General features: G+C 49.9%; 6 protein-coding genes and 1 long non-coding RNA gene across 12 annotated transcripts in view; 3 read left to right on the top strand and 4 right to left on the bottom strand.

Moving 5' to 3' along the window:
* LOC100837249 overlaps nucleotides 1-510 on the top strand; it is a 1,131-nt gene extending 621 nt beyond the window's left edge. Inside the window, exon 1 of the mRNA XM_003566392.4 lies at nucleotides 1-510. This exon is cut by the window's left edge and continues 621 nt beyond it. Within this exon, the coding sequence (XP_003566440.2) occupies nucleotides 1-197 (197 nt within the window). The 3' untranslated portion in view covers nucleotides 198-510.
* A 34,837-nt stretch (nucleotides 511-35,347) lies between these two features.
* On the bottom strand, nucleotides 35,348-36,775 carry LOC104583208. The gene has a single exon (XM_010235003.1). The coding sequence runs from the start codon at nucleotides 36,773-36,775 to the stop codon at nucleotides 35,348-35,350; it is 1,428 nt and encodes a 475-aa protein (XP_010233305.1).
* Nucleotides 36,776-42,541: 5,766 nt separating this feature from the next.
* On the bottom strand, nucleotides 42,542-43,423 carry LOC100836632 (rapid alkalinization factor). Its single transcript, XM_003566391.4, has one exon. The coding sequence runs from the start codon at nucleotides 43,262-43,264 to the stop codon at nucleotides 42,872-42,874; it is 393 nt and encodes a 130-aa protein (XP_003566439.1). The 5' UTR covers nucleotides 43,265-43,423; the 3' UTR covers nucleotides 42,542-42,871.
* A 2,086-nt stretch (nucleotides 43,424-45,509) lies between these two features.
* Nucleotides 45,510-50,625, top strand: LOC100824497 (N-alpha-acetyltransferase MAK3). Its single transcript, XM_003568710.4, has 4 exons — nucleotides 45,510-45,833; nucleotides 45,930-46,056; nucleotides 49,706-49,761; nucleotides 50,069-50,625. Exons 1-4 carry the CDS (start codon nucleotides 45,630-45,632, stop codon nucleotides 50,279-50,281), a joined length of 600 nt encoding a protein of 199 aa, XP_003568758.1. The 5' UTR covers nucleotides 45,510-45,629; the 3' UTR covers nucleotides 50,282-50,625.
* A 1,204-nt stretch (nucleotides 50,626-51,829) lies between these two features.
* On the top strand, nucleotides 51,830-53,784 carry LOC100836326 (trifunctional UDP-glucose 4,6-dehydratase/UDP-4-keto-6-deoxy-D-glucose 3,5-epimerase/UDP-4-keto-L-rhamnose-reductase RHM2). The gene is made up of 2 exons (XM_003566390.2): nucleotides 51,830-51,999; nucleotides 52,126-53,784. The coding sequence occupies exon 2, from the start codon at nucleotides 52,238-52,240 to the stop codon at nucleotides 53,348-53,350; it is 1,113 nt and encodes a 370-aa protein (XP_003566438.1). The 5' UTR covers nucleotides 51,830-51,999; nucleotides 52,126-52,237; the 3' UTR covers nucleotides 53,351-53,784.
* On the bottom strand, nucleotides 53,492-61,123 carry LOC100824190 (MADS-box transcription factor 58-like). Of its 6 annotated transcripts, none has more exons than XM_010232015.3 (9): nucleotides 60,692-60,944; nucleotides 60,277-60,515; nucleotides 56,080-56,161; nucleotides 54,991-55,052; nucleotides 54,799-54,898; nucleotides 54,679-54,720; nucleotides 54,544-54,585; nucleotides 54,247-54,424; nucleotides 53,492-53,740 (listed from the first exon to the last, which is right to left on the bottom strand). In XM_010232015.3, exons 1-9 carry the CDS (start codon nucleotides 60,878-60,880, stop codon nucleotides 53,730-53,732), a joined length of 945 nt encoding a protein of 314 aa, XP_010230317.1. In that variant the 5' UTR covers nucleotides 60,881-60,944; the 3' UTR covers nucleotides 53,492-53,729. The 6 variants fall into 6 exon arrangements, with proteins under 6 accessions (XP_010230317.1, XP_024313921.1, XP_024313922.1 ...); NM_001301392.1 differs by lacking the exon at nucleotides 60,692-60,944 and adding an exon at nucleotides 60,969-61,016 and having other exon boundaries at nucleotides 53,730-53,740; XM_024458153.1 differs by lacking the exon at nucleotides 60,692-60,944 and adding an exon at nucleotides 60,969-61,123 and having other exon boundaries at nucleotides 54,679-54,898.
* Nucleotides 61,124-64,397: 3,274 nt separating this feature from the next.
* LOC112270531 lies at nucleotides 64,398-66,153 on the bottom strand. The gene is made up of 3 exons (XR_002962772.1): nucleotides 66,059-66,153; nucleotides 65,792-65,955; nucleotides 64,398-64,506 (listed from the first exon to the last, which is right to left on the bottom strand). It is a non-coding gene; the product is annotated as an uncharacterized LOC112270531 (long non-coding RNA).
* Between the last annotated feature and the right edge of the window lie 3,406 nt (nucleotides 66,154-69,559).

Genomic DNA, 69,559 nt, shown 5'->3' with positions numbered 1-69,559 from the left:
GGTTCGGCCGCTACGTGGCCACCATGTCCGTGCACGCCGAGCTCGAGGAGCTGGCGTCCGGGTGCAGGCTGGTGTGGGAGTTCGAGTGCGAGCCCGTGCAAGGGTGGAGCCGGGACGGCCTCGTCGCCTACCTCGACACCGCCCTCAAGGGCATGGCCGACAGGATCCAGGCCGCCGCCGCCGCCGCGAATGAATGATCATGATGAAGGCGTCTCTGTGCTTGCTGCTACTCATCATGACTCATTAATGCCTCCTTAATCTCATCAAATGCCTGCCTTTCTTTGTTTAGCATATCTCTTTCTGGAATGCTTTTATTAGTGACCGCGAATCAGCTGAGACTGCTAGCTAGTAGATTGAAAGGGATGTATCTGTAATCTGTTGCTTCCTGTTTGTTTTCTTCTTCTCGGGTAGAACCAAAGTGCTGGCCAGCTATTACTTGATGTGAAAGATGTGCACGTATTTATCTTATTCTGGTGTGCAATCGAATTTGAAACCTGCGATTCCGATAAACATCCGCTTGTTACAGTGTGTGGAGATCGACTATGGCCACTGCAAGCAAGCCACCAGCAGACATGTTCTGCCCCTGCGTGGTTGTTTGCTTCACTTATACGTACACTTGTCACTGCCTCACTGGTGCTCGGTCATCTCGTCTGGATAATTGATTGATTTTGATACGATGAAGTTAACTTGTGCTGTTGTGCGTCTCGCCATCTTGGCGTGTATGGCTGGCTTTCAGACACTTATTGTGTAAAGTCATGTTTCATCTCCACATGCATGGACTATTGTTTTCGCGATGACAAGTGGACTTCGAAAGGGAACAAATCTATTCCCCTTCTCATGTAAGCAGTGGGCCAGTCGATGGGACGTGCATATGTTCCCTTGGCCACTATCTGACTTTGTAAAGAATCCAGAACCTTGGAATCAAATGGCACGCAGTTGTCGGAATCAGCCGGCCGAATGGACGGCGCAAATTAGAGGCCTCCGGTGCGCATGTCTCGTTTGGTTGGAAGTAATTAGATATAGGAAATGGGAATTAAAGATAGGACTTTAAATCAAATGTTTGGCTGGGGGTAGTGGGAGTTTAGAGGGAAAGGGAAAGAAAATTAGATTGTGAAACCACCACATTTCTATTCCCTGGGAGGTACGTGGTAATTCATGGATGGGAAGGGGAATTGAAACTATAAAGACACAAGAAAATCTGCAATATTACACTTACATGTATAGCCAACCTACCTCGGACACTTGCACGCATGTAGCTCTCAGCAGATAAAATTGAGATGCACATGACCAGCCGTCGATATCGGGCAACGCCCATGTGAGGCAGACCATTTTAACTAAACTGCATCCGAGACTTAAGTTGTTTTTACACTAACTGCAACCCAGACTCGTCAGAAATGTTGTAGTAGAAGACACGGTAGTTCCGGTCCCGAGTTTCTTTTCTTTTTCTGCGACCAGTTTTTCTGTCATGAGTCCGTCGCATAGTAGAGCTCAAACTGGGCTGCCTGGTAGACTAGTACGTCGTGGAACCTGAGTCTTGCACATTTCTATGCCTTGGCCCATCTTGTTTCAAAACTCAACTAAGGACACTCCCATTTCTATTTCCAACAAATAAACAGCTTAATAGGAAAGTGGCGAAGTTGGGACTTCGACAATGCCCATGTTGAGAGACTTTGTGTTTAGAGAGAGCAATATGCGTGTGTGTTGGCGATCTCGTCGGCTAACAAGGACACAGGGGACACAGTTTTACCCAGGTTCGGGGCCCTCGGAAGGGATCTGGTATTGATAGAGAAATTCCAAGGTTGCCGTAGAGGCTATGGTGCGCAGATCGGATCTAGCGTGTGTGAGAAACAAGATCTGTCTCGGAGGAGAGGGTTGTGAGTTGTCCTCCTTGGCTCCCCCTCCTGGTCTTTTATATATGCAGGAGGCCAGGTCTCGGGTGGAGTCCAAGTCGGTTACTTCATGGAAATATACTATGTTTGAATTTCCTTATCTTTAGTCGCAAGATTAGGCATCAGGACTCTATGAGTCATAGTAGGCTCTCGAGTGAGCTTCATGCTGGGCCGTAGTAGGTATGCCAAAGATGAGGACCCGAGTGGTCATAACCACGTCAGTAGCCCCCGAGTGTCTAGCCGAGACATAAACTCGGGTAGAGACTCAAAGCCGAAATCTTTGTTCATCATGCTTGAGCCGGTCATAGTCGGCAATCTTGAATAGAGGAACCGTCAACTCGGAAGTGCGTCGAGTCGAGGCTTCAGCTTCAATTGAGAAGTCAACGACTCGAAAGTTCGTCGGGTCAAGTTACAGTATGTAAGGAATGCCATTGAATTGGAAGTGCATCGAATAAATGCCCTGCTAATTTTAGCCAGTTGCAGCTGATAATTTTGAGTGTAAAGACCGTCGATTCAGGAGTGCATCGAGTCGAGGCCTGTACTTCGAATGAGAAGTGATCGACTTGAGAGTTGCTCGAGTCAAGTTATAGTAAGCAGCAGTGCTCAAAGGGATGCTATCAGTATTCGAGTTCCTAGGCTCGAACCTGACAACTGGCATAGTTCGACTTAACCTGATAGGGTCTTATAGAGTCGAACTCCAGTACACAGTATGGGTACCCGACGTGTCCGTCGGGATTTTGCCATGCCATGGGCACGTGTTCAACTGGACTGATGCAGGACCATCGGCAGTGCATCGAGTCGAGGTCTGTACTTCAAATGAGAAGTTATTGACTTGAGAGTTGCTCAAGTCAGGTTACAGTTTGTAACTGCGAGTGCTAGGGATGTCACTGACTCGGAAGTGCATCGAGTCAATGCCCTGCCAAGTATGGCTAGTTTATAGTCATAGGGATAGTTGCGTAATGCGCCCGGAATACTCAATGAATTGAGTCCAGTTAATTGCTATAGGGCAAAAACAACATTAGCTTACATCCGTATTCGAGTCCCTGGGCTCGAACCTGACAACTAGCGAAATTCGACTTAGCCTGCTGGGGTCTCACAGAGTCGAACTCCAGTTTTCAACTACTTGACTCGCTTGTCAAGAGTACGAGCTTATGCTTATGAGTATGAATTTGAACTGGAATGACGCAGCTGGTGCGACTCCAGGCGTAGTAGGAAGCCTACGGGTCTTATCTTCACGTAATGAACATGGATTAGAGAGCGACCCTTGAGTTGATGTTTGACTGGATGGATGCAGTTGATGCATATCCAGGCTCTAGTGTTAGGTCTTACCTTCACGCAATGAGCGTGGTTCAACTGGAATAACGTAGCTGGTGCGATTCCAGACCCGATAGATGCTCTACGGGTCTTATCATCATGCAATGAGCATGGATTAACTAGAGTTACGCAGCTGGTGCGACTCTAGGCTCTGTGGAAAGATCCATGAGTCTTATGTTCATGCAATGAGCATGGATTAACTAGAGTAACGCAGCTGGTGCAACTCCAGGCTCTATGGATGAAATCCATGAGGCTTACTATCATGCAATGAGCATAAATAACTTAGGTGACGCAGCTGGTGCGACCCAGTTGTGTCGACTGTACGAAATCGACTATTTATGTCAAGGTTGTTGACCTAGTTTTACCTGTCTAGGTAAAAATAAGCAATAGCTGACTATGTGAAGTATTTAATCAAAATAAACCAACAATTGGTTAGTAAGCGACTCGAATGAGAGTCCTTGTATTCACAGGCGAGACTCGAAGCGAGTCGTAACATCTTATAGTAAACTCCATTATCATGTATGAAAGATAGTTTCGAGTCATGATATTCGAGTCAGATTTCATCATAGATGACGTACCTGTTGAAGGTGAAGAGACGTTTGGTCAGCCGATGTGACTGGTGCACAGTCTAGCCTGACAGCTAGACGCACTGTTGGTGTGCGTCAGTGGAGAAACGATCACACTTCGCGCAGTAAGCAAGACACAATGATGATCTCATTGATCCCCGCGCCCATGAAGAATGCGGTTATTTCCATCCTGGCCGCTTCAGGTATATTTCCGCAGTAGATTCGACCCGGAATTTGACTGTCATCATTCGACCTTCACGTCATGGACGTGGCTTCGGATATATTTCCGCAGTAGATGCGACCCGGAAATATTCGACTGTTTGTAGTCAAGTACAGTCTTAGCCGTGCTGTAGGCTGGTATGGCCGATCAAGGAAAGGGCTCGACTTGGGCCAGGCACAACTGGCGCGAATAATTGTGGTCGACTCTGTTGAGGACCTGAAAGACGGTGAAGCGTAGACCTGAAGGGTAGCAGGGTTGATGGACCCGAAAGACGATGCAGCCGAAGTACCGGGTGCGCGGCCAGCGCTCCCGGTGAGAGTAGCCCCCGAGTGTCTAGCCGAGTCGTAGACTCGGGTAGAGACTCAAAGTTGCGAGCCATAGTGTAGTCGGTGTGACGGCAGAGTCACATCGGACGCGGGGTCGTATGGAGTCGACACGACGCAGATGGCGTTGACGAGTCGGCGATGAGCACTCCCGGTGGGAGTAGGCTATGTTTGACTGCTGGCAGTCGAGCATAGGCTCAAATCTACGTGGCGTTCGTACCTGACTTGATGTAAGCTACAGTTACTGCAAAACAATTTAAAGTATACAATGCTATTTGATCAGCTTATTTTTTAGCAGTGGTTTTGCTATTTGACTGAACTCGACGTGCTATCTAGTATGCAGGCCTTTTAGTTAGCCTGACGCCCGTCGTTTCAGTCCCATGCCAACCTGTCAGTTGGGCTACAACTGGGTTGGAGTTCATGGGTTTCGACTTCTTAGGCTGAGTCAGCTACTTAGGCGGCATGTTTGTTAGCACGTGGAGCCGAAGGTGTTTGGACTATTTGTAGTTGATGGAATTTAAACTGTTTGACAAGAATGTGTCAAGTTTGAAAATAGCAAATAAATAGCAATACTTATCTGCAGGGTGTAGTTGTAGCAGTGTAGCTTTGTGCAGCGTAGCCCCTGAGTGCCGGGTGCGGCGGAAGTCGTTTTGCCTGCGGGGCGCAGCCCCCGAGTGTCGGGCGCGACCGAGGCGATGTGGCCTGTACGACGCAGCCCCCGAGTGTTGGGTTCGACCGAGACGAGGTGGCCTGTACGATGCAGCTCCCTGGTATCGGGTGCGACTGAGGCGAGGTGGCCTGTATGGCGCAGCCCCCGAATATCAGGCACGGCTGACGGAGTCGACGAAGTTATGAACGGAGCCGACCGGTCGCGGCGGCTGGAGTCGTCGCGACGGGCGGAGGCGACGCAACGGAGGGAGTCAACGATACGCGTACGGGGTCCTCGCGGCAAGGTCGGAGTCAACGTGGGGGCGAAGCCGTATTGGATGGGGTCGCATGGTAGATGGCGTTTGTTGTTGTGCGGTCCAGTAGTTGCGGACGTAGCGGACCCGTTCCGGCTTGATGGAGTCGATCGCCGCGCGTGGCCCGCGGAGGGGTTGCATCAGACGCTTTGTCGAATGGACTCGACGTGGCGTAGGGAGTCGATGCCGCGGATGACGACGGTGAGGCGGCGAATCGGCCAGACGCTTGGTCTGTTTGAGCGCTTGGCTCTGGCTGGATGTAACGGAGGCCATGGGCCCGCTTGGGTTCATCTGTCAAATATAGAAGAAAATAAAGCCGTAAAAGCCGTTGGTATGATTTTGAGAAAAAGGTAAAATAAAACCGTGGTAGTTGTCGGTTGGCCGTGTTGCTGCGGCGGGTATGGAACGATGCAGGCCGGCTGGCCCTTGTACCTGATTCTTTCCGCACATGGTGGAAGCGAGGGCTGCAGGGCTCGTGTCGAGGAGCACGTGGCTGGGTTGACCCGACCACTTTGATCTGGTTGTTCGTGCGCACGTGTCCCGATTTTACTGCTCAGGTATGTCCGTACGTGTGCCGCGGCCGGTTTGATTCGGTCTTTATGCATGACGTGGGGAAGCTGTGATCCTGTGGAAGAATAGTGGATGGATACGTCTGTCCCGTAGTCGTGTTGATCTGGCTGACGAACGCGTGTGTTGCGTCGGATGTGCTTGGAAGGTCGAGGTAGACCGAGCGTGATGAAGATTTTTGCAGGCCGCGAAGCAGATATCGCCGTCTTTGCCGAATTGTTTTCTGCTGTCGTGACCCCTCTGAGTATCGGGTGCAGCCAACGTGGCCTATGAGTCCACGAGGCAGTGGACGGAGCCGATGTGGCCGCGACAGACGAGGTCAATGCGGCGCGGATGGAGTCCAGGTAGCAGACGAAGTCGAGGCAGCAAAACGGAGCCGATGCGGCTTAGTGATGCGCCACGTCATGGCGCGTATGGAGACGACGCGACGGTGGAGTCACGTCATGCAGAGTCGCGCGACGGTGTCGACGATGTGGCGAGTCGACCAGATGCATGGTGGCCGTTGGAGTCGCGCAGACGGTTGACGGAGATGCTTGTCGGTGGTTTCTTTCGTGTGCGTTAATAGCAGCAACCTGTCTTTTTTTCACTCACGTAGCTCGAGGTGCCTGCATCACAGAGCAGAAAAATACGGCGGCCCGCTAGCTTTTGGCTAAACACAGCTCGTTAGGCCCCTGTACACGTGACAGCTGAGCCGGCCTCTAAGCAAAGAAATATTCTTCATCTATGGACAGCAGTACGGAGCAGTACTTCATATTAGAATAGAACCGAAGGAAAACTTATCTGCAGTGCGTTTTAGTTGCCTTGTTGGTAGAGTTCTGATCCCGGACTGCTTTTCTGACGCGGCCGTTCAGCGATGAGAAACGGACGCTAGGATAATCGATGCCATGCTTGGTTCGGCCGGGTCACACGCTTTTCGCCAGGGCTGCTCGCACGTGGGACAAAGCTGAGCGATGCTTCAAGGGTATGCATGGAAACGGTGGATTTTGGACGCAGTATCGACCCTGCATGCAAGCAGCTATCAAGTTTGTCTTCAATCGAGTGTGCATGCACGTAGTGCTGGAATTTTGGGTTAGATCCGATTACCAATCTGAAATTAATTTCTGAAAAATCTCAAAAGCTTATTCATGCAGTGGGTTGAGAAAGTGGGAATAATCCCACCTTATTAGTTTAGGATTAGTTAGACTAATATATAAGATATGTTAGTTCTCACCTCTTGAGCAAGTGAGCAAAAGAAATCCCCACGCGCGCTCCTCCTCCTCCGCTTGCCTAGCCTCGCCTCGCCGCGCGCGCGCCGCATTTCGTGGATCGAGTTCGAGCCGTGCCGGGGCTGGGCGGGGCGGGGTCGTGCTTATTTTTTGGCAGTCGGAATCCAGAGTCGGTTTTGGTTTCCTAAATCAAACCGAAGTCCGCCTGCGTGCCTATATAATAAGACGACCGCGGTCTCCAGACGTACCACGCCACAACCCTAGCCGTCACGCCCACGATCCAATCTTGTTGTTCGCCGCCAACTCCTACTCCATCCCGTCGACTGCGTGCATAGATCGTCGGGAGAGCAGGCCTCCGGAACCCCGACCTTCGAGATCCTGCCCGGGCGACGTTCGATAAGGTTTTTGGGGAGCGTTCTCACGCGACTGCTCGCTTCTTCACGTCCCTATTTCGTCGGCATCTTCATCACCAATGGCCGACGACCTCAGAGATCCCGCGGCTCAGACTGCCGCTCTAGCTCAGCAGCCGCAGGCTGCCCAACTCCAAGCCTAGGCAATTGCTGCTGCACAGGTGCAAGCGCAGGCTGCTGCTGCTGCCGGCATGAACATCGACGCCGCCGGACTCGTCACTGAGCTCAACAAACAAACACAAAAAAAGAGTACAGCACCGTACGTAATCTGCTCTTTCTTGTTGATTTTGATTAGTGGTTCTTATTGTTCATGCCGTGAAATTCGATAAGTTTTATTGCTGTGAGTTGCTATTTAATTTGTCTAGTTTGCATGATATAATATGCTACATGTTTTACACATTGTTTTTCTGGATTAAATATTCATCGAAATTACCTAATTATTCAACAATACAAAAACCTTATTCGTGCAGGCAATTTTTGATGTCTCAATTTGCTGTTGCATTGAAACCACATGTGTTTACTGGACTGCACTTTAAAAGGTGGCAGTATAAATGTCATATGTGGCTCATGGCTATGGGCGCATGGTGGGCGGTACAACACGGGAAGACTCAAACAAGTGCTTCTAAGCAGTTGTATGTTGAGGCTTGTGTTGTAGTCGTCAGTGCGATCTGTAGTGTACTGGGAAATAAGCTCGTTGATGCTTATCTGCACTATCAGGATGCCAAGAGTTGTGGGATGCGCTCGATGCTAAGTTTGACGCATCTGACGCTGGCAGTGAGCTGTACGTCATGGAGCAGTTCTTTGACTATAAGATAGTTGCAAACCGATCTGTAGAGGAACAAGATCATTTAGTTACTGACTATGCCTAAGAAACTTGAGCAATTCAAGTGTCCACTACCCAACAAGTTTGTCGCCGGGAGCATCATCGCCAAGCTTCCTCCCTCGTGGAGGAACTTTGCTACTTCACTAAAACACAAGAGACAAGAAATCTCTGTGGAGAACCTGATTGGGACTCTTGATGTTGAGGAGAAAGCGAGAGCAAAAAATACTGGCCCCAAAGGCAACACACAAGAGGGTACGTCCACTGCCAACATGGTTCAGAGGAACAACCACAACAACAATAACAACAAGTGAAAGGGAAAGGCATTCAACAATGCTGGTCCAAAGAACACTACCACTTTCAAGAAGAAAAAGAAAGGAGGCAACAAGGACAAGGATCCTTGCTTTGTGTGCGGAGGACTCGGCCATTAGGCGAGTAACTGCAAGGAGCACAAAGGAGGACAGATTCGGCAAAAGTTTGCTAATTTGACCATTGGCAACAATGAAGATGTAGGCGGGTATGTTAATTTATTTACTGTATTTTCTGTATGTCAGTCCACCGATTGGTGGGTCGATACAGGTGCAACTATTCATGTGTGTTCTGATATTTCCTTGTTTTCTTCGTATCAGGCCATCATCTCCTCAGTGACGATGGGGAACGGCGCCCATGCTTCTGTTCATGGTGTTGGCACGATGGATCTGAAATTTACTTCGCAAAAGATCGTGCAGCTGAGGAACATGCAGCATGTGCCCTCCATTCAGAAGAATCTTGTTAGTGGATCCCTCCTTTGCAAGGACGGATTTAAGTTAGTGTTTCAGTCCAATAAAGTTATTTTGTCTAAGTATGGACAATTTATTGGTAAAGGTTATGAGTGCGGAGGCTTGTTCCGCTTATCCCTTTCGGATTTTTGTAATAAGGTCGTGAACAACGTCAATTCTATTAATAATGAGTCTAATGTTTGGCATTCACGACTTTGTCACATTAATTTTGGTTGCATGACGTGATTAGCAATTCTGAGTTTAATCCCTAAAATCACTGTGACTAAAGGTTCGAAGCGCCAAGCTTATGTGCAAGCGAAGCAGCCTCGCAAGCCTCACAAGGCTGCTGAGGAGAGAAACCTAGCACCGTTAGAGCTCATACATTCTGATCTTTGTGAGATGAACGGTGTATTAACCAAAGGTGAAAAACGTTACTTTATGACTTTCATTGATGACGCGGCTAGATTCTGTTATGTGTATTTATTAAAATCAAATGATGAAGCATTGCATTATTTTAAGATCTATAAAGCTGAAGTCGAGAATCAACTTGAGAAGAAAATTAAACGTTTGCGGTCTGACCGCGGTGGAGAATATTTCTTCAGTAACTTTAATTCATTTTGTGAGGAACATGGCATAGTCCATGAGATGACGCCTCCCTATTCGCCCCAGTCAAACGGGGTTGCTGAGAGGAAAAACCGCACGTTGACTGACTTGGTCAACGTCATGTTAGACATTGCTGGTTTATCGAAGGCATGGTGGGGGGAGGCGCTATTGACTTCGTGTCATGTCCTAAATCATGTTCCCACAAAAGATAAAAAAAGTAATCCCATACGAGCTATGGGAAAAGAAGAGACTCACACTTTCTTACTTACGGACTTGGGTTGTTTGGCGAAAGTCAATGTGCCAATTACCAAGAAATGTAAGCTTGGATCAAAAACTGTTGAATGTGTCTTTCTTGGCTACGCACTTCGGAGTGTTGGTTATAGATTCTTGGTTGCAAATTCTGGAGTACCTGACTTGAGCGTCGGTACAATTATGGAGTTCACGGATGCTACATTTTTTGAGGACATATTTCCTATGAGAGATATGCATAGCACATCTAGAGAGGATCATGATGTACCTGCTGAACCCGTCAGTTCAGAGGAACATCAGGATCATGGTGTAGCTTCTGAACCCGCCATCCCAGTGGAAAATCTTGAACAAACACTTGACGAGATTCTTGAGGAGTATGACAATGAAGCCACTATTAGGGGTAAGCGACAAAGTATTGCTAAATCCTTTGGTGATGATTTTATTGTGTACCTTGTGGATGACACCCCTAAAACCATTAATGAGGCCTTTGCATCTCTGGATGCAGACTATTGGAAGGAAGCCATTCGTAGTGAGATAGATTCTATCATGGCTAATGGTACTTGGGAGGTCGTTGACCGTCCGTACGGGTGCAAACCTGTAGGATGCAACTGGATATTCAAGAAAAAGCTTAGGCCTGATGGTACTATTGAGAAGTACAAGGCGCGGCTTGTGGCCAAGGGTTTTACCTAGAAAGAAAGTGAAGATTTCTTTGATACTTACTCACCTATAGCTCGATTGACCACAATCAGAGTATTACTATCACTGGCTGCCTCATATGGTCTGATCGTCCATCAAATGGACGTTAAGACAACTTTCCTTAACGGAGAGTTGGACGAGGAAATTTACATGAACCAACCTGATGGATTTGTAATAAAGGGTCATGAAGGTAAAGTGTGTAAGTTATTAAAGTCTCTATATGGCCTGAAACAATCTCCTAAGCAATGGCATGAGAAGTTTGACAAAACTTTAACATCTGCCGGCTTTGTTGTAAACGAAGCTGACAAATGTGTATACTACCGACATGGTGGGGGTGAGGGAGTTATACTTTGTTTGTGTCGCACCAGTGGCACCCGGGGTACCACCGCTGCAGGACGTGTGGGCCCCGTCCCCGAGTTCCCGGGAAGGTTCCATCCCAAGCAGCGGCTACGAGCAGCCCGGCAAGCTACCAGCCCGGAAGGGCTAGCGGGGCTTCGGGGAATATTCCCGCCTGGGTTCCTCCCGGGAAGCCGCTTCCCGGGGGGAGGTTCCCGGGTGCGTTGGTCCCGGGCACTTCCGGGGGAGCGACTTGCCGGGAGAGGGGGTTCCCGGGCGCAGGCCCCCGCCTCAAGGGTGGGGTCCAGTGAGCAGATCAACAGCACCACGCGGGCACGTGGCGGGCCTGGGGTGCGCGGCCCCATCGGGGCAAGGAGCAAGGCACACGGCTCATTAAATGAGCCGACAGGAGGGGCGTTACCCGTCCAAATCAAGAAAACAGTGGTTGTCCAATCCTACTCTAGGGTTTTAGACCCCTAGTAGCGGAGGTGGCGTCCATGCGTGCCACCAGCTCACCGGGAGGGAGTTGTATGCCTCCCCGCTCGACAATTGTAGCCCATGCACCGTGGCAGCTGTGGCATGCCCTTGAGTATAAAAGGAGGACCCCCGCCAGCGGTCAAAAGGTCCCGGGGGTTCCAGGCTCCAAGTTTTCAAAGGTTGGTCAGTTGGATAATTCGACAGTCACACGGTTACACAGACTGGTAGCTCACAACTAGCCCTAGTCCAAGGGTAGCAAGTAGCGTTAGCAAGGAAAGGGAGAGAGCCCGGGGACCTTCCCCCGGCAAGGTGTAAACACTTGGTACATAATCAATACCGGTTCAGACAGGCAGGACGTAGGGTTTTACACCTCCGGGTGGCCCGAACCTGGGTAAAAACGTGCGTGCATGTGTTCTTGGTTTGTGCGCACCCCGAGTACATCATTTCGCCGGCCCCGCAGGGCCATCGGCCACGCCGGCGATTGCCGGGGCGATCCCCGACGCCCCTGCCGAACCTCGGGACTGCACGCCCCCAGTGTTGGAGCCCCGCGCGACGACATCGGGCGCCCCAGGTAGGGGGCGCGGGAGTAGAGCTCGCCGGTGATCGCTGGCAGCAGTGCTTGCCTTGACGTCGGCTTCGCCTTCTACGCCGACGAGACTAGTCACCATGCCCCCCAAGCGGGCTGGTGATCCTCGGATAGACTCGCGTGAGGCCCCAGCGGCGCACACACGGTCGCATGACGTGCGACCCGAGTCGGGGGCTCAGGAGAACCCCGAGCCCTCGAGAGTGCAGCAATAACAGCTGCCTCCCCTGCCTCCTCGACGGTCTGCAGACAATCGGCCGAGGGGACCGGCTGCCCCCAGCGTCGGGGCCAGTCGCGCGAGCGGCCATGGTGCCGCCCGTGCCGGCCAGCGAGTCGAGTCGCGGGCCGAGGATGCGCAGCAACAGCGGCACCAGGAGCATACCGCGTCGCGAGCGACCCCCGGGGGCTCGCATCCCGCGCATCCAGAGGCTTCCGGGGCCAGAGCGGGAAGCAGCCACTCGGGAAATCGGCTGCCCCCCGCACGAACCCCGGTAGAAGCCATCATCACCGCGCGCGTCATGGTGCGGTACGAACCACAGCACGGCACGCCGGCACGCGAGACATGGTGCGAGGAGTTAGACGCGCTCCTCGCTCTGGCCGCCCAGCAGCCGCAAGGCGAGGGCGCCCCGGTGGGCTCCGGCCACGGGTAGAACCTGGAGCGCAGGGACGTGCCGCCCGCCTCGCGACAAGTGGAGAACCCTCCCCCGCCGCAGGGAGGTCAGGGAAACGGGGGCCCGGAGGAGTCCTCGAACTCGTCGCCCACCGTTCCGGGGGGTGACGCGCGCGGCATCTTTAATGCCCGCCAGCAAGAGGATCTGCGCCCGCGCTTGGAGCGCCCGCGGGAGCAGGAAGATGCTCCCATGGGCCCCGAGGACGGTTGCATCGCATTCACGCGCGAGTTGCGGCGGGTGACGTGGCCCCGTAAGTTCCGAGCGCCCGCGCTCGGTACATACGACGGGACCGCCAACCCCAAGGATTTCCTCCTGACCTACACGTTGGGGATGCATGCCATCGGCGCCGACGACAAGGTTAGGGCCAACTGGTTTCCAATGGTCCTGAAAGGATCAGCGCGAACCTGGCTGCTCAACCTGCCCGCCGGGTCCATCGCCACTTGGGCGGACCTGCGCGAGCAGGTTGTTAGCATGTTTCAGGGCGGCTATAAGCGCCCGAGAACCATGGCGGAGCTGCACACTAATGTGCAGAAGCTGGGAGAGACGTTGCGGGCCTTCGTCAACCGCTTCTCCAATCTCTCCTATTCCATCCCGGAGGCAGAGGCGGCGGCCATCATCAACACCTTCGCCATCAACGTCCCCGATCCCAAGATGCGCGAGAAGCTGAGCACACATCGGATCCGGATGACGCAGGATCTGTACGCCCTGGGGCACAAGTGCGCCATGGCCGAGGAAGGGCGCCTAGCGCCTGAGCTATTAGCTAAGGCTGCCGTGAACCCCGGCGAGGGTTCGCACAAGAAGGGTCCCGCAAGCGCAGCGGGAAGTAGGTTCTCGCTACGGACTCGGGAGCTCCTGCCGCGAGGCCTGCGAAGAAGGCCTCGCCGGGTGGCGGATCTGGCGGCAAGAAGGGTGATGCACCTCGCTGCCCCATCCACAGCAACTCCACCCACGACGCGTAGAACTGCCGCATTCTGCAGGGGATCAAGCAGCGGCGGGAGCAACACCATGAAGAGCGCCGCGCCGCCGGTGCCTGCTACAACTGCGGCGACATCGGGCATCTCTCCCGAGACTGCTCGAACGACCCCAGGGCAAGGCCAAGGCCTGCCGGCGGCGGTGCCAGCAGGGCCGAACCCCAAGGGGGACGCGGTCAGCCCCGCACGGGGCGGGAACACCCACCCCAGGGAGGCGACAGGGCATGCGCTGAGGAGCAACGCGAGTTCGACTGCACTGGCAGCGATGAGCTGGGCTTCCAGGAGCCTCGCGGCATCGCCTGCATCCATGGGGGAGCTTACGCTCTCCCATCCCACGCCGCGGTGAAGCGCCTCACCCGCGACGTGTGCGCACTGTTGCCAGACGCGGAGCCGCAACAGCCACTGAGGTGGTCGCATGTGCCGATCACCTTCAGCACCGACAACCACCTAGCGCGGCAGCTGGGTTCAAGGGTAATACCCTTCGTCGTCTCGCCGATCATTAGCAATATGACGGTGAGCAAGGTGCTGGTCGACAACGGAGCGGGACTTAACCTCCTGTCCGCCAGGCTGGTGGAGAAACTCCAGTTGCCAGTGGAGCAGCTGAAGCCCACCGACCCGTTCCGGGGGCTGAACCTCGGGATCGTGCGCCCGCTGGGGCGCATCACGCTGCCAGTCACCTTCGGGTCCCGGGAAGCGTTCAAGACCGAACACATAGTGTTCGACGTGGCACACACCCCGCTGCCCTACAACGGGATCCTTGGTCGGCCAGCGCTGATCAAGTTCATCGCGGCTACGCATTGCGCTTATGGCGTGATGAAGATGCCGTCCGTCTTTGGAGTCCTCTTCATTAGGTGCAACCTCAAGGACACGGCCTGGTGCGTTGGCGAGGTCGTCAGGGCCGCCGTCGCAGCTGATGCCGGCAACGAAGACGCTGTCGAGGACGACAGCTTGTCGGGCGATGCCCCGGCAACGAAGAAGGCCCGCGCTACCCCGCAAGAGCTTGCCGAGGGAGGCGCAGGCTCGAGCTCGTGCCCCGGCAAGGGGCAGAAGCTCCGGGAGGAGGCCGCCAGGGTGAAGAAGCTGCCCCTCCAGGCCGGCGACAAGGAACGCACTGTCACCGTCGGTGCGAACCTTACTGCCGAATAGGAAGGCGCCCTCATCACCTTCCTCCGGGATAATGCCGACGTGTTCGCTTGGGAACCATCGGATCTTCCCAGAGTCCCCAGGGAGGTGATTGAGCATCGGCTCGCGGTGCGTCCGGACGCGCTCCCCGTCAAGCAGAAGATTCGGCGGCAAGCACAAGAGCGTAAAGATTTCATCAAGCAGGAGGTGGACAAGCTCAAGGTTGCCGGGGCGATCAGGGAAGTTCTGTACCCTACTTGGCTGGCTAACCCTGTAGTAGTGGCTAAAGTAGGGAATAAGCTTCGCATGTGTGTAGATTTTATCGATCATAATCGCGCATGCCCCAAGGATCCTTTCGCTGTACCCCGTATCGATCAAATAGTTGATTCTACCACTGGTTGTGACTTGCTGAGTTTTCTGGATGCTTTCTCCGGCTACCATCACATTAAGATGGCGGTCGAGGATGAGGAAAAGACAACGTTCATCACCCCGGTTGGCTGTTATTGTTATACATGCATGCCTTTCGGGTTGAAAAACACGGGCTCCACATTCCAGCGTGCCCTGCGCGAATGTTTGGGGCCCCAGCTTGGCCGCAACGCGGAGGCCTACATGGACGACATCGTCATCAAATTGAAGCGTGGGGACTCGCTGATTGATGACCTGCGGGAGACGTTTGACAACCTCCGTAGGATCAAGCTCAAGCTAAATTCCGAGAAGTGCACCTTCGGTGTCAACTCCGGGCAGCTTCTGGGTTTCTTGGTTTCACACAAGGGGGATACAGGCCAATCCGAGCAAGATAGAAGCCATCGAGAAGATGGAGGCCCCCCGCAAGGTGAAGGATGTCCAGCGCCTCAACGGCTGCGTTGCCGCGCTGGAACGTTTCATCTCCAGGCTGGGCGAACGCGCCCTACCTTTCTTCAAGGTGATGAAGAAGAAGGGTCCGGTTGACTGGACTCCCGAGGCCGAGGCGGCGTTCCAGGAACTCAAACAGTACCTGAGATCGCCACCCGTCCTCGTCGCCCCCAAGCCGGGCGAGCCGCTGCTACTCTACCTAGCAGCGACTGACCAGGTGTTCAGCTCGGTGCTGGTTGCCGAGAGGGAGGAAGATGTCCCGGGGACTGAGGCTGCAGGGCAGGGGGCTGAGCGCCCCTGGCAACCGCCTCGGACCTAGGGACCACCCCCGAACCGGCAGCCTCGGCACCGCGGAAGCGGTTGGTGGAGCACCCGGTGTACTTTGTTAGTACGGTGCTGCGCGACGCGCGAACGAGGTACCTGCAAGTACAGAAGCTCCTCCTGGGTATTCTTCTTGTGTCCCGCAAGCTGCGCCACTCCAGGCGCATCACGTCACGGTGGTGTCGGGGTTCTGCCTTGAGCGGGCCCTCAACAACCGTGAAGCCACCGGGAGGGTGGCCGAATGGAGGATGGAGTTGTCGGAGTTTGACCTCTACTTCGCCAACTCCAAGAGCATCAAGAGTACGGCCTTGGCGGACTTCGTCGCGGAATGGACGTCTACAGGCGTGGAAGAAAATGAACCAGAAACCAGCATGCCCGGCAAGCTAGACGAGGACCACTGGGTCCTCTACTTCGACGATGCGTTCAGTCTCCAGGGAGCAGGCACCAGGATCGTCATCGAGTCACCGACAGGGGACCAGTTGAGGTTTGCCGTCCAGCTCAACTTCGCGAACTCCACCAACTACACGGGGGAGTACGAGGGCTTGCTCGCCGGGTTGCGGGCGGCGGTCGCCCTCGACATCAAGCGCCTAGTTGTTCGCGGGGATTCTCAGCTCGTGATCAACCAGGTGAACAAAGACTACGACTGCGCGCAGATGGCACCGTACGTGGAGGAGATCCGCAAGCTGGAACGGAAGTTCAAGGGTATGCGTTTCGAGCACATCAAGCGGAAGGATAACTTCGCTGCTGACGAGCTGGCCAAGATGGCAGCAGAGCGCCGGAAACCTCCAGCGGGGGTGTTCTGTCAGAAGCAAGCGGCTCCTTCAGTCGCCCCCCAGCCGGCTGCCGGGGACGCCCTCCGGCATCCGAAGGAACCCCTACAGTAGCAGGGGTCCATGCCGCTGACATAGCGGCATGCGTTGGCAGGGAGATCCCTCCCTGGGCGGAAGAGATCGCCCGCTACTTGAAAGGGGAGGCTCTCCCGGAAGATGACGTCGCCACGGAACGAGTAGCGCGGCAAGCCAAGATTTACACTGTGGTGGATGGGGACCTCTACCGCAGGCGTGCGAACGGGGTCAAGCTCATCTGCGTGCCGCAAGACGAAGGGCGCGCACTGTTGCAGGAGATACATCGAGGCACATGTTCACACCATGTGGCCTCCCAGGCTTTAGCCGGCAAAGCGTTTCGGCACGGTTTTTACTGGCCCACGGCCCTTGCCGACGCAGAGCAGCTGGTGAAGACGTGCGAAGCGTGCCAATTCCACTCGAAGAAGAGCAACCAACCGGTGCAGGCCCTGCATGTCATCCCTTCCTCGTGGCCGTTCGCGGTCTGGGGGCTCGACATCGTCCGCAAGCTACCGAGAGCGGTTCGCGGTTACGAATATTTGTTCGTGGCCATCGACAAATTCTCCAAGTGGGTAGAGGTGGAACCAGTGCGGAAGGTGACCGCCTAGGTGGCCATCAGGTTCTTCAAAAGCATTGTGTGCCAATTTGGTGTGCCTAACAGCATTATCACCGATAACGGCACGTAGTTCACAAGCGCAGTGTTCTAGGCCTATTGCGAAGGCATGGGCACTAAGTTGCGCTTTGCGTCCGTCGCTCATCCAAGGAGTAACGAGCAGGCGGAGCGAGCCAACACAGAAGTGCTGCGGGGGTTCAAGACGAGAACCTTTGACAAGCTCAAAGGCCACGGAAAACACTGGGTCGAAGAACTCCAGCCCGTGCTGTGGTCGATCAGGACCACACCTAGTCGGGCAACGGGCGAAACTCCTTTCGCCCTTGTCTACGGGGTAGAAGCGGTGCTGCCCCTCGAGCTCAAGCACGGATCTCCCCGGGTACGCGCGCGTACGGCAACACCAGCCAACATGAGCAAAGGGTCGATGATCTAAACTTCATCGAAGAGCTTCGATGCCGGGCTGCTGTTCGAGCCGCGCGCTACCAGCTGGGACTTGACGTTCCTGCCACATCCCTTAGAAACAGATTACCTTGAACAGGTACCCGCGGGTGGGTCCCTACCAACGCAGTGCTCCAGGTGCACTTTTCAGACAAGCGTCACGAGGCATCGGGCTGGACGAAAAAGCTAAGTGCTTGAACATGAACGTTGAACTCGCTAAGAACTGAACGGAATTGAGCGCTGTCTCGACGAGTGTGGCCCCGGAACCTGTGCGTAGCCGGAGTGTTAGAAGGACGCTTGCGGGGGGAGTGCGCTCCCCGTGTGGCTTCCTAGGTCCGTCCCGGAAGGGCACGGCTTGGAGTAGTTACCCCGCAAGTGGAGTGGATCCCCGCTACCGCTTGACCCCAGGTCGGCACCGCGGGTCCGTTCCGGGTCCCTAGTCTGGTCAAGGGTGAGGCGCGCGAGTCCCCTGCAACACAAGGCAAAATGCGCAAAGGCTAGTAGGGCCGCCCCGCGAGGCAGCACCGGGAACAAAGAACTAGAAAATGAATATGTTAAAGAACTTGATTGACTAAGAGTCGAACGATTACATGGGCTAATCAGAGAATAATTGTTCAAACGGCGCTAAGCGCCACACTTGCAGGGTAGAGCAAACAAAAGAAGATACATCAGGAAGCAGCATGGGCGGCTGGGGGCTGCGGCGACTAGTTGCCGGCGTCTTCGGCCAGGGGGTCGGCTGGGAGATCGGGCTCTGGCTTCATCTGCATCCGCTCGACCACCTCGTCGACAAACTCACGCACTGCTTGGGTGTGCGTGGGCTCGTCCTCGCTGTCGGACCAAGTGTCCAGCAGGGACTCGAAGGGGAATTCTGGGTCCCAGAGATGAATCCGCGGGAGGATTGTCCCGGCAACCTCCCAGGCACAGTTGGCGACCTCGTTGGCGCCATACTGGGTGATCCAGACGTCGAGCGCCCCAAGCTTCCCCACCAAGTTAGAGAAGAAGGGGATCAGGGTGGAGACGTCCGTGCCATCCACCGCCGCAGCCTGCAGCTCGAACTTGGGCAGCAGATCGCGCCGCGCTTGGGCGATCTTCAGCAGCTTCTCCGTTTCAATCTGCCATTGCCCGATCAGCGTGCGCGGCCTTTTTGGCTTTGCGGACGTTGTCTTCCATCTCCGCGAGCTCCGCAGTCTTCACCGCGATCTCGTTGCCGGCCTTAGCGAGCTCCTCCCGGACAGCGGCCAGTTCGGTCTCAAGCCTGTCCACTCTGTCCTTGACGGAGCCAAGTTGGAGCTCGTGCCAGGCCGCCGCTCCCACCGCTTCCTCGGTGGCCTTGACTTGCACCTCCAGCATGATGCGAAGGCCCTGGATCTCGCCGCGGTAGTTGGCGATTAGGTCGCTCTTCTCGCCCAGCCGGGTCTGGACCGACGCGAGCACCTGGGCATGCTCCTTCCGAGCCACCTCGAGGGTTGCCGCCATCGAGTCCAGCTCCCCCTGAAGCTTCGTGCGCTGGGCCTCCAGCTGCCGGTGGAGCTCAGCCTCCGGGACCACCGGCTCCCTGGCGTCCTCCAAGGCTCCTCCTTTGCGAGGCGCATCTCCTCGCGCAGCTGGGAGAGCTCTTGCCGCTCCCTCTCCACGGCTTCCCGCACCTCGCCGAGTTGGTTCTTGGCGGCGGCATGGTGCTCCCTCACCTCGTTGAAGGAGGTGACGAAGGCTTGGTGTTGGTCCCTGACGGCGTCCAGGAACCGGTGCCCTCGTTTGAAGATGCTCGGATCCCAAGTGATAGGATTCCAAGCAATCCCGGCGAGGGTGCCGAGGTCGGTACCAGGGAGAGCAGCCGAGGATGACGAGGCCCCCGCTGCTGACGTGGGGCTATGCGCGGGGTCGCCCGCCTGCTCCCAGGGATCTTGCTACCCTTCCCCGGCACCTGCCACTGCGCCTGCGCCCGGGGACCCCGGGGCTGTCTCCTGCTGGGCGGCAGGTGATCCCACGCCAGCCACGTCCGCAGCTGCAGGCACGTCACCAAGAGCCGTCTCAGTGGCGGCGGTGTCCATCGTTACCACTGTCTCTAGCGTGGCGGGGCTGGATGTGAGAGCCGGTTCCAGCTCCACCTCCGCCCCTGTGATTTCGACGACCGGGTCAAGATCAACCACAGTCGCGCCCGTTCCAGGTGCGGGCGCACTCGTGCCTGCAGCAATGAGAAATATGTGGATCGGCGAGTAATAGAGCTGTTAGGAACGAACAAGGGTGACCAGGGTGGTTACCTTGCGCGGCTGGCGGGCTTGCGGCAGGGGTCTCTCCTGCCTCACCTGCGCCGGCGGGAGCCTCCGAGAGGCTTGCCGCGGGCAAGCTGCCGCTCACAGCAGAAAGAGGTACGTTCATGAGATTAACTAACAACTGAAAAAATGCAGCTGGGGAGAAGTGAAGAAGACATACCAGTTGCTGGCGCCACCTCAGTGGGGGCTGGGCCGTCCTCAGGCGTGATCGCGTCGCTGCTGACCCCTGCGGTGTTGGGGTCGGGGCGCCGCTGGCGTCTGCGCGCGCCGTCTTGCTTGGCGTGTCGGGTGAGGAATTGCTCCTCGCCCTCTTGCTGGCACCTGCTGGCGAGTTGGACTTCGGGGGGTTGCGTCGGAGCGCGAAGCCTCGGAAGACCCCCCGAACAAGCGGCGCCGTAGGCGCTCGCGGGGTCATCGTGACCCGGAGTGTCGCAGGTGTCGACGGTGATGCCGCCGCGGTGCCGGGAGCCAATCCTGGGGAGGGTGCCGCTGCTGCGGCGAAAATCGTTGCCGTGGCTCCGGCGACTCCTGCGGGCGCGGGTGCTACGGGAGCACCGGCGGGCGCCCCGGGAGCGACTCCCGCCATGGTGCTGGCGGCTGCCGCTGAGGCGGAGGCCGCCGCTAAGGCACCAGCGACCCTTGTGGCCGCGGACGTCGCCGGGGTACCGACAAGCGCCCCTGAAGCGGCCGCCACCACAAGGTTGGTGGCCGCTGCTGGGGCGGACGTCACCGTCGAGGAGATAGCTGCAAACGCCCTTTATCTCCGCACGATCAGGGGCGCGCTGTCGCTGTCTTCATCGTCGTCCACGGGGACGACTTCCGGGGAAGCAGCCGCCTGGCCCGCCTCGTCGTCCAGCGAATGTAGGGAGGGCCAGCTAGGCTCGGATCCGCCCCCGCTCTCCTCGAGCACCTGCTTCTCGCGGGGTGCTGGCAGGGGAGCATGCGGGGCCCGAGGGGGGGTGTCGTCCATCAACCCCCACTCGTTGCAGGGCGGGAAGGCACCGATGATGTCACTGAGCGCCGCAACGCCGGCGTGAAGAGAGGAAACCCCCGACTGGAACTTCGTCGATTGGAAGGTCTCGCCGGAGATCCCCCTCACCCACGTCCTGAGGGTCTCCAAGTCTACGCCGTCCTGCTGGAGGCGTGTCCTGTCCCCGGGACCCGTGTACATCCACGCGGGCCGGGAACGCAGTTGAAGCGGCGCTATGCGCCGGTGGATGAAGGTGCGCGCCACGTCCACGTCGGTGAGCCCCGCTAGCCGCAGCGCCTTGATCTTCTGCACGATGGGGAGGAGGTCGGCGTCGCGGTGATACCTGTCTTGCCAGCCGTTTTGGGGTTGCGGCAGCTCCGTGGGCGGCTGGATGAACTCTTGTGGGTCCTCCACTCGGACCCAACACCAATCACTCCGCCACTCCTTTTCGATCTTCTTCCCCGACCGGACGATGAACTCGGACTTCATCTGGTCGCGGGCGTGGAACACCACCCCTGACGGCATCGCCTTTGCTTTGTCAATGCAGGGGTAGAAGTAGTGGCGGAAGAGCCCCACCGACGGCATCACCCCCACGAACGCCTCGTAGAGGAACTGGAAGGTGGCGAGGAGGAACAGCGACGTGGGGTGAAGCTGCGCCACCCGCAGCTGGTAGGACTCTATCAGTGTGTGGATGAATAGTGAAAAGGGCGGCACCAGGCCGGTGAGAAGGAAGTGCGCGAATACCCAGAATTCGTTGTCCTGGTGATCGATGCCCACCGGGAAGATCAGCGTCTCCCCGTGCTCGTTGAAGTTGGAGGCGACGGCGTGCCGGACCTTCCCCAATGCCTAGCCGTTGTAGCCAGGGCGGTAGAAGGCGAGCGTGACCCGCATCTCCCGTTTCTTCTGGTCCTTGGCGGCGGCCGCCTTGGTTGCTGCCTCGCTCTTGCTGGCCGTGGCTTTCTTCGAGACCTGCACCTCCTTCCCCTTTCTGGTGGTGGGGGGTGCCATGGGGGACAAAGGAGAAAGCTAGTAGGAGCGCTGGGATGTGAGATGCGAAAGGGGATGAAGACGAAGGCTATGGGGGCAGAGTGTTTTTCCCCTTTTGGCAACAGCAAGAGCCTTATAACATCCGGCCGTTAGGTAACGGCCGGTTCCGTACTCTAGGGGTGCGTGGGAATAACTCCTAATCATTAGGAGTAAGGCGCGGAGTGGCCTTAACTTCCCTATTTAGGGGGGGAGTTAGGGTGGAAATCACGCGCCCACTACTCCATCTATAACGCGCTGTACACGGGGCAGCGAAGGGACGCGGGCCCGCGGCAAATCGGGGCCCACACGTCGGTTGAGGGCGTAGCCCGGCAACCGACCTGGGGAAGTCTCATCTGGGAACAGGTGATGCCAGCCCACGCCCGGGGGCTACTGTCGCACCAGTGGCACCCGGGGTACCACCGCTGCGCGACGCGTGGGCCCCGTCCCCGAGTTCCCGGGAAGGTTCCATCCCGGGCAGCGACTACGAGCAACCCGGCAAGCTACCAGCCCGGAAGGGCTAGCGGGGCTTTGGGGAATATTCCCGCCTGGGCACCTCTCGAGAAGCCGCTTCCCAGGGGGAGGTTCCCGGGTGCGTTGGGCCCGGGCGCTTCCGGAAGAGCGACTTGCCGGGATAGGGGGTTCCCGGGCGCAGGCCCCCGCCTCAAGGGTGAGGCCGGTGAGCAGATCAACAGCGCCACGCGGGCGTGCGGCGCGCGTGGGGTGCGCGGCCCCACCGGGGCAAGGAGTAAGGCACACGACTCATTAAATGAGCCGATAGGAGGGGCGTTACCCGTCCAAATCAAGTAAACAGTGGCTGTCCAATCCTACTCTAGGGTTTTAGACCCCTAGCGGCGGAGGTGGCGTCCATGCGTGCCACCAGCTCACCGGGGGGGAGTGTTATGCCTCCCCGCTCGACACTTGTAGCCCATGCACCGTGGCACCTGTGGCATCCCCTTGAGTATAAAAGGAGGACCCCCGCCAGCGGTCAAAAGGTCCTGGGGGTTCCAGGCTCCAAGTTTTCAAAGGTTGGTCAGTTGGATTGTTCGACAGTCACATGGTTACACAGACTGGTAGCTCACAACTAGCCCTAGTCCGAGGGTAGCAAGTAGCGTTAGCAAGGAAAGGGAGAGAGCCCGGGGACCTTCCCTCGGCAAGGTGTAAACACTCGGTGCATAATTAATACCAGTTCAGACAGGCAGGACGTAGGGTTTTACACCTCCGGGTGGCCCGAACTTGGGTAAAAACGTGCGTGCATGTGTTCTTGGTTTGTGCGCACGCCGAGTACATCATTTCGCCAGCCCCGCAGGGCCATCGGCCACGCCGGCGATCGTCGAGGCGATCCCCGACGCCCCTGCCGAACCTAAAAGGGGGCCGTGACCGCACGCCCCCGGTGTCGGAGCCCCGCGCGACGGCAGTTTGTATGTCGATGACATACTAATATTTGGGACTAACCTCAAAGTGATTAAAGAGGTTAAGACTTTCTTGTCGAAGTGTTTTGACATGAAAGACCTTGGTGTAGCTGATGTTATTCTGAACATCAAGCTCGTGAGAGGCGACAATGGTGAGATCACTTTGTTGCAATCTCAATATGTGGAAAATATATTGAGTCGTTTCGGCTATGCTGATTGTAAACCTTCTCCAACTCCTTATGATCCAAACGTTCTGCTTCGAAAGAATCACAGAATTGGACGAGACCAACTGAGATATTCTCAGATTATTGGTTCGCTCATGTGTTTGGCTAGCGCAACTAGACCTGACATCTCTTTTGCTGTGAGCAAACCGAGTCGGTTCAATAAGAATCCGGGAGATGATCATTGGAGTGCACTCGAGAGGGTCATGCGCTATCTAAAGGGCACAATGAGTTATGGTATACACTATACTGGGTACCCCAAGGTACTTGAGGGTTATAGTGATTCAAACCGGATATCTGATGTTGATGAGCTAAAGGCCACGAGTGGATATGTGTTCACACTCGGAGGGGGCGCTACTTCATGAAAGTCTTGCAAGCAAACGATCTTAACCAGATCAACAATGGATACATCCACGGTTGAAGCCGACTGGCTTCGTGAGCTCTTGATGGACTTACCGATTGTTGAAAACCCAATACCGGTGATTCTTATGAACTGTGACAATCAAACTGTGATAGTCAAAGTGAACGGTTCTAACGATAACATGAAGTCATCAAGACACGTCAGGAGACGTCTGAAATCTATCAGAGCAATGAGAAATTCCGGAATAATAGCATTGGGATATATCCCAACGGCTAAAAATCTGGCAGATCCCTTTACAAAGGGTCTATCAAGAAATGTTATAGAATCTGCATCAAGGGAGATGAGGTTGCAACCCATGTGAGTTACCATGACGGTAAACCAACCTATGTGATCAGAGATCCTATGAATTAGGACCTTGGAAACAAGTCATTGGATAACTGAGAAGAGTGTACATTCTTTATCCCACTCCGTTGATGATGCATTACTCTCGTGTACTGTATGGTAGGTTGTTTAACTTAATGTGTTCTAACGCGTTGCATTAATTTGTAAGGAAGATACTGTCCTACAGAGTAATCTTTAAAGAACACACCAATATGAGCCTGACTGTTGGTCGCGGTCTATGAGATTTGGGTGGTCTCTCGTAAGCTCATGAAAAGGCCTGGAGAATGACTTATATGCTCCACACCGCGGGGTAGCATTCGGCAGCCCAGTACCAGACAACAATTTAGTGAAGCTCTAACACAGAAAACTGACAATTCAAGATTTGTCCATTGTTCAGTTGTGCGTGAGTGAAGCTATTTGTTTAGGTGGATGTTCAACCTTAACCGGTCTCCACTGAAACGCCGGTATATCAAAAACAGAGTTTTGGATCAATGGCAATTTTATGTGCTTATGAGATATTGTAGGGGATTGTTGAAATTTTGGGTTAGGCCCAAGGCCCAATCTGAAATTAATTCCTGAAAAATCTCAAAAGCCCATTCATGAAGTGGGATGAGGAAGTGGGAATAATCCCACCTTGCTAGTTTAGGAGGAGTTGGACCAATATATAATGTACGTTGGTTCTCACCTCTTGAGTAAGGAAAATCCCCGCACGCGCGCTCCTCCTCCTCCTCCTCCTTCGCTCGCCTCGCCTCGCCTCGTCTCGCGTCGCGTCGCCACGCCACGCGCGCCGCGTTTCGTGGATTGATTTCGAGTTCGAGCCGTGCCGAGTCGGTGCGGGTTCACGCCCACGATCCAATCTCGTTGTTCGCCGCCAACTACTACACCATCCCGTCGACTGCGTGCACAGATCGTCGGGAGAGCAGGCCTCCAAAACCCCGACCTTCGAGATCCTGTCCGGGAGACGGTCGATAAGGTTTTTGGAGAGCGTTCTCACGCGACTGCTCGTTTCTTCACGTCCCTGTTTCGTCGGCATCTTCATCACTAATGGCCGACGACCCCGGAGATCCCGCGGCTCAGACTGCCGCTCTAGCTCAGCAGCAGCAGGCTGCCCAACTCCAAGCCCAGGCAATTGCTGCTGCACAGGTGCAAGCGCAGGCGCTGGCCGCTGCTCAGGAGGTAGTCAAAGCTGCTGCTGCTGCCGGCGTGAACATCGATGCCGCCGGACTCGTCACCGACCTCAACAAACAAACACAAAAAAAGAGTACAGCACCGTACGTAATCTGTTATTTCTTGTTGATTTTGATTAGTAGTTCTATTATTCATACCGTGAAATTACATGAGTTTTATTGCTATGCGTTGCTATTTAATTTGTCTAGTTTGCATGATATAATATGTTACATATTGTACACATTGTTTTCTAAATTAAATATTCATAAAATTACATAATTATTCAACAGGCAGCACATGGGCACCCAGGCGATGACATCGCAGGCAGCCATCTTCAATCGAGTGTGAATGCAAGCTGCTGCTACTAGTGCTTCTCGTGAGAAAAAACAATTTGTGCTTAACTTAGGGATTTGATCCCATCCAGTGCTCTGCTTCTTGTTTCCTTGTTGACGGAGACAGCCAGCTAATTTGCACATCGGAACGGGAGGGCGGCCTCTTTTTCTCTTCTTCTGGATTTTGGCGAGGGTGATTTCCTCGACTGACTCGTTGCCGCGTGGAGTTCTGGCCAGCTGACTTTTGGGTCCACGTGAGACAGCGACTTGGGCTGTGACCGTGGGCCCGGTTTGGGCCGTGGAACAGGGGCAGTAGCGAGTTGGAGTTGAGGCAGAAACCAGCCAGCGCAGGTGTCGGCTTGGGAGTCGGATCCATCGAGGAAGTCGAGGGCCACGCGGGTGCGATGGCCTGATGGATTTGGATCAGCTCACGGCGCGCTGTTGGCGTTAACGGCAGGGACTCTGCTCGCGGGAATCGATCTGCCAGAAAATCCATCCAATAGTGTGGCAGGTCGGGAGCCTTCGAGCTTGCGGCAGGAAGGGTTGTGCCTGCAGACGAAGAAAATTGGCGAGGAGCCCCACGCGCCGATTTAGACGCGGCCGCTGGAACCGTAAATTCAACGCACGTCCACTTCCACAGATGGCGTCAATGACGAAGTTGGAACTTCGACAATGCTCATGTTGAAAGAATTTGTGTTTAGGGAGAACGACATGCGTGTGTAAAACAAAAACTATAACAAAACAGTCGATAAATAATGATAAATAATGTGCTCCCAACATCCTATAACAACAAAAACTATTTATTCAAATTTGTGTAAAACAACTCAAGGTTAAATTCAGTTTTGGTAAAACAACTCAAGGTAAGAAAAAAAAAATGAAATTCGTGTTGAAGTATAACAACTCGTTTGACACCCATTATTTGAGTCTAGAATCATGGAACTCATTTTGGATTCCAGAAATCAACTTGTTTGGCTGACACAGAATTAGGTATATGAATTCAATTTGAAATTCTATGAGGGCGTGTACAATGGGTGACGTCAGCCTTCTCTTAGCGATGCACATAGGATAAAATCTGATGTGGAAGAGAGAAAAACGAAGAAAAGTCAAAGCCTTTTCTTAATTAAGAGATAATCTCTTCACAAGAATGATAAGCCAAACATAAGGCAAATTTACCATTGTATTAGATTTCACCTTTTCTTAGCATTTATTTAGTTAATTTTATTCATCTAAACATTAGTTCTATAATAGAACACTAAGAGATAATCCATTGTACACCATGTTTTGTTGTCTTTTCTAATTGACATGGAATGCTAAGATAAGACAGTGTTATCAACCATTATACATGCCCTGAAATCTCACTATAACTAACCCCAATTCCTCCCTAAAAGCTATCATTTCTGTAATTATCTCCAATTGACGAGGGTCTACCTCAGCAATACCCTGATTCAAGGGTTTTCGATTGAGGGAGAGCACGGTGTGAACCAGCGATCTCGTCGACTAACAAGGACTAAGGGAGTCGTAAGGTTTACCCAGGTTCAGGGCCCTCGGAAGGTAATACCCCTACGTTCTGCTTTTGGTGTATTGTATTGATCGAGATTACAGAGAAGCTATGAAGCTATGGTGCGCAGATGAATCTGGCGTATCTCTCGAGGTTACCCATTCCTGACTCCCCCTCCTAGCCTTATATACTGGCGGCTAGGTCTCGAACGTGATAATCAGGAAGGTTACAATAAATCAGTTTATTCTGGTACGAAAAAATTATGTTACTTGACTTGAGCCGCACTTTGAGGGATTCGACCTGCATGTACTTGATGGGCCTTTGAGTGGACCCCCTGTTGGGCTGTATCGGGTATATGAAGGTTGAGGACTCGAAGGGTCATTCTCTCGTCACCAATTCTACAAATTCATGTGGTAGGCAAACATGATTTTTGAACCCGGAATTTAAATTCAACGAAATGAAATCCTATCAAAAAATTGGATTTGAGGGATGCCAAATGAGCTCCAAGTGGATTGCTCTTCTTTCCCATCAGCTTGATCATTTGGATGAACTGGTTCAGTGCATGAAACTCCTCATGGTATCAGATCCAAGTGGTCTCGAGTCCAAGACCTGGCTGCTGCAATTAAATTGCAGCCCACGTTTAGTCCTGCGGTAGCCACACGGGAGGGGAAGTACTAAAGTATAAGTGTATTGCCCTCACCTTAATTAGACCACCCTGGCTTAAAATGACGGCTACACTACTGAGCATTTTTTTTTTAGAAACACTGCTAAGAGTATTGAATCATCGACAGTTGGCAAAACCGTCAGAGAGAAGAAGTTTCAACCTATTTGAGATGTGAATTTCAGTTCGAAATTATATGTTCTTGTTGGGCAACCGTCAGGGTCCCACCAGGAGGGTGTGGTTGCATCTCCCACCTCCTTGGAGATAAGTGATCCTCCATTTTAACATTAATTTGGTGGGCACTTATCCTGCTTGACCTTGAGAAGGTTGAAAATAATAAACAATTTTTCTCCCACTTTCTTGTAAGATATGAAACTCATGAATTACTAAGGGTCATTCCCTCGTCAGTTAGCCCCCGGGTCCCTATTCGAGGCGTAGACTCGGGTAGGGGCTCAAGAGTTTTTATTCCGATTACTTGACTGTGTATCAAGACGTAAATGATCTTGCTTTGAATGACCGTCGGTCAATTGACTCGAATGTTCGTCAGACCCGAACTTCGGGCAATTCCTAACCCGTGACTCGGAAACCACAGGGTATTTCTGTGAATTGTACTTATTCTGTGTGGGATGGTTGCTTAACACGCCTGGAATACTTGATCGGTTGAGTCCAGTTAATTGCACGGGGCAAAAACTTTGTTCGCATACATCAGCACACGAGTCCCCAGGCTCGAGCCTGGATAACTGGCGGTGTTCGAGTCAAACCTATCGGGGGCTTTGCAGACTCGAAATCCAGTACTATGGGGCGATCAATCGACGCATCCGTCGGGATCTTTTCTTCATGCAAGCGCATGGGTGATCTGGAATCGCCTGAAGGTGCTGATTTCCAGGCCCGATGAAAAACCATCAGGTTTTACCTTCACGTTATGAACGTGGCTTCGGGTGTGTTTCGCAGTCTGTGCGACCCGGATAATGCTGTCGAGTGCCCATTTGTCGAGTACACTTCGAGTTGTCGTCGGGTGGCAGCCCCGAGTTTTCTAGAGTTTAATATGACGTCTTTGATGGCGCTCCAACTAAAGAAATGGTCTGGGCAGTCAATGGGACGTACCTTGTGCTTTATGCACAGACTGAATTGAGTACTGTTGATGTGGTCAATTTGATTTGACCACACAACATGCGCGAGAATTAGGCGCATTGATAGCCGTCGTGGGTTCCTGAACCGGTGGAAGGGGAAACGGCTCATTTTTTATGGGACCACTCATCATACACAGATGCGAAATGCGTGGCATCATTCTGAATCGTGCGGCGGAAATTCCGCCCCTTCCTTGTTGCAATATCAATCTTCTTCCTCTAGCCTCATTTCACTTCCTTGTCTTCTGCCTTCAACCCCTGCTTCCTCCTGCGCTTAGCTTCTCCCAGCTTCCTCTCCATCGTTCTCGCTAGCTCCATCGCTCACTTGCTGCCATGGGCAAGAAAAAAGCTTCCGCTGCCACCGCCAGTGCCGCCGCCGACAGTAGGAAGACCTCCCGTGGCGCCTCCTCCGCCGTAGATAGGAAGCAGAAAAAGGCCGCCAACGCTGCTCCTGCCGCCGATAAGAGGACCGGGGAATGGGAGCGGTCTGGGATCTTGGCGCGCCATTTCTCGGTGATGAGGAAGCACGGGCTGATCCCAGGGGAAGCCTCCGCCAAGACCCGCGCCCCCGGCAACGAGGTAAACCCCCAGCCCTAGGCCTGGAGAGCGGGTGATGTTTTACGACTTCGCCATTCATGGCCTTTCTCTCCCGGTTCATTTCTTCTTCCACGGACTGCTGCTGGCATATGGGCTTCAGATGCACGATTTTACACCCAATAGCTATCTGCACATTGCGTGTTTCATCACGCTGTGTGAATGCTATTTGGGCGTAAAACCCCATTGGGGATTGTGGAAGAAGCTGTTCATCATCAAGCATCAAGGCAAAGGTGACCGGATTTACAACACCGAAGGCGCCAACATCTAGCTTCGTGGAGACGTGCAATACTTCTCCCTTCACCAGATTGATTCGGTGCAGCAGTGGAGAACCCGGTGGTTTTACCTTCAAGATGAGCCAGTCGACGACAGAGAATTCAGTCTGCCCGAGTTCTCTGCATCCGCTCAGGTGAGGAAATTGAAGTCTTGGGATCACGAGCTGTCGGCCGAAGAAGAGGCAGAGGCTACTGCTCTACTAAAGCAAGTAGTCGAGCTTCAACAGACTCCCGAGAAAGAGGTGAGTGGTTTGCAGCTCATTGCTCTTTTTATGAAGAGACGAATTCAGCCGATACAGGCCCGAGTCCGTCCTTTGTGGGAGTACTCAGGACCGGCTGATTCCACTCGAGTCTGCGCGCAATAACCGTCGGATGAGGACCTTCTAACCCGGGTTAAAAGACCATCCCTTTTGTATGTTGGAGTTTCTTCTTTCTGGGTTGACGGGTAATCGAAATCCACAGTGATGGTGATGTCGCGGCCAAGAACTGTCACGCCATTTCTCCAGCCCGGAGTCCTTTGAAACCGCGCCTTTGGCTCGGTGCGAGGTGCAAGATTCTCCGCCAGCGAGGAACTCGCCGGCAGGGCTTCCCGAGACACCACCGGCTCCAACAATCGCGCAGGCATCGACTTCTGCGTCTCAGCTTCGTATTGGGTCTTTGGCTCTGGAAAGCCATGTAAGTATTCTCCCGATGGGAGTGCTGAGTAAAAAATTTCTGCTAAGGGTTTTCACTCATGCTTCTGTCCATTGCAGCCTTTCGTTGAAAAGCTGGTAGATCTTGGCGACCGCTACCTGATATTAGAGGAGGAAAACCGGCAGCTACGTGTGGAGCTGGACCAAGCGAAAGAGGCCGTTGCTCACGCCAATGGTATGAATTTGTGTTCTTTAGCCAGATTCAATCCCTCTCCATACTATCTGCATGGACTGTTGCCTATTAACCATGCCTGTATTTGTAGGTTTGACTGAACAACCCAACCGACTACACGATGTGGCGGTTGGCAATTGTCAAGAATGGCGGTCGAAGTACGAGCAACTAGTTGCCGATTCCGCCAAGGAATTGGCGGCTGCTCATGCCGAGGTGGACGTAGCTGTCAAGCAGTCCAAACAAGAGGCGCAGGAGAGCCTTGCACTCGAGAGGAAGGAGATTGCCTCTCGAGACAACAAGTTGAAGTCGCAACTTTCGGCTGCCGTCGACGCACTCACCGGTGAGTTTGATCTTATCTTAGGAAGTTTCCTTTCCCCTTCGATTACTTCGACTGATGTGAATTTTGCGCAGATTCCCTTGGATCATTGGCCTCCCTTCGTGGGAAACACCGAGTGACTGAGTTGAGCGGCGTGGTGGGTTCTGTCGGAGAATTGTGCGATCACGCGGGTGACATGCTCGCGAAGGTGACTTCTTCTCTGAGGTCACTATTCATGAGTATGTATCCAGACGCCGAGGTGCCGAGCTCACTCGACGGCTTGCTGAGTTTCTTCGACAGAGAAGATCCACTCGAAGATTTCACTCGGCCGCAGAAGCAAGCGGGTGCTGAAGCTGCCTTCATTCTCTCGCTCGCGCATGGACTCGACCAGGCGTTGCTGCAGAAGGTTGCTGATGGTGCCCCAACGACTCCTGACGGGCAAGTTGTCGAGTTGAAGCACTTCGTCAAGCAGGGGCGGAAGCTCGCGAAGAAGTTTACCGCCGTCATCGAGCATCTGAACGCGGCTACTATCCGGACTGCGCAGGAGGCTACGGATGAGGTTGGAGCTCATCCTTCGTGTGATGTTTGTTCTTGCCCTGTTGTAATAGTTCGTAGTATTGACTCCGCCATGACTTCGTTTGAGATGACCCAGTATTATGGTGCCTTATTATACTGAAATTTATTCTCTTGATGTGATATGAATGTCTCTTGGTCATCTTTAAAGATATATTTGCTTCTCTGTCTTGTTTGGCGCTGTAGAGCGATGATGACAAAAAGCGTGAGAAGTCGCTTGCCGAGGCCGTTCCTGTGCAGCCGCAACTAGTGCTTGCTACCATGGTGACTTCGGCGCCTTCCCCTGCATCTCTTCTGGACCCGACAATCTTGAGGGACCAACTGAAGAGTCTCGAGCAAAAACTTCGGGTGGTCACGAGGGAGGTGGCTGTGCAATGGATGAAAGCCAAAGCCGCCATTGACTGCGAGGAATTCCTGATGAAGGAGTTGTCGACGATGTGCGAGAAACTGGCGGGTAACAGAAATTCCCTCCTTCGCCTAGTCTGATTTTCACCTTTGCGACTGTGGCGTTACTGATTCTCAGGTCTTCAACTTGACCCACAATTGGAGGCCGAGAGGGTGAACTCCCGACTGAGCAGGCTAAATACTTCGAACAGATCATCCTTTTGGTATGACAGAGACAGGGGCCGAGCTTTGGCGTTGATGCAAGATCGTGTTGACCAGATTGGGGGTTTTGCCGACTCTTGTCAATCGACGTTGGAGCACATATACCAAGCCCTGTTTCCTCTGCGTCGACCGCCTGCTGGACTTGAAGCTTTGATGCAAAAATTTCGTGGCGGCACGGGGGTACAAGATTTCGCCCGGAGTTTGATGATCAAGGGCGCTCAACATGCTCTTGGCGTTTGCCCTTGTGAAGCATCCCAGTTTAGACCTTGATCACATCCACGAGCTTCCTATGATGCCTGGGGAGACGATGGATATCCGTCCTCAGATGGATCGAGCTTTGCAACCAGCTCGATGGATCATCTTTCTTCGTGAGGAGGCGGAACAAACGCAGCTTGAGGTGAACCGGGTCGCAAATCAGATTGCACCGTAGGAACATAGGGGAAAAGATATCGGGTGCGCGAACAGCGCTCCCGATGGGAGTAGCCCCCGAGTGCGTGTCCAACTGCTTGTAGTTGGGGACGGACTCGAAAGAAAAAAGATTCAATTTGTATGTGGCCACTGTAACGGATCTGTTATATTGATGGTATACGATAAATCGATGTCCATATGTTGTACATCTTGTCCATATTCGCTGCTTGGGTTACGGTCGGGTGCGCGGACAGCGCTCTCGATGGGAGTAGTCCCCGAGTGCGTGGCTAACTGCGTGGAGTTAGGCACGGACTGGAACAGATCTTGATTTAGGAAAATTTTGTCGGGTGCGCGGACAGCGCTCCCGATGGAGTAGCCCCCAAGTGCGCGGCGAACTGCGCGGAGTTAGGCACGGACTCGAACAGACCTTGATTTAGGAAAATCTCGTCGGGTACACGGACAGCGCTCCCGATGGGAGTAGCCACCGAGTCCATGGCTGACTATTTATAATCGGGCTTGGACACATTGATTGACATATCTGGCTAGATCAACTGCTTTGTTGCGTTTGCCGAGATGAGTCGCTCTGATGAGATTGTGTATCTTCGCGATCGCGTGAGGGACGCTGAACGTTAGCTCTTGGCGCTATGGGGAGGTTGCCGTGTGGAAGTCGAAGGCTCGTGCTGCTGCCACCCGAGAGGAATTTCTTCTGGGGGAGCTTGTTTCGATAAGCTCTGATCTGCGCGGTAAACAATGTTTGTGGTGATTGCTCATTCTGTATTGCTTCCCATCTTTAACAGACTGTCTTGTATTTGCAGAAATTATTCTCGAGTCCCACGAGGAAGCTGAGCGCGTTCGTCATCGCCTGAACACACTTCAACGGGCGAGGCCGACGGTTCCTTCCTTCTGGTTCGACTCCGATAGAGGGTATGTATTGGCGCTTCTGCAAGATCGGGCCTCCCGGGCCAAAGCTTGTTTGAGCTCGTGCCGCCAGATTATGACTGACATTCATCGAGCGCTGTTTCTGAACACGCCGGTTCTTGACAATCTCCGGGGTTTGGTCCGTTTGTTCACGGATTCGGCCGTCATCAAGACTTATATACATGAACAGCTTGTAACTGGCGCCACTGTTGGCCTGCCTTTTTTTCGGCTTCGATATCCCGGCCTGGATCTGGGGGGATTGCATGTGGTGCCGTTTTTTCAGGACGGCGAGATTAAGATGGAGTATTACTATGACGCCGTCGAGTTGCATGCTCGAGAGCTGGTCAACCTCGTCGAGATGATATAGACTTCTATAGCGTCGTTGAGTTTTAGTTTTTTTTGGGGGGGGGGGGGGGGGGACAGCCCCCGAGTCTTTTCTTGCAATTAGGTGTTGAGTAGCACGTGCTTCATCTCCTTTTGTTATGTCCTGCAACCAAAACTTTGTAAGTTAAATATCTGGAATACGTACCTTTATCAATATATCCTTCTTGCCGATGTTGAATATCTTGTGTCGTGACGAAGTGCGACAGACTTGCGCCTGAGTGTCGCCGGCGACGAGAGCGGCGATCCGATGGTTCGGAGTCCTTGCCTGGACGGGGATAATCATGGTTTATGCAATGCATATGTACAATGCTTATATGGGCGGGTGTTTCGTGCAGCCCCCGAGTCCTCATTGACTTTCGGGTAAGTGTCACCCGAAGAGCTTTAACTGCGGTGCTGGAGTTGCCACACTCGAGCGATATTATATAGATACATCCCTCAAGTCTTTGGAGAGACGGAGGTGTTTAATGTAATAATTCAGCTCATGTACGAGGGAAAAACTAGTCTTTATTCAATGATGTACTGACGAAAATAATATGACTGAATAGAAACTGAGGACGATAAAAAGATAAACTGAGTCTGTTTGTAGTAAAAATTAAGCGTAGAAATGCCGTAACTGTGCGGCGTTCCATGGCGTGCCGAAATCGATGCTGGTGGCTGGATCTTTCAGGATGTAGGCACCGCCTAGGATTACTTTGGATATGATGTAAGGCCCCTCCCAAGGCGATGCCAATTTGTGATGACTTTTCTGTTTCAGCCGAAGGACTAGGTCGCCCTCAACGAATCAGCGACGGCGTAGTCGACGGTCATGATAAATTGCGGAGACTCTGCTGGTAGACTGCTGACCGAGCGAGGGCGATGTCACGTGCCTCATCTGCTGCGTCGAGTGCATCTTCCATACCTTCTCTGCAATCTGGTCCGGCGTATGCTGCGACCCGAGGTACATTATACCTCACCTCGGACGGCAGCACTGCTTCTACCCCGTACACCATAAAGAAAGGGGTGAACTGCGTGGAAGAATTTGGTGTAGTTCGAAGGCTCCAGAGTACCGAGGGGAGTTCTTCGACCCACGTGCCAGCTGCTCTACGCAAGCGTGTCATCAACCTTTTCCGCACGCCTTCAGTGAGCAGACCATTGGCCTTTTCGACTTGGCCATTTGTCTGCGGGTGCGCGACTGCAGCTTAGTTGATTCGGATCCCCATCTGCTCGCAAAACTCTTGAAAGTCGGCTGCCTTGAAGTTGCTTCCATTGTCTGTGATAATGCTGTGAGGCACACCAAAATGGAAAACGATGGATCTGAAGAATTGAATAGCCGTTGTAGATGTGGCACTTGCGATTGTCATGGCCTCGATCCACTTCGAAAATTTGTCCACCGCGACTAGCAGAAAACGATGTCCTACATGGCGCGACCTCCTCAACGGGCCTACCATGTCGAGTCCCCATTGCGCAAAAGGCCTGACGATGGGAATTGTCTTGAGTTCAGAAGCTGGGGCATGCGGCTTCGTGGCGAACATTTGACATGCCTCGCACTTGCTGACGATAGCCTGAGTGTCAAGTAGGGCCGTGGGCCAGTAGAACCCGGCTCTGAAGGCTTTGGCGGCGATTGTTTTGCTTCCAGCGTGGTGCCCGCACGTGCCCTGATGGATATCTAGGAGGATATCATGTCCTTCTTCTGGTGCAATACATCTCTGAGAAATGCCAGAGACACTGCGTTTGTACAGCTCGCCGTTGATTACTGCGAAAGCTTTCGATCGCTGCATAATCCTTCTAGCTTCGGTTGGCTTCATCCATGTTGGTTCAATCGCCATGACTTCGACTGCGCCGTCTTCTACTTGTTCGACTGCGGGGTTGTTGGGTGAAACTGTTGAGTCGGTTAGAAGCTCTGAGTTGGACGACTTTTTGACTGAAATCACCGTGCTCTTCTCTTTGATGGATCGTTGATGAATGATCTCCAGAAAAACTCTAGGCGGAACTGTTGCCCGTGTGGATCCCAGGTTGGCCAAATGATCAGCCTCTTTATTACTGGCTCGGCTGACATGCGCGAGCCTACAACCGTCAAAATTACCCTCCAATGTGTTGTACATATCACGGTAGGCGATCATGGTGTCCGATATTGCGTCACAGGTCTTCATTGTTTGTTGCACAACCAAGTTGGAGTCACCATAGATCATTAGACGAGTAGCGCCATATGCTTTTGCCATCCGCATGCCATGCAACAAGGCCTCATACTCAACTTCGTTGTTGGAGGCGTTGCGAAAGTGTATCTGAAAAACATAGCGCATCCTCTCCCCTTTTGGCGAGATCAGTATTACTCTTGCCCCTGCACCTTCTGCCTGTTTGGATCCATCGAAGTACATGGTCCAGGCACTCGACAAATCGGGCGGGCTTGGAGTCTGCATCTTGGTCCACTCGGCGATGAAAACTGGCAGTACTTGCGACTTGATTGCTTTCCGACGCTCGTATGTGATATTCCTGGGCAAAAACTCGATTCCCCATTGGGCGACCCGTCCAGTTGCCTCTGGGTTATTGAGAATGTTGGCGAGTGGAGCCTCACTCACTACGACGATCGAGTGTTGCTGAAAGTAGTGTTCCAGCTTCCGGGCTGTCATGAATACTCCGTATGCCAGTTTCTGATAATGTGGATAACGTTGCTTCGTGAGAGACAATACTTCACTAACATAGTATATTGGCCTCTGAACTAGCTATGCTTTCCCTTCTTCTGCTCTTTCTACTACCAAGGCCGTGCTGACCACTTGATTTGTGGCGGCGAGGTATAAGAGTGGCTCATTCTCGAGTGGGGCTACAAGGACCGGTGAAGTCGATAGCATGCGTTTTAGATCGGTGAATGCGCCGCTGGCTTCGGGTGTCCATGTGAATTTGACCCCCTTTTTGAGTAGCTGATAATATGGCAAAGCTTTTTCTCCCAATCTGCTAATGAAACGGCTGAGGGCTGTCACTCTTCCTGTAAGCTACTGTACTGCATGGATGTTTGTTGGTGTCTTCATTGTCACTATTGCTCTGATCTTGTCTGGATTTGCTTCGATTCCCCTTGCAGAAAGAAAATAACCCAGAAGCTGCCCTGCAGGTACTCCGAAAACGCACTTCGTCGGGTTAAGCTTGATGCAATACTTGTCAAGATTCTGGAATGTGTCTCGAATATCCTCTAATAGAGTGTCTTCAGTCTTTGTCTTGATAACGATATCCTCGATGTACACTTGAACATTTTTGCCATGCTGCGCCCCAAGACATGCTTGCATGTAGCGTTGATACGTAGCGCCTGCATTTTTCAGTCCGAAAGGCATAGTTGTGTAGCAGAAAACTCCATAAGGTGTTATAAATGCTGTCTTGTCTTCGTCCTCCTTCTTCAATCAAATCTGATTGTATCTAGAATATGCATCAAGGAATGAAAATCGAGCACATCCTGCAGTCGAGTCGACATCTGGTCAATTCGAGGCAGGGGAAAATGATCTTTCGGGCAATGTTTGTTCAGTGAGGTGAAATCGGACGCACGTGTGCAAAACTTTCGTGTTCTTCTTCGGGACAAGCACGTGGTTCGCCACCCAGGTAGCTTGTTTAATTTCCTGGATAAACTTTGCGTCGAGCAAACGATTGACCTCTTCACCAATAGCCTTCCGCTTGGGTTCTGAAAAGCGTCGCATCGGTTGCCTGGAACTCGACGAGCGCGCTTTCCTATGCGGGAGGAAGGCTCGAGGACACCAGCACTGTTTTACTGGGATCCGTCGGGTGTACCTGATGCTCTGTTGTGTCACTCTTCGTGCTGAACTCTATCTATGGTGGCGCTTTCTTCGTCATGGGAAGTACATCGTTGTCCGTCATTGCCTTTAAAGAGGCAAGTTCCATCTGCATGCCGAATGATTCAGCAAGTTTATGGAATTCTCTGTCACAATTGTCTGATCTTGTAAAGCTTCCTCGGACGGTGATTATGCCATAGGGTCCAGGCATTTTCAGCATAAGATATGCATAATGTGGGATGGCCATGAACCTGGCGAGTGCCGGCCGGCCCAGAAGCACATGATATTGCGATTTCCAGTCGAGTATTTCAAAATCGATTCGCTCTTTGCGAAAGTGGGCGGGGTTGCCAAAGACAACGTCGAGGCTAACCCGGCCCAATGGCACTACTGGTTTTCCTGGAACAATTCCGTGAAAAGATGTGTCTGTAGCTTGGAGATTCGTTAATGATCTGTCCATCGCCCTTAGTGTATCCGCAAATATGATGTTAATGCCACTGCCTCCATCTATGAACACCTTGCTCATCTCGTAGCCTCCCACCTAAGCATCGAGGACTAATGCTGACTGTCCTGGCCTTGGAATCTGAGGTGGGTGATCCGCCCGCGAGAATGAAATGGCGACCTCGGACCAGTCGAGGTACTCTGGGGTGGCAGGTGGTGCGGCCACAGCCAGATGAACTTGTCGAGTGATAACTTTTTGATGTCGGTTGGACGGCCTTCCTTTATGTATCATGCAGATATTTCCCAAAGGCGCCGGATATGCATCAGCTGTGGCTGGTGGTTCTGATGGCTGTGACGTGGGCTGCGTGTGTTGCACAGATCCGGCAAAATTTGGTGGCAATGGAGGCGGTGGCGGCGCATTGTCCGCGATCATCCCATCTCGAGTGGCGTGTGGCAGAGCCAGAGTATTGGGATTATTCCTCGTTGATTGCTGATCTGGCCCCCGAGGGTAATCCCTGCTTGCCCTTGAGTTTTGAAACTGGCTGCATGTGTCCTGCAACTCGTGGAAACAACGGCACTCGAACAGTGTGTGGCCGCACCTTATATTTCCATCAACATCCCTGGTGCCATGGAAGGGGCAGGGAGATGACAACTGTTGCGTCAACGACAAAGCAGGTTGCCCATCTCGCCGCAACCTCCGAGGCTGCCGCTGCTGGTTCTTGCTGTTGTCTCTGTAGTTACCACGGTTACTTCTATCCCAATGTCCTTCATGATTTCCTTCACCTCGAACACCACCATTACGGTCGAACTCTGCCGCTACAAATTCGGGGGCATTAGGCTCCTGCTCTTTTTGCTTCTTTCGTCTCTAGGTGTGGCGACCGTGTCCTCGCTCGGCTTCTTCATCATCGGGTAGTGCATTGTGCTCATTTCGAATTGAATCTTCTCCATCCGCCCATTTATTTGCTATCTCCATCAGATCTGCAACTGTTTTTGGCCTGCTCCGTCCCAGTTCTTCCTTAAAAGTGACACGCTTCAACCCACGTTTGAAGGCATCGACTGCGCTTTCGTCTGATATTTCTTCTGCTGCATTTTTTAGGGATGTCCATCGTTGTATGTACGATCGAATGGACTCACTCGACCTCTGAGTGCATGCTCGAAGTTCTTCCAATGAGACTGGCCTTTTATACGTTGCCCGAAATGTGCGGGTGAAAACTTGGTAGAGCTCGTCCCGCGAGCCTATTTCGCCTTCTGGCAGACTAGCCAGCCATGTGCGAGCATGCCCCTTGAGTTGCAACTGTAAACACTGCATGGCTGTGTTCTTCGTTCCTCCCTTCAGTCGTACCATTGTGAGGTAATCTTCTAACCAAGCTCTCGGCTCCTGGGAGCCGTCAAACTTGATTGTGCTCGACTACTGAAAAATTATCAGGCATCTTCGAATTGCGAACGCGACGGCTAAAGTAGGCCGCGCCGCAAGGTTCATCCTCTTCCTCTGTGATGCGGCTAGCACGGGCTGACCGCTCACGATCGATTCTCTGCTGCGTAATGATATCACGAGAATCTCCTAGTACGTGGGTGTTGCGGCGGTGATTAGGCTGTTCTTCCAGTCCCCGTCGTGGAGGAGTCGTGTGATTGTTTTGCCATGGGGAGCCGCCATCCCTATGCCGTCGGGTCCATCTGGTTCGAGTTGGGGCCCATGAGGGCATTTTCGATGAGGCCCAAGCCGGCCAAGACCTGCTTGTGGATTGCCGCCTTCGGGTCGTCATCCGGTGGCATGGTGGATAGGAGGTACGTCTTTGCAACGACCACAGCTCCTTGTGGCGTCCGAGGAAGCAGCTCTCCCTGGGCATTGATTGTCATGAGTTCGTCGTCCAGACTGCGTGTCATGCCGATGCGATCTCGCTTAGGGATATTTTTCAACCGAGATTGATAGCGCGGCGCTCTGTATCTGGGGGTGCTCCCGGAGCAGGCACTGCGACTCTACGCTCAGAGCTGTCTGCAAGCATTCAAAGCGTTGGCGACCTCTCTCTGCCGTTGGAGCTCCGCCTGCTCCTCTCGCAGTCGAGCATGCGCAGTGTCTAGTGCATGGTGGTACGCCATCATCTCGTTGCGCGTGGCGTCTGCTGGTAAAGGGTTGGTTCCGTTAAGAGCGGCCTCGACCCGAGCTTATTGTTCCGGCGTGAGAATGATCGTTAGGCGATCATTGGTCACGTCTCTTGCGCGTGCCTCGGCAAAGATGTTTTTGCCGGTGCGGTGTCCGTCTCCACTGCTCTCACCTACTTCTGCTGCGAAGACCTGTGCCAAGGTCATGCGAGGGATCACAGTTGCGTCAGTGGGATTGATTGCTACACTCGAACAGGTACTGACGTTGTAAGGAGTGGAATCTTTAGTGAACACCGACTGGTCCGAATCGCACTCGGTGCAAAAAAATTTGGCCAAAATTGGCCCTGTTACACCCAGCGAACGCATCGGGGGTGAAAGATCAGTCGGTGATGCCACCAGAGAATCGTAGATCTGTGAAGCTGATGATTCCTTCGCGGCTGACTTGGAGGTCAAAACCTCCGAACGACATCTCCAGGAGACCGCGAAGGTTGCGGAAGGCTGAGCGCAATGCCGGCGGGTGAGCTGAGAAATTCAAGGACCCGAAGCGGATCGGCTCCTCCATGGTTGATACGTTGTGGACTGAAAACGGCATGGTCAAGAAGATCGTAGATCTGATGCACTTCTTCCCCACGGTCGGCGCCAATGATGAGGGGCTACCTCGGCAATACCCTGATTCGAGGGTTTTCGACCGAGAGAGAGCACGGGGTGCACCAGTGATCTCGTCGACTAACAAGGACTAGGGGAGTCACAAGGTTTACCCAGGTTCAGAGCCCTCGGAAGATAATACCCCTACGTCCTGCTTTTGGTGTATTGTATTGATCGAGATTACAGAGAAGCTATGAAGCTATGGTGCGCAGATGAATCTGCCGTATCTCTTGAGGTTACCCATTCCTGACTCCCCCTCCTAGCCTTATATACCGGCGGCTAGGTCTTGGGCGTGATAATCGGGAAGGTTACAATCAAGTATGAAAAAATTATGTTCCTTGACTTGAGCCGCACTTTGAGGGACTCGACCTGCATGTACTTGATGGGCCTTCGAGTGTACCCCTTGTTGGCTGTATCGGGTATATGAAGGTTGAGGACTCGAAGGGTCATTCTCTCGTCACCAATTCTACAAATTCATGTGGTAGGCAAACATGATTTTTGAACCCGGAATTTAAATTCAACCAAATGAAATCCTATCAAAAAATTGGATTTGAGGGATGCCAAATGAGCTCCAAGTGGATTGCTCTTCTTTCCCATCAGCTTGATCATTTGGATGAACTGGTTCAGTGCATGAAACTCCTCATGGTATCAGATCCAAGTGGTCTCGAGTCCAAGACCTGGCTGCTGCAATTAAATTGCAGCCCACGTTTAGTCCTGCGGTAGCCACACGGGAGGGGAAGTACTAAAGTATAAGTGTATTGCCCTCACCTTAATTAGACCACCCTGGCTTAAAATGACGGCTACACTACTGAGCATTTTTTTTTTAGAAACACTGCTAAGAGTATTGAATCATCGACAGTTGGCAAAACCGTCAGAGAGAAGAAGTTTCAACCTATTTGAGATGTGAATTTCAGTTCGAAATTATATGTTCTTGTTGGGCAACCGTCAGGGTCCCACCAGGAGGGTGTGGTTGCATCTCCCACCTCCTTGGAGATAAGTGATCCTCCATTTTAACATTAATTTGGTGGGCACTTATCCTGCTTGACCTTGAGAAGGTTGAAAATAATAAACAATTTTTCTCCCACTTTCTTGTAAGATATGAAACTCATGAATTACTTTTGATAACGAATCTAACAATACTAATTTCATATCATATAAATCACATATTAACATAGTAATTTGTGGTCAAAGTATTGTCTTAATGAAATCTAATATGTCCTCTTTCAAAGAACGGAGAGAGTAAGTGATTCTGTGAGATTTTTTTCTACTTAAGACTTTGATTTGGTGTACAATCCTAAGACTGGCCAACGGTGGTAGAGGTTGCGCAACAGTTGCTTCATGATCCTCTGCATTGTTTCAGAAGATAAGGTGACCTGCGTTCTTCCATTCAACCAAACTATATGATCAACAAATGAATTAAAAACGAAATACTAAAAGCCATGCGAACGAAGACAGATCCATGCACATCAATTAGCCAGCCAAGCGACCACATAGTGTTAATCCTTATTTTCGTGCATATACACACGCAAAATCAACCGACACAGCCAGAAAAGACACCAAATTTACATACTAAATGAACGTAGAAGACTAAGCAACGACAAATTAGAACTATTTTATTACTACTTACTTTTCAGATCGATCAGCAGCAAAGTGAAAAATCAACTGAAAGTTAACACACCTTGATCATACTAAACGATCGATCAGTAGCAAAGTGAAAAATGCACAACGGAAGATCACCCAGAATATAATCGATCAGCAGCATGGATGGGATCAGTTCATGTTGCGCGCGCATCGGGTGATGGCGGAGCACCCGCGCTGGTAAGGGTTGGCCTGCTTCATGGACGCGCAGTTGGTGTAGTAGGACTGCCCGCGCTTGTTGCAGGGGACCTGGTCGGCCTTGAGCGCCCCGTAGCTGATGTACCGCGCCGTCGGCTTCCTCGCCAGCGACCGCCGCACCACGGCGTTCAGCGGGGAACTCGTCTCGGACTCGTCGTTGTCGGCCACGCAGTCCCCCAGCGTGCCGTCGCAGGACTTGAGCCCCCTTGAGGAAGGGTGCAGGTTCATCGCGCCGCTGCCGGCCATGGCGTAAGGCAGCGATGCCGCCGCGCACAGGCACGCCACCAAGACCACGACCACCGTGAAAAACGCGACGAGGCGAGCCATGTTTCTCGTACTACGGTGTTGTTGTAATGTACTTTGGTGTGATGTTTGTGGTAGCTAGTCCTTCCTTTCTTTGATCGGTCGAGGGGATGGCTCTCCTTCTCCTTCGCTTTCAAAGTGTTAGGGGGAGGACAGGTTGAGGTTGTACAAGTGGGAGAGAAACGAGGGCGTCCACATGCACACATGTAGATTGTGTTTTGAGTTTCAGAAAGAAATTAAAATTGCGTTTTTGAATTATTATTATTATTAGAAGGTTGACAGGACCGGGGTGTTCTGCTAACTTCAGTACACCCTCTTTATGAACATTTATGATTAACGATGCAAATAATGGGCCAACAAGGTTTTAAGTCACGCTTTCATGGCGTCGATCGTAGGCGAGCTAGGTCCTAGCTATATAGCTGGGCAGGCAGCTATCATGGAAATAAGTTAACATTTACACGTGAGGCTAGTAACTTAGAGTAGTAACATGCATATGTTACTAGTTTAAGTTACTACCTTCATAGTTGGTAGTAACAATATATGTGATGTCACGCATTTTGTCATTAATTGTGTTGTAGACTCATCTTGTCTTGATTTATGTGATGTTATGATAACATATCTAGTTACCACCTCTTTCTCTTTCTTCATTTATTGCCATGCCATGTCACAAAAATTCTTAGTTGACATTTATGTTACTATTCAATTTACTTGCACTATGACTGGCCTGAGAGATGAGACAGACAAGTCACACGGCAAATTCATAAACAATTCTGAAAATTTCCCTTGCATTAAATTGTATTTTAAAAAAACACATACAATTTTCTGATAAAATATATCAGTAGGGAATAGCCTGAGTCATGGCAAGCTATACCCCTAGTCAAGTATTGTACCCCAGGTGTGCGTTCGGTTTTTTAGTTCGGTTCCGTTCGGTTCGGTTTATACAGTTTTCTGGTTAATATGGTTATGTATAAAAATACGGTTCGGTTTAGTTATAACCATTTACTTTCGGTTCGGTTTCGCTTATAACCAAATTAACCAAAATTGATGCGAATTTTTGAAGGACGCATAAATTTTTATACACATGTTTGCTTTCCTAGAAAAAAAAAATTGCACTGCATCAGTCCGTCTGCAGCTGGGCTGGCCGTGTGGCTATTTGCTTCGGTCCAAATCAAATTTCCTCAGATTCAGCCCATATACTCTACCGACGGCCCAACTGGCCCCATATGCTCTATAGCCAGCCCAACCGACCGGGAAAAAACAAACAAAGTATTGCTGGCTGAGTGACCCGAACAAGCGCAGTACAGACCATTGGGACAAAGCGTTCGTTCTGTTAGCTCTCACACGATATATTTTATATCGGTTCGGTTTACTTTGGTTTAACCGAAGCCATTCGGTTTCTAAACGAAAAAACCGATTCCGATCCGGTTAGCTGTTTGCCTAACCGGAACCGAAACCAAAAACCGGGAAAACCGAAATTTTGGTTCGGTATGGTTAATTTCTTCCGGTTTTTGATTTTCGGTTCGGTTTTGCACAGGATGAACTGTACCGCTTGGTGTTTAGGGTGCGAAGAAAGCTAAAGGAGAGCAACAGCTAGTTATTTGCAACCTTAATGGTGAAGATTATTATTATTTGGATTAATGGACCCGACCCTAATTTCATTAAAGAAATCAAGACTACAAGATCCAAAAGTCTGTTCTTTCAAAGTAAAACGAAGGACATGCAACAGAAATGAACTACAGACAAGAAAGCAAAACTGTCCAGAACAAAACTTAAACAGGAAATAAACTACCACAAGCAAATACTCCCTCCGATCCTAAATTCCTAAATTTTCACTAAAACAACGATAAGAATTTAGGATCGTAGGGAGTAAATTTTTAGGCATTTTCAAAAACCGTGCTTAAACTCGATTATAGGCACTAGCAAAAGTGCCTGAAATGTTAAAGTTGTAAGGCACTTCAGGAAAAATATGTCAGCACCTTTCATTTGGTCTTTTAAAACTTTTACAGGCACTTGTTTAACTTTTTTTTTAGAAGAAGGCACTTGTTTAACTACTTGAGGCAGTTTGCCGCTATAGTGGGAGGTACTCCACTTGGTAACTTGTGATTTGGGCCCAAGGTTACGATTGTGTCCAACCGCAGTATAGAATTTTATGCATAATTTACACTGGTTTGGGCCTCGAAACGAAGCTGTAGGCCCTAAAACGTAAGGCTAAAATCTTCTTGTCAACTTGTCATGTGTCTTGTGAGCTCGGTTCTTTCGGGCTAAAGTTTGGTTGGGCCTGCCAGGCGCCCAGTCCAACAACCCGTCCGTCTGTGCATTCGCGGCCGTTCCTCCCCTCCAGTTCTCCGTCGCGCCGCCGCCGCCGCTTTCTTTCATCCTCCGGCGACTCATGTCGGCTGCTGTGATGCCGGCGGCGGCGCCCACTGAGCGCGTCGAATCCTCCAGCGGGGAGGCAGAGATCGCGTACGTTAGCTACGGCGGGGAGCAGCACCTCCCGCTGGTGATGTCGCTGGTGGACGCGGAGCTCAGTGAGCCCTACTCCATCTTCACCTACCGCTACTTCGTCTACCTCTGGCCCCAGCTCACCTTCCTCGTACGCCTTTGCCCTCTCCTTCTCGTGTCGCTGGAATTTTGGATTTCATTGATGTGTTCTTATGGTTTATTGGTATGCCGCGAGATCCATCGGAAGGCGTTTGATGCTAAGGAGGGTAAATGTGTGGGGACGGTGGTCTGCAAGATGGGGGAGCACAGGGGAGCCTTCAGGGGGTACATCGCCATGCTCGTCGTCCTCAAGGCCTACCGGGGCCGAGGAATCGGTGAGTCCATTAACTTAGAAGTTACTACTCCTTTATTTTTGGTATAGTTCTTGAATTGTTGCTAGACGATGTATGATCCTGGTATGCTCCTATGTATGTATGTATGTGTGGTTGTACTGAGTTAGGCCCCGTTCGTTTGAACCCAATCTGCACCAATCCAGAGGGAATGTCACGGATTGAGAGGGATTATAGTTCATTTCCCCTTCAATCCCTCCCAATCCCCACCAATTCAGCTGGAGTTGGTGTGAACCGAGCAAGCCCTTAATGAGATTTATGGGAAACACACTTTTTATGGCGTTATGGTGCTGCCGAGAGATACTACTTTGTTAGTCTGCTAAGATCTTGTGTATATGGATCTGTTGAATTTATCAGAAATCAACATTTGCATTTCAAGTTTAGTTTTTATCTAGTCTAGTGAATCTAACTACCCAGATTTTTACTCTTGTACAAGGGTTTGTGGTCTTTACATAGGCATTTGATTTGTCGCAAGACTTTGTTTGGTTGTGTCCTTCAGTATTTTAGAGATAATTGTTTGGTTTATTGGTTTGAATGCGAGCAATTTTTATGCTTGCGATAAGAACTCAACTTGTTAATCTGCTTGCTCTGTCTCAAAACAAAGCATGAAAATAAGATAATCATTTCACTTGCTGTGAATGGGAGCAGTTATTCTCCCATTGTGTGAAGTACTTGTTTGGTTTATTGGGTGTGAATGGGAGCAGTCTTTCGTGCTTGCAGTGAGAGTCCAACTTTTATGTGCTTCTCTGTCTCAAAATGAAGCATGAGAATAACTGCTATTATAGTTTCTTGATATGCAATATGCTCTGAAATAGTCCCCCAGGTAAAAAAAAGTATGACTGACATAAAGAACTTATCCAACTTACAAACTGCACATCACGTGCAGGTTTTTGTCCCAATTCGGCCAACTAGTGGACGGTCGAGTGGTGAGTTTTTTTTCTTTGTTAAAATCAAAATATTCCACCGATTGCCACACTGTTCATGATATTCTTATGTTTGTATGAAATATGGTTTCTTCTTGTTATGTTTTTTCTGGTTGCTGACAGGTGCACCTTGACCAATTCCCCTTCCATGCTTGTAACTGTTTGTTGCGTGCTCTGTAGTAGACCTGGGCTTCCAAAAGCCTGGCATCCTAAATCTAAGTCTGATCCCAGCCCAGGCCCCAAATTTTAACAGCGTTGAAGCCCAAGCCTGTCCCGACAATAAAGCCTGGAACCCGGCCCCCCTGAGTCAAAGCATGGCAGCTTCTGATTTCCATCAGCATGACTATCAATTATCAAACATGTTCTGGACCAGTAAATTGCTATAAAAAAATGCAAGTGTTAAAATGCCGTGCAATTATTTATGGTTTGTAAAGGAAGTAATAGCTAGCTATAGCTTTTTTGGACTCAAAACATTAAGCGATGGGCCAATGTTCCACTATGCTAGCAACTAGCGCTATAGCTCCAAAAAGCTACGTTATTTGCTATAGCTTGTAGCTAGCGAGAGCTGCCGCTACTTGATATAGGTACATTTATCTCAAAACAGTATGATAATTTTGAAATACAATTTTTATGAAAGTCAAAATTATACGAAAACGCTATTGTAAATAGCTTTCGTGATAGCCTTTTGGACTAAAAACATTATGTGACATTTGTATGTGTTTATTTAATACAAAAATTATATGAAAACACTATCGTAAATAGCTTTCGTGATAGCTAGCGATAGCTGCCATAGAGCTTTAGCTAGGACCTCGCCTCGAAGCTGTGCGAACCGTGTTTTACCTTGAAAGAAACATGCACCAAAACATTCAAGATCTGGGACGCCTGCAGGCATGCAGCCAATGTGTAACAAAATTTGCTCTAGTGAAGTAGCACGGTATATACACAAAGAATCCATTCACATATACATTGAGCACTACTGAGCAAGGAATAGATTCCTGATTTGCTAGGGAGACGAGATGTGCAATAGGATGCCTTGACGCAGCCGTGTGTCCACACTGCTGGATAAGGCAGCCTCGACGTATGCATGGGAGAAAATCGACAGCCTACGCAGAGCCGTGCACAGGACGACGAAGGCATCGATGCAATTGCACAAGGAGGACGACCACCACACGTGGTGAAGCCACGACCCATGCAGGAGAGCCCATTGGGGAGCTGAAGGAGGGAGGTCAAGCTATATCAGAGAGCATGGCGTAGGATGGGAGAGTTGTGGGTGCCCTGCTTTTGGGTGGAGGCGCTGCGATGAGAGAGTGGAAGGAGTGCTGCGCCCTGGTGCTGCCCGGGGTGGAGGGGAATGAAAAATTAGGGTTGTGAGTTGTGTACATTACTGTAGGTAAGGGGATCTTTAATATGGTGACTGGGGTTGGGTTTTGGATGGAGATGCAGCAGATTTGAACACATGTCGGGCTGGGCCTTCTTTGGGATGAAAATCAAAGCCTGAGCCCAGCCTCAAATATCGATCCTGCTGCGAAATAAGGCCTGAGCCCCAGCCGGAGGGACAAGCCTGGCCAGGCTGCCATGCCCAGGTATACTCTATAGATTGCTTTTGGCTTCAGAGGATCCTGTAATGTGCAATCAACATGGTGTGGTGTTACTAACCTTACTCTATGACTTATGAGTAGGTTCTTGGAATGCTTAGGTTCCTTTGTTTTCTGTTAGAAAGAAGCAGCTATGCTAAGTATTTTGTTGCATGTTTGAACTTGTTTCTGCTTAATTTGCAGAAAGAAAAGGCATAGTTTCTTCTTGGATGCTACATTTATTTCTTGATAATTTAACATGCCTATGCTAGTTTTTTTTCTTTATAATTGGCATGCTTTCTTATGCTTCTTTTTCTTGAACTATATAATCTTATTTGGTTAGTTGGAATTGGGATTTGGATCACTATTACATAAGAGCTTAGCAAACTTGGTGGGTTGTCTCTTGTCTGGCACCGCGTAGTGAACTTCTATTCTGCACCAATTTTCATACGTTCTGCAATAGATGGATTACATAAGGTAGTCCAGTCTGGCAAATCAGATATCAGCACAGGGCATTGTTGCTTTCGATGGAACAAAATATAGTGAAGTTTCTTAGCGTCCGTTTGGATCCTTTTTCTAATTATGCACAACTAGGCAAGGAATTCTAGATTGTCCGAATTGAAATTGCTTAGTTATGTATGGTTCCTCCATTTTCTAATCATGCCCAGCTAGGCAAGGAATTGTAGCTCGTCCAAGTTATAGCCTACAGGTGCAAGAATTTTGTTTGGTTTCATTTGGCCAGCTACTAATAACTGTAGAAGGTGAGAAGTACCAAGGCAGTTGATTTGTTTTCTAGTGTTCCACTCGTCAGTGTGTTGCTGATATTGGAGAGCCAATTGACCTCTCCTGGCAGGGCTAGAAAGTGCAGGCTAGTTTGTTGGCAAGGCCAGCTATTTTCTTTCCACCAAACACTTGGCCTTGTTAAGAATGGGTAGAACTAGATTTATTTAGGATTCAAGAGCACCATTAGGGTCTTAGTGCTGCTGCTGCAAATATTCTAATGGTTACCACATAGGAGTAATCTTTTATTCTTTCGTCAACTCCTGGCATTGGAACCCTCACAATTTGAATCTTACAGCTTACGTCTATGTTAGGCCGGTCTTAGTCAGCTTAACCATATATTTCTTCATGGTGCAGCAACTGAGCTGGTTACTAGATCCATTCGGGTAATGATGGAATCTGGCTGTGAAGAGGTAAATTATACTACCATTTCTCTTGTTCTTTCTTTGCTCACTTTTCACTTCATCTGAAAATTTGACACGTGAAAAAACATAATATCAGTTATCACCTGTCCTACTTTCTGTGTCTATCGTCTAACTTGCTCAGTATATAGATGGTTCAGTAACTTTCTTTCGAAAGAAAAGGCAAAGCAAGGTTGACACCTTGGGCCCTAGCCCCTAGATTCCTTAAATTACAATTTTGCAGTTTCAACAAGAATATATTTTGCTTAACATTGTAGAAGAAGAAGTATCTGACATCCAACTCGCTGTTACGATCCAGGTCACACTTGAAGCAGAGGTTACGAATAAGGGTGCCCTGGCGCTGTATGGCCGTCTGGGTTTTATCCGAGCAAAGAGGCTGTACAGATACTATTTAAATGGTGTGGATGCTTTTCGCCTCAAGTTACTGTTTCCGCGCCTTGATCTTGGTCTTCCTCCGATGATGATGGGTGATGAAAGAGATGATCAACTCATCGACTCCCCTTACTTGTGATAACATTCTCTGATCAGAATTGGAATCAGATGGGAACGGAGCCATTTCTTGTTTTGTTTAACCTTTTCCTGTCTCTTGCTTTATAGCTGTTATTCATGCCTTATAGCACCCGAGTCCCATGCTTTTGCCCACCTTTTATTCTGGGAGTCTCTTTCTTCTTAGCAACCTGGTAAATCTTGTCGATCATTTTTCTGAATCTGTGTGTGCCACTGGAGCAACATGTACATAGGACAAGGGACAAAATGAAACACCAATGATGGCAGGGGTTCAATGTGACGAGGGATGAATTTTGAGTAAAATTTGATTTACTCCGCCCCTCTTAGGGCGGAAATCCCTTTGCATAAGACGTTCTGGCTTTTTGAGGCTAGATTAAAAAAAAAGATTGAATGGTCACATTTGTAGCAGGTTTTACTTTATGATTTGGCATCGAGCTGGCTGGAACTTGTTTGGGATATATAAGAGCATGTACAATGCAAGGTGCTAAAACAGGTGCTTATGAAAATAAACCAAGCACTTTTTTAAGCACCAGTGCTTATTTTGTAAAGAGGAGGTGCCAAGTTAGGCATCTGCTTAGTCTAAATAAGCATCAGTGCTTAACAAAAATCGGTTAATTTTTCTAAACAGCCACCTAGTCATCTTGCATTGTACATGCTCTAACAGTTCTTTACTGTTGTAACTAGCGACGGAGTAACAGAAAATTAGCGAAGGAGCCAAAGGCATAGCCGAGAAGTGCATGGAGCAGGAGGATGGGACATCATGGGAGTAGGAAAAGGTACCTTGTCTCCCATTTACGGATGCAAAAAACCGGGGTCGTGCTTGGCTGGCTCATGGTGGTTGACCAAGAGGAGGAAGCATCAGTGTTTGTTGCGACACATCCGAGTTCCCGTAAATTTATTTGTAGTGGCACATCACTATTTCCATGTGTTTTATTAGGGATAGCATATGCTATCTAAAGTTTAGTTTGTGTGCATCTTGGCATTTGCGAGTGTTACCATTTTATAACACTGGCTCAAATACATGGTTTGGGACAACTATTGGTTATTATGACATTATGATTCCCTTGCAAATTGAGACATCATTGTTGGTTGGGATGTGAGGAGCCAATTAAAATATCCATTTCGCTATTTTTGAGAAAACATTGTAGACACATCGCGATTTAGGAGTCAAGGAAGGAACCTTGACAGAGTAGTTAGTGCTATGAGTTCACCACTCACCAACACCTGAGCTTAGATTCAGGGTGGTCAAATGATCCAAAAATCTAAACTATGTTTCCCAAAAAACGTCGCTTGATGCACGTACGTAATCTATATTGACATTATCGTGAATTGCTAGATGTTTATGTCTGCAACGCACCGGGTTTTTTTATAAGGGAAATGCATCGCACCGGTGGTAATCAGATCACAAGGGCTAGGGGCTTGGGCTTAACCCCCAATCTGAAAGTCGGGGTAGAATTGGGCCCAAATTCTACCATATATGGGCTTGTAAAACGATAATTTGTGTCGATTGCTAGTTAGGATGTCATGATTCGATTGCTAGGATCCTCTAAAAGAAACAGAAGATTCGAATTGTTAGGTTTAAGAGAGACAGAAAAAATGCCCAACGAAAACGAGGAACTGTGAACTCCAAACTAGTCTCGCTATCTGAAAACTTTGTTCCCGAAGAAGAAGAAGAGAAGAAGAGAAGGAGAACGCTCCAATCATTTTTCTCGCCTCCTGCAGGTAAACCAGATGCGCCATTGTTAATTAATATTGAATCAGAGCAGTAATAATGTTTGCACTTTTGTTCTTGAGGTTTTCTTAGATCTAACCGTGATTTCACATTTGCTCTGTGCTGTGTTTCCCCAGGAGAGGGGTGAGTTGAGGTGGACGGCAAGCCCCTACTAATACGGATCTAATGAGAAAAATCGACGATTAATCTATCGAATACTCAACCGATTGGCCCGTACGTCTCGTCACCATGGCCTCCTCCTCGGGCGCCGAGACGCCGGCAGTGGAGGCGGCGGCGGAGTACGTGCCGAAGAACATCCTCATCACCGGCGCAGCGGGGTTCATCGCGTCGCACGTGGCCAACCGCCTGGTCCGCGACTACCCTTGGTACCGCATCCTCGCCCTGGACAAGCTCGACTACTGCGCCAGCCTCAACAACCTGGCCCCGGCTCTCGCGTCCCCCAACTTCCGCTTCGTCCGCGCCGACGTGGCCTCCGCCGACCTCGTCCTCCACCTCCTCAACGGCGAGCGCATCGACACCGTCATGCACTTCGCCGCGCAGACCCACGTCGACAACTCCTTCGAGTTCACCAAGAACAACGTCCTCGGCACCCACGTCCTCCTCGAGGCCTGCCGCCGCGCCGGCCCGGGCGCCGTCCGCCGCTTCGTCCACGTCAGCACCGACGAGGTCTACGGCGAGACGGACAAGGACGCCGCCGTGGGGAACCACGAGGCCTCGCAGCTGCTCCCCTCCAACCCTTACTCCGCCAGCAAGGCCGCCGCCGAGATGCTCGTCATGGCCTACGCGCGCTCGCACGGCCTCCCGGCCATCACCACGCGGGGCAACAACGTCTACGGCCCGCACCAGTTCCCGGAGAAGCTCGTCCCCAAGTTCATCCTCCTCGCCATGCGCGGCGGCCCGCTCCCCGTGCACGGCGACGGCTCCCATGTCCGGAGCTACCTCTACTGCGAGGACGTAGCCGAGGCGTTCGACGTTGTGCTCCACCGGGGAGAGGTTGGCAGCGTCTACAACATCGGCACCACGAGGGAGCGCCGCGTCGTCGACGTTGCTCGTCACATCTGCGGGCTCTTCGGCCTGAACCCCGGCGAGGCAATCCGGACGGTCAGCGACCGGCCGTTCAACGACCACAGGTACTTCATCGACGACCAGAAGCTCAAGGCGCTGGGATGGTCGGAGCGCACCTCGTGGGAGGAGGGGATCAAGAAGACGGCAGACTGGTATGTCAAGCACGGCGCCGACTGGTGGGGTGCTGTTTCCGCCGCGCTGCTGCCGCACCCGAGGATGCTCACGCCGCAGCAAAACTTCGATTCGACCTCCATGACCAACTTTGATTTCAATTAATTGACATATACTCCATTTAACTAGGTACGTATCCTATGTGTTTAACTTATAATTACATCCTCATATCCTTAACAGCAATCCATGTTTTATTTCACCAGTATGTTCTATATGATTCATGAATTAGGAGACATGGCACCAGTATTAATTGCATTTAGAAAGGTAGATAGATATATCTGAACAAGTATCTGAGTTGCATAGATTGATATAGATACATTGCATTGGTGGTGCCAAGCCTTAATTATGGGATAAAGTTGATTATGCGTGTAAAGAGTACACACATGCCAAGTTCTAGTTATATATAATTTCACATTTATATAGCTTCAGTAGCTTCAGTCTCACTTGAAGGCACATGATAGAGATTGCTGCGTTGATCCACGGATCACCTTTCAACTGAAATACAGATAAGACCAGTAAAATATTAAATGACAGATGATTAGTATGGAAATGTGTATCACAAAGGAGATCGAGCACCTAACTGGCCATTACTATTTGAGTGAATATGCAATCCTTTTTTTTTTTGCAATCCTTTTTGAACAGATGGTCATAAGTTTGGAACTGAACATGGCCCTAAAACAATAATATATACTGCCCCCACAATTTAACCCTCAACTCTATTGGTGGTTAGAGAATCAAAGACAAAATCACTGAAAATAAATCAACAAGAGAAGGACATCACAGATTGGTACAACAGTGCTACTACTAACTGTGCAATGTCACTTTTCTCCGTTTCAACAAGCTCCTATATATATGGACCTTAAGAGTTAGAAATTGTATAAATCATTCTAGCAACTATATCCCTTCTTTACAATTTCTTATATTCACGTGCATTTCGGAACATGAAAGATGATTTAAATGCATATGCATTTACATATATACAGGCTAGAAGAATATTTAACCTGAGTCATAAGCTTTCCGGTCCTCCTGCTGCTGGTAGTACTGAGGCTGCTGCATGATGTTGAACTGCAGGAAGTTTCTCGGATCGCAATGGATCATATTTTGCTCGTACTGATCACTCGTTGAAGCTGCCCCCATCATGTTCAACGTCTGCTGCTGCCCCCTTTCATTCTCAGCAACCTGCATTGATTAGGTGTTGACTTAGATTTGCAGTAACTTCTATATAGTACACAGTAGTTCAGATTTATTATGTAGATGTCACATGCATTCTTCCTTTTTAGTGAAGAGAGATTACTTACTTTGCTCCTTAAGTACAAGTTGTCATTCTGCAGCTCCATTTCCTGAAAAGAACTCATCTTGTAATTTTACTCTTTTGAAGTAAAAAAAAAGGGAAGAATTTTCGAAGGAAAGAAATATGTTTTTTTTTGTCTTACCCTTCTCTGCATGTACTCAATTTCAGCGCATAGCAATTCATTCTGTGGGCAATGAGAATTTCCGGGGTTAGAGAAACATAACATATAGTTCTCTAAAACACAATAATCAATCATGTGAACCTTTCTTGCTCTAATCTTTCCCAGGCCTTTGTCCAGCCTTCCCTCCAACTGCTTAAGGTCTCTGTGGCTCATGGTGGCCATAGATTCACCTATTAGGGTCCTAGTGCATCAATGGACGTACCAGTTAATTAATTTACCAAAAGGCTCTCTTCAAAGAATAACTAAGTTGCTAGGTTGAGAAAAATATTGAACCTGTTGGAGTTCTGCAAGTTAGTTATCTGGTGCCTCAACTTAGCAGACTCCTGCTGATAATGCTGCAAGTTTGTAATTTGGGTGCATTTAGTAATATTTCAGATATTGTTATTGGTTGATGACTAACAAATATTTCAAGTTTCGGTTGGCAACTTAATTGCTCATCCACTCTTCCATGTTCCTTCTGTTAAGATTTTTTTTTGAAAGAATTCCTTCTGTTAAGATGGATGGTGCTAACCAATGTCATGCACATGTGACACGTGGTAAGAAAAATGCTCATTATATGTATTATTTGAAATGTAGAATGCATGCTTATACCTGTTATAATTATGTAATATGCATATAAAACCTCAAAGTGCAGTTATGCTATTTTTCATGCAAAACAGAGTCTAAGAAAATTATGGAGTACTTTTGCGGCGCATAATAATATCATATATACATAAAAGTATAGATTCAGATTTGAGACTAAGCATCTTTGCTGTTTCTAGGTGCACCCATATTGATCGACAATATGTATATCATTCAAGTGAAGCTAGCTAGCAAACTTGGCCCAGATTGGTATTTTCTGAGAATATATAGGAAATAGAGGATACATTCCAACATGTCATTCAATAAATCTAAACCAATGATTTGGTTAAGCAATTATGCAATATACCCACAAATAGATCAATAATGTATTGACCAGGTAGACCTAGGTGTTTCCTATTTGCTTAAAAGGACGGCTATCATTTATGTGCAAACTAAACTATGATGCATACAATTGCCATGCCCCACTTGAATCATGCATGTTGTCCAGTGGACAACTACAAACATTTGTATATATGATCTGCTGGTCCAAATAGGTTCTCCATAGAGTAGTCTGTCACTAGAGTTCCCATTGTGTAATGACCACTAGTTCCTTGTGACCAGGATGTCCAATCTGAAGATTTTGCTCAGAGGATGTCATTTTTGACACCGGAGGACAGTTAGAAGGAACTAATGTTGCCTACGGTGAAGTTCCGTAGACTAGGAGTGCATGCAATCTAGAGTGTGGCAGGGTCTGAAATCTTTTATGTTGTTGTTGAATAGCATATGATGACATGATGTTACCTGCGCATTGATTTCTGCAACTGTCCCAGTGTTGGAGGTGTCACTGGTTGCCTTCTTGTACCTCTCAATGGTTGCCTTCACGCTGCATTTGGGTACAGCTGGAGTTAGTACATACATGCATTTATGGACTTCCTATCAACAAAAATCACATGTGTTATTGTCTTAACTAGAAGGAGCAGTAACAAAAAAAAACTGTTTCCTGAAATTTTCAGTTGAGTTGTTCTCGAAAGAAATAAAGTAAATGGTATGCCAAAATTACTGCCCAAATTTGTCTTTGGCCTGGTTTCTCCATAAAAACTAGACATACTGTATTCTACTTAATTGTAACCCAAATCTTCAAGTATACTATGGTAGATCAGGGAAGATGTTAATGAATTGGCTACGTGTGTGTGATCTTATTGCATACTTCAAATATTTGTTGCCACGATTCAATATGGTGGGTTTAATTAACTTAATCTCCGCATCATTACTAAACCTGACATCTCTTAGACACATGCGCAGCTTCAATTGCATATATACCCAAAACACAGCAAGTCAACTGCATGCCTGGCTGACTTTTTACAGTCTATGAATATGCAGTTGCCCTATTGCGTTGAACAAGAAACATTGTGAAATCTATCAGGTCCATGGGAGGCAGACAAACATCACATGTCACGCTCACACGCTGGGCAAAGATGTGTGCTATCACAAGCCTTTCATGAGCTAGCCTTGCTACAGTATGGTTCTTTACCGAGGAGTTCCTTTTTCCATTTGAACAGTACTTGGGGGTACAATGTTTTATCCATATATATTGCATGTGTGGCCCTGGAGAATATCAACCAGTTGTGCTAGTATTTTATGTTATTGAATCGAAAGAAAACAAAAATATGGTAAACATAAGTAATGTTGAAGACATATAATTATTATTAATTGTAATGTTTAGAACTTTGGCTCCAAACAAAAACATCCCAGGGATTGTAGAAAAATGCTTGACTGTTTCAGGGAAAACAATGTAACTAAATAAATTCTACACAAAAATTTAAAGGGTTAAATATTATTGGCAATAGCTAGCCGGAGCTCTGCCGGTCTGCCCCACTATCAGCATTAGTTAGCTAAAAAGTTTGCTACAGTTTCTACTGCTGTCTCTGAATCTTAGAGAAGTACTGCACACACATATAAGTTCGGATGTGGTAATGGTGTCAAATATAAACCATTCTACTTTGAGCATCTATATATAGTTTGAACTTCCTCTAAATCCATTTAGTTGTTGACGGTTATCAATAATTACTCCAAAAATACTACTAGTAATATAAAAGGTGTTCTGTTTATGTATTAGCTGATCAGTCATCTAAAAATGAGTTCTTGAAAAAGGTGTTTAGTTCATTTACAAGGAAAAGTGGAAAACGTCCCATGTTATTCATCAGAAACTTTTCTTTAGATTCAGAACATAAATTTGCTATATAAAGCTGAGAAGACTCAACTAATTGGGGTTGTCTCAAACATCTCGGCGTAAAACATTTAGAAACATTTTCTTGAAATTGACAGAACCACCAACATCATTGATGAAAGGGCTGTCCAGACTTGCTATTGAAATCATACAGACAAGATAATTTGGTCAAATTTTAGTCTATCTCTCTCTGTCCATTCCCCAAGCATGCCCATACTCAATTACTGATAGAAAACACACAAAATAAAACTGCAAATAAAATTGTCATATCACACCATTTCCTCCCCAAGGCCCAACATTAAACAGAATGCTTCAAGGTCATCATCACTACTGCTGAAGCTAGCTAGATAGCTGCTGATGCTGCTGGCTGCTGCCACTACCATCCACACCAATGAGAGCAATGTCACATCACCAATGGCATCACATATAATAATGCCAAACTACTGTTCACAAGGACACTGTGGCAATGGATTTCTCTCACTGTTGAACGGAACCTTAGCATCGTCGAGCATGCGTGCTGATTGGCTGCAAACAGTGAACATGCTATTACCCAGTGGTTATTGGGAGAGAACCAGGAACGGCTAGGGGTCTCAGCTTTTACCCACACCTAGGGAGGGTCCCTTAACCTTTCTGACCAATTTCACCAGCCTTTTCTCTTTCTCTCACCCGAGGCAACACGGCTTGGTTTCTGACCGTGCCATGCTGCCATTGGTCTCGTCCTAGGCAGCTTTCACATCACTGTACACAACACACAGACTACTACAGGATCCAGGATTAGTACTACGTACGTGTAATCAGGGAAATATATGCTCCAAGTAGTAGAACTCTTTGTTCCAATTTAGAGGTGTGTGCAAACAGAAGTTTGGAGTAACTTTTTTGCGTTTATTACACAGGGAAAACTACAGTCCTAACCGAACATTTGACACACATAATTAAGAGGAAATCAATTTATGCATGCATATATATAGGACTAAATCATTTGTCTGACAATTAATTAGGTTATTTATCATATTGCATGTAAAAAGGATTAGCATGATCATCTTTATTTATATGGGATAAGAATTCCAAACAAAAGTGTATGACATAGCAAGGAAATTACATGGTAATTTAGATATAAAAGCACACACCAAAAAAAAATCCTCATTTCAGGAAATTGGCAGGGCAATGTTCTAGAGTAAACATCATTATGTTCAAGATATGAAGTCATTTGAGTTCAAGATGATGTTTTCTGAAGGATAGAGTGAACTAAAAAATTAAGAAAGTAAATGACATGACATGCATAAGGATCACAATTCACCAATTTTTTTAAGAATCTATGTGGGGGATGGGGAACATGAAAATGTGGACATGATTAAATAAATTAAGAACCACCGCCACACCCCCATGTTTTTGGCTGGTATCTTTCTATTTCAGGTCATGCATCAGGAGTTAGACACATGGAAAATGCTCCCATAAGTACCATATCAGAGCATAAATTAACAGGAACAAAAGGAGAGGAAAAAGAAAATGGTTAAATTCTTCACAACTTATAAATGGATATAATCCTTTTGGGATGAATAGTTTATCGGTATGGGCGTGGATGTTCTTATTTGGACATCTTGTTTGGGGCATGCATCAGGAGTAAGACACATGGAAAATGCTAACATAATAAATGCCAAATCAGAGCATAAATTAACCTGACCAAAAGAGAGGAAAAAAGAAAAGCTACTCCACACTAATATTTTCTTCTTCACTGCCTGCTGCGGTGATGCCTTCACTGTTTCCATTTGGCGCCTCATGGAAGGTACAGTGCTGCTGCCAGAGCCCAGAGGCTAGGGGTCCCAGACAGCTATCGTGATGAGCTTTGGTTTAACAAAAGGACACCACACATGGCTCTAATGAGAGAAGTGCCGCTGCCACCACACGCTCAGACAACAGTAGCATCTACAGCACGAGGAGAGAGGAAGAAAGCACATGGGGATGGAACCCTAACCCTAATCCTCCTTTGGCCTGAAAAAGAAGAACATGATGCAAAAGAAGCAGAATAATTGTGGCTTACATCTGGTTATTACCTCTCTGTCTGGAGGGTCTCTCTCTCTCTCTCTCTCTCAAAACTCACACACAATCTTACCAAGTTACTGCACACACATACCAAGCCCAAGGAGAGTAGTAGATCTCTACCTTCACACACAATTTAACCAAGGTGAGCAATAAAAGGGGGGAAAGGGAAGAAGACAAGCAATATATAGTTTGTGTGAATATATATGATGTGTGAGCGATCTAAGGCTCACCTTCCCATCCCTCCCTCCCATCACACACAGAAAGGAAAGAGCATAAATGGAGCAAGAAAAGAAGAGGACCACCAAGCCCAAGCAAGCACAGACACCCATCACACACACACAAGAAAAGCTCAGAAGCATGTACATGCCTTCTTCACAAGGGGCATACACTGTGCTGAATCTACCCAGGCATCTAGCTCACCTCACAGAAACACAATAGAAAGCAGCAACGGAAGCATCAGCACACAATACACACACAAAGAAACTGTTGGAATTCCTTTCACCCTTGCTTCAACCCCCAGAAGCACCAAAATAAACAAGACAGTTAATTAACAGAAGAAGTATAGCAAGAAAGATGCAGCTTCCCTTTCCCCATGCCCCCCTCCCTCTTAGCCACAAAGAAAGGTAGGAGCTAACCAGCTCCAATTCGGGCAAGATCACATGAACATATGCCATGCAGTATGCGTTATATATGTATGTGCGAAATTCTCAAGAGAGCTAGCTAGGGCGCACCTGTTGTTGGAGTACTCGTAGAGACGCCCACGGCTGGAGAAAACGATGAGCGCAACCTCAGCGTCGCAGAGCACAGAGAGCTCATACGCCTTCTTGAGGAGCCCGTTGCGGCGCTTGCAGAAGGTCACCTGCCTGTTGGTCGTGTTCTCGATGCGCTTGATCTCAATCCTCCCTCTCCCCATCTTCTCAGAAGCCCCTGCTGAGCCCGAGCCTGAGCCTGGGGAGTCAGACTCCTTCACCTTTCAGGAACGCCAAATCCCAGTAAGACTTCAACAAAAATATCAACAGAGATCAAGAATTACAAGCACAAAGGGAGTTTGTTGTGTTGTATCAATGGAACATGGATCTACACCAAGAAATCAAAGAGTATAGCAGAGTCAGAGAGCATGTATGGCTAGTATTTAAATTTATATACCGGCTGCTCTTGCGCTGCTACTTCTTGGACAATTCTTTGGAGATGAGAAGAAAAGGTGAGGCTGTGCTCCATTTCCTCTCTTGTGTGGTGCCTTTCTTTCTGTGGCTTTCTTAGAGAGTAAATATCCCTAGCCGAATCTCTCCCCCTTGCAGGGAATCTAGCTATTTCCCCACCCAGGAGTAGCGCCATGATCGATTCTACCCATTACACATCCATCTAAATCTTAGGAAGACGGATACTTAAAGGAGAAGCTAGTTTCAGGGCAAGAAGCAATTACCATTATGCCTGTCGATGGCGTAGCCAGCTGCTCTTTGAGTATTTGCATGTTTGTTCTTGTGGATGCTAGAGAGAAAAGAGAGAGAGATAGAGAAAGAGATGAGGGAGACGAGTGTGTTTAAAGGAGAAAGGTGGGGAGGGGATGGAGTAGTGGTAGCTGTGGCCCTTGCTGTTTCTTCCTCCTGGACTCTTCTTGATGTCCTTTCCCCTCTAGGCATCTCCTTTCATTTTTTGTGTCGTGTTGATCATTGAATTTATGTCACAAGTGTGTTAATTAATTTGCGGTCACCTAAGTCCTTAATTAGTTTTTTTTACAGCATACGTCCATAACTAGTTTGTAGGAGAAGGATGAAAACTGTCGGGGAAATTTAAGATCTATTTCTTGATTTGTTCCATGCATGCAGTTTTAGGTAGAGAGATGTTACTTGAATGAAGATAAATTGGTAGAGATATCACCAAGCAATTCACTTGTAACTTTGCAAGATTAAGTTAATTAAGGATTTAAGGTAGTTGTGCAGATGAGATGAATATTCCCTCTTTAGGCCAAGCTGTTATGAACATGGCGCTCAAAGATGGACGTGTTCTTTTCCATGAAAAATAAATGCACATCAAGTTATTATCTGGCTAGTAAAAGAATCATCACAAAAATATTTTAAAAATAATGGAAGATTGCACTCCCTGACCCTCCAATTCCTTAGATCCACAGACAATTGTCGTTTTTTTTGTTAGCCAGAGAGAAGAATGGGCTGATGGCCGAGTACAATCGGTCAAAATCCAAAATGGAACTGAGCCTATCTCAGGTGGTCTGGCTCCTTGTGATGGAACCAGCCGACCCAGGTTCAAATCCTAGATTTGACATGGGTGTCACATTTTCCTGAATTATTTCAGGATTAACCGGGCTATTTTTTCGGGGGGGGGGGGGGCGGGGTTGAATGTGACCAGTTTTAATATTCTTCAAAATATGAAGACTGAAGACTGACAATAGTCACATCACTTCAACAATAGAGATTTTAACTTAGCAAATTTTAGAGTTGCGGCGAAAAAAAGGATGTAAAACTAGAGAGTAGCAGCAGCAACAAAAGTAAGAGCAGCAACAAAAGATTTACTTCAACAGATGCAAGAATACAGGAGTGAGGAACGATATCACCAGAACACGAAGACCGATGATTTGTTTTCCGAAGTTCAGATTTTTGGCACAATCCTAATCTCTGTCGAGGGGGTTGAGTCACACAAGACTCGCGGACACGCAAGTCCACCCAATCCTCCTGAGCTAAGACCAAAGTCTCGCCCAGTTACTCGTGGTAGATCTTGAGGTGATCTCCAGACCTTCACAGACTGGTTGATGGCGAATAACAAGCTTCGATTGCTCTTCAACACTGATTCCTAGCCATCTAGGTGATGCCAATCACCAAGAGGAATAAGCTTCAAGTGCTCAGCCAGAGAGGAGATCCCATTTTTCACGCTCAATTCAACTCTAAGGGTTTTCTTCAAGTGTACTTCAAAATTATTTCCTTGGGATCACCACTGAATCCGTTCGGGCCGAGTGGGTTGACTTATATAGCCTGGGCATCGTAGATCTAGCCGTTGCGACCCGTTGGATAAAGTGAGCACCGAGACCCTAGTTCACACTTTATCCCGTTGTCTCACAACGGAAAGATTACGTGATCAAAGCACAACGCGACAAAGATTTTCAAACACATTTGAAATCAAAGTGAAGACTTCACGCGGAAGTTTCTCTGAAGTCTGAAATGCTTCATTCTTCACTCCGATGAAAAACACTCACACAAAAATGATTTTCGCCTAAGCTGAATATGAAGAATAAGGTTTCACCTAAACCAGCTTCACACTTCAAACCCCCTCTTAATAGTACGGCGTGCCTATAATCAAATGAAGAAAAAGCTATGGAAAGACCTATGAAGAAATCTACACTTCAACGCTCTTTTCAGTTTTTCAATGAGTTCTTCATACTTCAAGCATGTACCTGTACTTCAATTTTTAGGGGTCGTCAATGCTGGCTAAACCAATTCTTTTGAGAAACTAAAACCTGAAACACTCCGTGTAACTCATTTGTTCCTCAACCATGTTGTCATCATTCATCAAAACCCATATAGGGGCAAGGTTTCATTTTCAGTGACGTACCCGTCAACAGCGAGGCACCAGCGGTGACTTCGTCAATCTCTCAAGAACTGCCGGCTCAGTGTTTCGGAGGTGCTCATAGGGGTAGAGTGTACATGTGTGCGTTCATAGGGTTGAGTGTATGCGCGTGTTGTGACGGTCTGCGTTTGTACTATGTTCTCATAAAACAAATCCAAAAAGGCTAGATATCGGTAAATAAAAGCAAACAAAACCAAACGCACAAGCTAGAAAAAAATCGTCGAATTATTGCTAGTTGCAAAATAGTAGTCAATGATACTGTAATCAGTATGACAGTCCTAAAATATCAAGTATTGAAACATTTCAAAGCATATACAAATGAAGAAGTGTCACAAAAAACACCATCATAGAAGGTTTCAAAACGCCATCAAATGGTTCTACAAGTATCTCCCTTAGGGATTCAGTGATACCTGTCCCTATGACCCGTCCATAATACTGTACAATGAAAGAAAGTTTTGTGGAACAACTGTTTGAAATAGTCCATTAGCACAAATAATTTATTCTATACAATGGCCATGATGGAGTCACATTTTTCTTTCATGAAATCCCGCACCAACAAGGACACTGGATGTACTAAAATTGCCTTAGCTGGTGTCATTTCAAAGGTGGCCTCATTCGTGTCCATGATCCGTCAAGGGGTAGGTCTTTTCGTTGATCCTGCGATATTTACGCGAATGATATTGGGGATAGATGGTGATATGAGGATACCATATACCACAATGAAGATAAAAAAAGCCCAAAAATTCCTTCAAAAAGCCTCAAAAGGCCTAGTTGCCCCACCCTAAATCAATATTCCAACTCCGCCACTGGACTTCGGTTGCTCCCATCTCCTCTCCCCCTTCTTGCAGGGGCCTTCCCCTTATATATACAACTTGCTTTAGGGCTTATGGTCTGGAACCTGTATCCTAGTAACACTCGGGGATGATACCAACTAGGGGACGGTCTCATTAACTAATCGTCTACTAGTTCCTACAAGGGACAACCCTTATATATGCCGAGCCATTTCCTTATATGGGATGGTGTGCTGGAACCATACAGTGTCTCGTAGGTGCATATGATCAGTATGCAGAATATGGCTATTGTGATATATGAGACAAATCGAACTCTGCTGGAAAGAAACTCTAGACTCGAGCTTCTTCTTGAGTTCTCAGCAACTCTTTGGCATTAGTCGTGACACAGAGCTTGTTGGATCCATCTATTTGGAAAATGCAAATTTCTGAGTAGTTGCTTGAGCTAATCGGGAAGTACACATATCAAGTATAAAACGTTGAGTTTGGTATTCGAACTATGCCTGTTTTATAGGGGAATAACGGACCTGTGACCATCACAATTCCCAAAGGTTTGGACTATCCTGGTTGTGCTTGTGCAGTAAATTTGCGCCCATCCTGTCAATAGATATGATGAATTTTCAGTTTTGCGGAAGAAGATACGATGACCTAGAGAAATGGAAGGGTTTTCATCAGAATCCCAATGCATCATGTAGTAACTCCTGGTGTTAAAATAGCACGAAACATTTATTCCAAATGTTCCAGCTATGGTAGCACCAAAGGAACTATTAATACTGAGCAGATTTGTAGTGCCTGGTTCCTGACCTTCCTCAACATTGTTTTGAGGACATCCTCTTTTTTGGTGGAATTTACATGTAAGCACAGTAAGACTGTATTTTTAATACCGTATTTGACAGTGATCCTACTAAGGACCTCGGAACTCTGTCATGTAATTTTACTGCTGTAATCGACAATATTAATTGACAAGTGAGATGTTTAACGAGAAAGAGAAAAACCTTGTCTAGTTGGTGTTTGGTCTGCTCGTAGCCATTGCGAGCACAGGTGCGTGGACGATCTAGTCGTAGCTAAGGACCGTGCATGTGGTCTTACCTGGGGAGGTGGGACACAAATTCTATGTTATTGGTCTTGCAGCTATGGTGTGAGCAATTTGGAATTGTTTGATTCAACAGGGTTACCTTCCATAAATACAAGTTGATGTCCCCATTTGAAATTGTATTTTCGACTTGCTCGTCTCTTCTATCTTGGGCATGTCTTTAGAATTGAAGCCTATGGATGTTGAGCTGATCAGGGAGGGGGAGAAGCAGCTGGTGCTGAACGCTCAAGGTTTGATGCGGCAATTAATGGGTGAATACGATTCTTCTGCAGTTCCTCGAAGCGTGTTAGGCGTGCCGCTTATTGCTGATTTCTAAATAATTGTGGCTTTGTTTTGCTGGCTGTGTTGGTTTATGTTTGCCTGCCGGAATTTAATCTCGGGACCTATTGTCCTTCGGTGGGGCTACAGAGGGTAGCAGGTTTTTGGCCATAACTAGTGTTTTGATTGCGGGTGCTAGTCAGCGGTTTCTGCTATAGTAGTTTAAAATCTTGCTTCTCCTTTATTTCCTCGGTCACGTAGTGGCTGCGTTTTTTTCGGCTTTTAGGACTGACTTCTCGTAGAAGCTGTCCTCGCCTAGCTTCCGACAGAAGTCGCATCTTAAATTTAGTTAGGCATCCAAACTAGTTTAGGCCAACCTAGTTGGTAGTGTAATAAAATTTAGGTGACGGTTTTTTCAAAAAGCTGGGGGATGACAGTTTCTTGGAGAAGCAGGTTCAGAAAGCTAAAAAGAACTGGCCCATGATGAAAAAGGGAAAAGCCCAGGTTGAAAAAAATGACCGTGCGCTCTACCTCGTCCACGATCTCTCTATTTGAGCGCCGCAGAGAAGACCCTCGTGCCGTGCCGTGCGTTCGTATAGGCTCCGTGGAACTCCTGACGATCGGTTTTCTCCACGCACATGCTTGATCTATCGTGTAGGCACCAACCCGATTCGGTTCCATCCATGTGTACCTGACTATCGGTATATGCACACAAGAAACATTTTTTTAGTTCAGTACCAATTGCAGAATAAAATAATCAAAGACTAAATAGATACATGAACGAGATCAATTGCTTACTGCACATCGGCTGAACGATTGACGAATTGGCTCCTCCGGTTCCCCACAGGGCACAGGAGCCATGATGCAGGCCGTGCCACCAAGTGAGGCAAAACACAAAGCCCTGTCCCATTTAGGCCCGCCGGATTTGGATCGATGCTGTGTATGAAGAGAAGACCTGGGGCCCATCCGTCCGTGTCCGCCGCCGCATGGCCTATCGATGAACCAACGGGCATATATCAGCACCATTCGATGGTAACCAGACATATATCTCACCCACCTACCGGTCGCCATCGATGCATGGATGGACGGATGGCAAAAATTAATTGGCTCCGTCTTGGCATGCGTTGTGGCTACGTAAACCAGCGGCGATCGATCGAGGTGTCGAGCTTCCCAACGGCTCCCGTCACGTCCACCCAATTGCCACCGGCCGTTCGCAGTGGAAATTAACCCATGCCGTTTCGTTGTCTGTTGACAAGGCCCTGAGCTGAGAGGACTGCTGGTTGGCGTGACGGAGCCATCATGGCTGCAGGAAGCTAGACGATGCATGGATCATGGATATGAACACCATCAATCAATTAGTCAGAAAATGAATTTTGTTTCACATCAGTCAACCAAGTTACCGAAACCAAGATTGTTTTTTTTCCTAAATTTTTTTTGGTTCACGATGTTGCTCTCTCACTACCGCTGCCAAGAATATACTTGTCGCACCAGTGACACCCGGATACTACCGTTGCTCAACGCGTGGGTTGTCTCACTTGCTTCCCGCAAGGACAGCACTCTGGGCAGCGCGGTGCGAGCTGCCCGGAAAGGCACCAGCCCGACAGGAGCCTGAGAAGAGGGTTGCCGTGGACCAGAACTAGTCGGGCTGCGGGGATTACCCCGGAAGACAGCGTGAAGACCCCCGTCAGGACGCCCCCCGGAAGCCCACCTGCCAGGGAGAGTGTTCCCTGATGCAGGCGTTTACAATAGGGCCGGTGCGCAGCAAGCAGAGTATCGATGTCATGTGGCTGCCCGGCAGGCTCCTTTTGTGCAGGACTGGTCAGAGCGTGGAGTGGCACAAGCTGAGCATTAAATGCTCTGACAAGGAGGAGGTTACCCGTCTAGTCAAGCTGCAGTGAGTAGCTTGCAGTGAGTAGCCCGCAGTGAATCTAGGGCACGTGTGGCCCTAGCTACAGTGCGTCTCACCGTGCATGCATGCCAGCACAGCGAAGGCAGCTGGCTTGGGTCCCAGTTCGACGCGTGTCCTAGGGCGCGTCCCCCATGCAAACTGTGGCACCTGTGGTATCCCCTTGAGTATAAAAGGATGACCCGCGCCACCGGTCAAGGGGTCCGATTTCAGAAGGTTAGACCAGAGCGGAGGTTGCAATCCCTAGAGATCTAGTTCAGAATTAGCAAGTAGCCACTTAGCAAAAAGGGAAGAGAGCGCCTGGGGACTCCCCCGGCAACCTTGTAAACACCTGTTCTTTGGTTAATAAACACTCAGAAGCAGAACGTAGAGTTTTACACCTCCGGGTGGCCCGAACCTGAGTAAACCGACTTGTGCATTGCAGCGCCCGCCATTGGCCTCGTTGGCGATCGCCGGAGCGATCTCCAACGGCCACTGCCGAATCAAAAAGCGGGTGCCTCGCATCCCCGGTGTCTAAGCCCCGGGCTACGACATCTGGTGCGCCAGGTCGGGGGGCGGTGCGGAGAGCTCGTCGGTGACCGCCGGCGTCATCGTCTAAAACTACATCAGCTCCGTCTCCATCGACGGCAGAACTCGTCGTTATGCCTCCCAAGCGGGCTGGCGACTCTCAAATCGATCCGCGTGGTGCCCCAGCGGCGCACACGCGGTCACACGACATGCAGCCCACGTCGTAGGATCAGGAGAACCCTGAGCCTGCCCGGGTGCTGTAGCAGGAGTCGCAGCTGCCACCGCCACCTCCTCGGCCGTCGGCAGACAACCGGTGAGGGGGCTTGCGGCTCCCAGCGCCAGAGCCAGTCACGCGAGCAGCCATGATGCCGCACGCGCCGGCCAGCGAGTCCACTCGCGGGCCGAAGACGCGCAGCGGCAGCTGCGCCAAGAGCACAGCGCGTCGTGTGAGACGCTGACGGAATCCCGCCCCACTCACCCGAGGGCGCTGGGGGACAGGGCGGAGGGCAGCGGTCAGAGAATCGGCAGCCTCCCGCCCAAACCCCGGCAGAAGCCATCATAGCCGCGCGCGTCATGGTGCGCTACGAGCCACCACAAGGCACGTCGCCGCCCAGCAGCCGCAAGGCGAGGGCGCCCCGACCGGTTCAGGCTAGGGGCAGAACTGGGGACGCGGAGACGCGCCCCACGTCTCAGGGCATGGAGAGCACCGTCTCCTGCTGGGAGGGTAAGGAGGCGAGGATCCCGAGGGGTCCTCGGATTCGTCACTGACCGCTACACGGGGTGACGCGCGGGGTATCCTGAACGCCCGCCAGCAAGAAGACCTCCGCCAGTGCTTGGAGCACAGGCTCCGGCGTGAGGCAGAACGCCAACGCCAAGAAGAGCTGGAGGATGCTCCCATGGGCGCCGAGGACGGCTGCGCCGGGTGACATGTCCCCGCAAGTTCCGAGCATCGGCGCTCGGGACGTACGACGGGACATTGAACCCCAAGGATTTTCTCTTGACCTACACATTGGGGATGCACGCCATCGGCGCCGACGACAAGGTTAGGGCCAACTGGTTCCCGATGGTCCTCAAGGGATTAGCGAGGACCTGGTTGTTCAACCTGCCCGTCGGGTCCATAGCCTCTTGGGCTAACCTGCGCGAGCAGTTTGTGAACGCATTCCAGGGCGGCTACAAGCGCCCGGAACCATGGCGGAGCTGCACGCGGTCGTGCAGAAACTAGGGGAGACGTTGCGGAGTTTCATCAACCGCTTCTCCAGTCTCTCCTACTCCATCCCTGAGGCGGAGGCTGCCGCCATCATGAACACCTTCGCCATCAACGTTCGTGAGCCCAAGATGCGTGAGAAGCTGAGCACGCACCGGATCCGGACGACGCATGAGCTCTACGCCTTGGCGAACAAGTGCGCCATGGCCGAGGAAGGGCGCTTGGCGCTCGAACTTGCAGCTAAGGCTGCCGTGAGTCCCGCTGAGGGCTCGCGGAAGAAGGGCTCCCGGAAGTGTAGTGGGAAGCAAGTGCTTGCCGCGGAACCGGGGGCTGCCTCGAGGACTGCTAAAAAGGCCTCATCCGCTGGCGGGTCTGGTGGCAAACCGGGCGATGCACCCCGCTGCCCCATCCACGCCAACACCACCCATGACGCGCAGGATTGCCGTATCCTGCAGGGTATCAAGCAGAGGCGCGAGCAGAGCCATGAGGAGCGCCGGGCAGCCGGTGCCTGCTTCAACTGTGGGGATATCGGGCATCTCTTCCGCGATTGGCCGAATGACCCCAGAGCTGGAGCGAAGCTTGTCGGCGGAGATGCCGGCAGAGAAGAAGACCAGGGGGGTCGCGGCCAAGCCCGTGCCGGCAGGGACCAGCCTCCCCGGGGACGAGACAAGGCTCGCGTTGA

This window comes from Brachypodium distachyon, chromosome 2, assembly GCF_000005505.3.
Source record: "Brachypodium distachyon strain Bd21 chromosome 2, Brachypodium_distachyon_v3.0, whole genome shotgun sequence".
Classification (NCBI taxonomy): domain Eukaryota; kingdom Viridiplantae; phylum Streptophyta; class Magnoliopsida; order Poales; family Poaceae; genus Brachypodium; species Brachypodium distachyon.
This window is presented reverse-complemented; position numbering and strand designations above follow the sequence as displayed.

Coding starts and splice junctions, on each gene's coding strand:
- LOC104583208 (XM_010235003.1), bottom strand. CDS start 36,775: ATGACAGCCCGGAAGCTGGAACACTACTTTCAGCAACACTCGATCGTC.
- LOC100836632 (XM_003566391.4), bottom strand. CDS start 43,264: ATGGCTCGCCTCGTCGCGTTTTTCACGGTGGTCGTGGTCTTGGTGGCG.
- LOC100824497 (XM_003568710.4), top strand. CDS start 45,630: ATGTCGGCTGCTGTGATGCCGGCGGCGGCGCCCACTGAGCGCGTCGAA. Junction 45,834..45,929: donor GGCCCCAGCTCACCTTCCTC/GTACGCCTTTGC, acceptor ATCCATCGGAAG/GCGTTTGATGCTAAGGAGGG. Junction 49,762..50,068: donor TGGAATCTGGCTGTGAAGAG/GTAAATTATACT, acceptor GTTACGATCCAG/GTCACACTTGAAGCAGAGGT.
- LOC100836326 (XM_003566390.2), top strand. CDS start 52,238: ATGGCCTCCTCCTCGGGCGCCGAGACGCCGGCAGTGGAGGCGGCGGCG.
- LOC100824190 (XM_024458151.1), bottom strand. CDS start 60,880: ATGGCGCTACTCCTGGGTGGGGAAATAGCTAGATTCCCTGCAAGGGGG. Junction 60,516..60,691: donor TAGCAGCGCAAGAGCAGCCG/GTATATAAATTT, acceptor CGTTCCTGAAAG/GTGAAGGAGTCTGACTCCCC. Junction 54,425..54,543: donor ACTTGTACTTAAGGAGCAAA/GTAAGTAATCTC, acceptor TAATCAATGCAG/GTTGCTGAGAATGAAAGGGG.